General features: G+C 34.4%; 3 protein-coding genes and 1 pseudogene across 11 annotated transcripts; 1 reads left to right on the top strand and 3 right to left on the bottom strand.

Annotated features, from left to right (window-relative positions):
- Positions 1 to 24,979: 24,979 nt before the first annotated feature.
- LOC132631975 (heavy metal-associated isoprenylated plant protein 39-like) lies at positions 24,980 to 26,373 on the bottom strand. The gene is made up of 3 exons (XM_060347750.1): positions 26,172 to 26,373; positions 25,902 to 25,977; positions 24,980 to 25,569 (listed from the first exon to the last, which is right to left on the bottom strand). The coding sequence occupies exons 1-3, from the start codon at positions 26,175 to 26,177 to the stop codon at positions 25,208 to 25,210; spliced, it is 444 nt and encodes a 147-aa protein (XP_060203733.1). The 5' UTR covers positions 26,178 to 26,373; the 3' UTR covers positions 24,980 to 25,207.
- An 11,340-nt stretch (positions 26,374 to 37,713) lies between these two features.
- LOC132631972 (uncharacterized) lies at positions 37,714 to 43,965 on the bottom strand. Of its 9 annotated transcripts, none has more exons than XR_009579197.1 (10): positions 43,630 to 43,963; positions 43,291 to 43,548; positions 42,870 to 42,956; positions 42,657 to 42,755; positions 42,016 to 42,224; positions 41,535 to 41,623; positions 40,987 to 41,340; positions 39,381 to 40,658; positions 38,328 to 38,567; positions 37,714 to 37,997 (listed from the first exon to the last, which is right to left on the bottom strand). XR_009579197.1 is itself a non-coding variant. In XM_060347744.1 (9 exons), exons 2-8 carry the CDS (start codon positions 43,344 to 43,346, stop codon positions 39,387 to 39,389), a joined length of 2,166 nt encoding a protein of 721 aa, XP_060203727.1. In that variant the 5' UTR covers positions 43,347 to 43,548; positions 43,630 to 43,965; the 3' UTR covers positions 37,714 to 37,947; positions 39,381 to 39,386. The 9 variants fall into 9 exon arrangements, 7 of the variants coding, with proteins under 7 accessions (XP_060203727.1, XP_060203728.1, XP_060203725.1 ...); XR_009579198.1 differs by having other exon boundaries at positions 37,715 to 37,947; XM_060347744.1 differs by lacking the exon at positions 38,328 to 38,567 and having other exon boundaries at positions 37,714 to 37,947; positions 43,630 to 43,965.
- A 1,020-nt stretch (positions 43,966 to 44,985) lies between these two features.
- Positions 44,986 to 48,351, bottom strand: LOC132631974 (heat shock protein 82). Its single transcript, XM_060347749.1, has 3 exons — positions 47,949 to 48,351; positions 47,052 to 47,332; positions 44,986 to 46,730 (listed from the first exon to the last, which is right to left on the bottom strand). The coding sequence occupies exons 1-3, from the start codon at positions 48,226 to 48,228 to the stop codon at positions 45,180 to 45,182; spliced, it is 2,112 nt and encodes a 703-aa protein (XP_060203732.1). The 5' UTR covers positions 48,229 to 48,351; the 3' UTR covers positions 44,986 to 45,179.
- A 10,644-nt stretch (positions 48,352 to 58,995) lies between these two features.
- Positions 58,996 to 62,882, top strand: LOC132631971 (F-box/kelch-repeat protein At3g23880-like; annotated as a pseudogene).
- The last annotated feature ends 9,207 nt before the right edge of the window (positions 62,883 to 72,089 follow it).

Below are 72,089 nucleotides of genomic sequence, written 5' to 3'. Positions count from 1 at the left end.
TTTATTTAGAATTTTGAAGTTAGAGTTGAAGATGAAATTGTGTTTGATTATAGTTTTTGTAAAGAATATTTGGTTGTTTGAATATATTGAAAGTGAAAAAAGTGAAAACAAGATTTTAGGTGTTTTTCAAATTCCAAATACTTCATTGGCCAAACGTTTATTTCTAAACAAAGTAAAATAATTTTCTGAAAAAGAGTGAAACATTCTCGTGGCCAAAGTTTGTTTTTAACCCATGTCTTCCAGCTATCAAAATAATTTCAGCTTAGTAGGCGTTTGGACATTCGGTTAGAAACCATGAGATGAAATTAGCATTTGAACATGTCCAAACATGATTTTAAATCATGTCCAAACGGCTCCTTCGATTACTTTTTTACCTTTTTTGTTGCTATAATAGGCTGATGAGAGAAAACAATTCCATCAACGAACAACATTTGGCAATCAGAAAAACATGTGCCTGCAAATTAGGACTAAGGAGTACAGTTTTAAGTGAAAAGTAGTGGTCCCACATTTTTACAAAGTTGTTCTGTATTCCTTCCTTTTGAGTAATTTGAGATAAGGGCTTTCAAGAGAGAGCAACTTTAGGAAATTCCAAAAGTGAATCTGTGAGGACGATGAATAAAGTGGATCCTCCCTTATATTAAGTACTAATTTAGGAGTTCTTGATTTTCTAGAATTGTGTCTTGTTTCTCAGTAACTTCTTCTAGATTTTCTTCCTAGATATTATTATCATCTAACTCAATTCTATTAGTGATTTGTTCATTTGAAGAACATCCTCCCATATTTTTCGATTCCAGATTTTTATTACTTGTTATAAATCTTTCAAGAGCTCCTTTTTGGGAATTAATTAATTTTTCATATTTTCTCTTTTTTTTTCTTTTAAAAAAATGCATATTTTCTACTGGACATATTTAAATTGAATAAATTCTAATAATAACTAACAAGAGTATATAGAGGAATATTGACAATCACAAATTTTCAATGAGAAATATAATATAAAGCTAGAATAAGAAAATCTGGCTCAAGAATTTGATAAGTTGATATAATGATATCGCTTCAATGTAATGATTGCTTCTTGCAATGCTTGAAATTTTGAAGCACACACCAAAAAATAAATCTTGAACTTTTGTAAGTTTTGCAGTAGAATGTTAGGGGTTTAGGAGATATAAAAATAGAATAAAAATAATGAAAAGGAGAAGTAAAAAGGTATAGAGATAATATGAATAATATGTGATTTGTTAGAATATAAAGGAGAAACTATTCCAATGCAACTGTTCCAAATCCCAAAAAGTTACTGTTGTAAATCTTCTCCTAAATTAACTCTCCTAACTGTAGAAGATAAGAGTACAAATGTTTCTTTTTAAACAATTAATACTATATAGAGTAGTTTTAGGGAAAGTGCAGCCCCCTCCCAACATTAAATGGAGAAACATTACTTTAAACTTCCTCCCCAAAAACAGCATTGTTGCCAGAGAGGGAGATTTACCCCCTAAACAAATTGAGAAAGTAGCTGGTAAGAACAGGAGGGAAAATGCCAAAGATAGTAATGTACCTCATGTTACAGGGGTGCACACAAGGAGAACAACATCTAAATCCAATAACTAGTGATCATGAATGCACTAATTTGGAAAATTAGGTCTGTTGAAACTAAGAAGGCTTTTAGGAGACTTCTCACAATGCATAACAAGTATAGGTAACCATAGGAGTATTACTTTTTTTTTTTTTTTTTAAGTAGTAGTAATAAATAAAAATATAGGATCTTTTTACAATTGGGGCCCCCAGAAATATGAGGCCCCAAGCAATTGCTTGACTTGCCTTACACATGAGTCGGTCCTACTCTCTTTAATATTTCTTCAGCCTACCTCTAAGTACCTCTCCTCATACCATCATAGTCAATCTCTCACACTTCATCACTTAGGCATAAGAGCATCTCCTTTTCATATGCTCAAACCACCTCAGTCTCGATTTCTTCATTCTGTTCACCATGGAGGTCACTCTCACCTTGTCTCAAATATCGTCATTCCTAATTATATATCTCCTAGTACGACAGTTTTGACATTTTGAATGTTTTATCCACATAGTAACTTATTCATGCATAGTATTGTTATATGCTATATTTGTCTTGGTAGAAAGTAATACAACAAATAATATATTAAACCGAAAATGGCCTAAAATATCCTCAAATTATTAAAATTGGTGCAAAAATACCCTCCATCCACATTTGAGCCCCCAAATACCCCCGCCGTCCACCTTTTGGGTCTAATATACCCTTATTTCTAACAACCTCATCTCATTAAATAGGTGGCATCATTTAATTGGTTATCCCATATAATTAACTAAACTCATTAAATTTAATCTAAGTTGACCGGATCGCAACCCACCAACCCGACCCGCCATCCCGACCAGACAAAGACTGTGCAGATTAGTCCGAAAAGCCTTGCTACGCGACTAATTCTAAATTGCAATGGAAAAGATATCTTTGGGATTTCAGCTATGGTACCCATAGAAACTGAGATTTCATTCTGAAATACTAGAGATTTCAGGTATGGTGCCTTTTTTCAGGTATGGTGCGTACCTAGATACTACTAAATCTCAACAATGACTCCTATAATTTTGCAACTAAAATCAACAAAGTCTTAACTAATCAACACAACGAAACTAAAAACAACAAAGTCTCTTAACTAAACAATACAAAGCTGTGATAAAATCTCAGTCTCCTCTTCTGTCCTCTGTCTCTGTCACAAAAGGAGAACACAAACATATAATATTTCCAGAATCAATACAACATAACAAGAAGATTAGCCCTGCAATTTGATCCTAGCTGTATTGTTAGAAAATCTATAATTTGGGGCGAGTCGGGTTTGTCGGGTTGGTGGGTTAGGATTCGGTCAACTTGGATTAAATTTAATGAGTTTAGTTAATTACATAGGGTAACCAATTAAATGATGCTATCGGGACTGTTAGAATTAAGGGTATATTAGACTCAAAAGGTGGACGGCGGGGGTATTTGAGAGTTCAAAGGTGGATGGAGGATATTTTTGCACCCATTCTAATAGTTCAAAGGTATTTTAGGCCCTTTTCCATATATTAAATTATATCATAATTAGTTATACATTATTTAAAAAGACAAACTAAACATTAGATAAAACAATACCCAAATCTTATGCTATATGCTATAATTATTTCACTCAATCCATCAAACAGGACAGGCCTTCAACGTAACCAGCTGCATTTTGGGCAAGACAAGATTCTAACTCGAATATGAGAAAGATAAAGGAGCAGCTCCGGACTTGCATCACATGATCACTTTTACTTAGTTATTCCCTCAGTTCTGAGAATTACCATTATATACTTCCAAGTTGTCATCAGGGGTAGGCAAATGGGCCGTTTGGATTAAAATTGGGCAAGTCAAGATGGGCTGATTCAATAAATGAGTCCATGCCCAACCCTGTCAAAAGCTTGTTTGGGTTAAGATTGGCTGAGTCAAGATGACCTAAATGGTCATAACAACCTGCCCAACTTAACTTACTTTTAAAACATTTTGAGAAACTAAAAATATTGATATTCTCTGATTGCAAATATTCTCTTAGCTCGTGTTTTTCCAAATAAACAGCGGTTTAAAAATCAAATCTAGATACAATTTGGAAATACAGAAATAAAAATAAAATATTAAAAAAAATAAAAATGTCAAAAAAAACTTTTAAAAAACATTCTAAAAATTAAATAATGATTAAAAAAGTTAATCATGTTTTGTAGCTTTTATTTTTGAACGGAGTGTAGTTGATGGGTCAGTTTGGGCTGATGATTTGTGATGACTCAACTTGGGCTAGTCCAAATCAACACATCTTCAAAATCACTCTAGCCCATACACATTAAAGCTTAGGCTGATTGGGCGGAGTCAAACGGGTTTGGGCTAGTTTTGTCACCCTAGTTGTCACTTTAATTTCAGTGTTACTGCTTCTTTAAACAATAATGTCAAGTAGTAATAACTGGACAATTCGCAGGAATGCCCTTATTTTGGGATGATCTTCAATTTTTGCCCCTCAAATTAGTGGTCTATATTTTTTGTCCTTCGCTGAACACCATGAGGTTTAGGGTTCGAATCTCGGCTCAGCTGGAAAAAAAAATCGCAAGGTAAATTTTTGCATGAATGGAAAACTCTACCTGCAGTCAGAACTTTGAATGCAAATCTGCCTTGCGATTTTTTTTTTTTTTTGTTTTGTTTATTGAGTTGGGGTTCCAACTCAAAACCTTGAGGTATTAGGCGAAGGGTAAAAATTAAAGATCACCAATTTGAAGGACAAAAATTAAAGACCAGTGCTTTTAAAGGTCAATCCGCACAAAAAAAAAAATGGTAATAACTACTCCCTCCGTTCACTTTTACTTGTCTACTTTAACTTTTCACGTTGTTTAAGAAATAATAAATGAAGTGCATAATTACCAATGTACCCATATTAATTGGTGCATATTTTTATTAGATTTGAAAAATGATTTGAAGTGAGTAATTAATACTATGGATGAAACAGTAAAAAATAAATTATCTTATCTTGATATGCTAAAAGTGACAAGTGAAAATTCATTTTTGGAATATTAGACAAGTAAAAAGAATGGAGGGAGTAATAACAAGCATAGGCATTAAAAACAAAAAAAACGTAGGCATTAAAATCCGATTGACTTAAGTTCTAGTAATTTTTTCGAATGAAAGTTCCACAATTTTCGCTCGTGTGAATTTCAACTTCGTTCTTTCTTGCTGTTTCCCTCGCCCCTCAAAAAAAAAAAAATACTTAAGCTAAATTAGTAATCAATCGTGGATGGGTGATTTGGTCACTCATCCGATATTAATTAAGCAATCTTCACCTCATCCCCTAACGTTTAAGTTAAGCTACGCCCATAATTCATTCCAGTTCTCACTTAATTCATGTTCTTATTTTACCCGATAATATTGAATTATCATATTATCAGCACTCCAATCTACAAGTTTGGATGTGTGATAATGTAAAAAGTCAAACGTTGATATTATTAATTTTCAAATATGCATAAAGTTATACTACCAGGTAAGGGTGTCAACCGGTTTGAACCGGAACCGAACCGGCAACCGGTTATAAAACTGGCCGATTTCCGATCTAAAAACTGGAACCTAACACCGGTTTCGATTTACTGGTTTGAAACCCCAAATCGGAACCGGTCCGGTTCAAAACGTCTGAAACCTCTTTTTATTTTTTATTTTTTGTATAGTATATATATATATATATTATAGTATTTATTAGTATATTGTAGGTATATTTATATATGTTATATAAGTTTATAAGTAAAGTTTATATATTTACTGACTAACAGGCTAACAGCAAGTCAGCAATACAACATATACGTGTGTATGTATGTATATATATATATATATATATATATATATATATATATATATTAAGTTATATGCTTAAGTTATACTACATATATCTAAAATATAGTAAAAATATATTTATATATATCAATATACTTAGGTTATATAACTTACACACACACACACACACACACACACACACACACACACATATATATATATATATATATATATATATATATATATATATATATATATAAAAGTTATATGTATAATATGTTGGGTTTTTGATATTGGTGAATGGGAAATGATGGGATGAAAATTGAGGGAAATATAAAAGGTCCCTTTTGCTTTGAAAAATGTAAAAGGTTCCTTGTGCTTTGGTTAAAGCATCTGTCCCACATAGGAAAAAAAGAGAGAAAAAGAGAGGTGTACATATTACATTACACCTTCTCTAGTTGCTAAAAGAGTTGAGGGGGAAAGGACCCCTCGCGCCGTCGTCGTCGCTCGCTCGGCTCGACTTCGGCTTCGGCTTCGGCTTATAATCTTTTAAATTTTAATTTAATTAATTATTTCCAGATTCTGACCCGTTAGTGACCCGGATCCGCATATCTGACCCGCGACCCGTTTCTTCCCGGATTAATTTAAATTTCCCTCCTTTTAAAACGTACATTTTCTGAAAGGTTGCAAACCTTTCTGAAAAGGTGCAAACCTTTTCCCAACAAGTGCTTTAATGGCTATAAATTCCAGTTAATATTCAGATTATGACTTACGAATTTTCTGAAATCCTCTATTCTTCTACTCTTCTTAAAAGTTTTCTTTTCTGTGTGATATACTGCCATTGAGTGGTTCGCCGCTACCAGATTTTGGAGTACTACTATTTTGGTAAGATAATCGTTCTATCCTGGGAGGGGATATTCCATCAACCTCGAGTACTGTGAGGGGAATAATTTCCTTAAGGACACACTTTGAACTAAGTGGGCTCGATTATGTTCTGAATATATTTTTCTAACACTGTTTCTGTTTATTTGTCCAATTTCTGTAATTTACTGGTTTTAAGTTTTTACAGATTGTGTAATCTGCTTTTACTAAGTGTTTTATAGATTCAGAAACTTTATTTAGACTTATACAGATTATTTTAACGACAATCTTAAGGAAATTATTATATAATATTATAATTTGTATTCTGTTTAACGAGATTAAAACTTCTGTAGTTTTCTACTCCATATGAATATTAGTATTCTGACTTGAAGATATAAAAACTTCGTTGGAATACCAAAGTTCATAAGTATACTGCGATTTGAAGAAATAAAATCTTCATCGTTTAAGTTTGTGATTTAATTGCTATTTTAGTTTTATTAACTAAAACAGTTTGTCGATTTGACAATGACAAAGAAAGAATGGCAATTGAGACTGAAACTCCCTCTGCGACTGGAACTCCCTCTGCAACTGGAACTCCTTCTGTGAACATTGCACCAGCGGTCACGCCTACAACCCGTGCCGCTGTGCCACCGGCTGAGAAATCTGCGAAGTTCACCGGTGCCAACTTTAAAGGATGGCAGCAGAGAATGTTCTTTTGGCTTACCACCCTTGGTATGCAAAAGTTCACCAGTGAGGACCCTCCCGTGCCTGCCGCCGACATGCCTGACAACCAGAAGTTCATGGTTACTGAGGCTTGGAAACAGGCTGATTTTTTGTGCAAAGGCTACATTTTGAGTGCCTTAGAAGATGATTTGTACAACGTCTACAGTGCAGTAGAGACCTCCAAAGAATTATGGAGTGCACTGGAAAAGAAGTACAAAACCGAAAATGCTTGCTTGAAGAAGTTTGTGGTTGCCAAATTCCTAGACTACAAAATGGTGGATGGAAAAACTATTGGAACCCAAGTTCAAGAGCTTCAACTTATCTTTCATGACCTTATTGCTGAAGGTATGGTAGTGAATGAAGCATTCCAAGTGGCTGCAATGATTGAGAAGTTGCCACCCTCATGGAAAGATTTCAACAATTATCTTAAGCACAAGAGAAAGGAAATGAAATTGGAGGATCTTGTGATTCGTCTCAAGATCGAGGAAGATAACAAAACCGCTGATAAGAGGTACCGTAAGAGTTCACCGATTGAAGGGGCAAACGTCGTTGAAGATGCTGCTCCGAAAAAGAACAATAAAAGGAAGAAGCATTTTGGAAAGGAGAAGTATCCTAACAAGAAAAAGTTCAAGGGCAACTGTTATAATTGTGGTAAAGCAGGCCATAAAGCTCCCGACTGTCGTGCCCCCAAGAAGGACAAAGAGAAAAACAAGGGTCAGGCAAACATGGTGGAAGATGTTGATGACCTGTGTGCAATGCTGTCTGAGTGCAACCTGGTTGGTAACCCAAAGGAGTGGTGGCTTGATTCTGGCGCCACTCAACATGTGTGTGCCGTTAAGGAAGCATTTACAACCTACACTCCCGCTGGACCCGACGAGGAGCTATACATGGGAAATACTACAACAGCCAAAGTTGAAGGATATGGAAAGGTTCTGTTGAAGATGACATCCGGCAAAGTGCTGACTCTCAACAACGTCATGCATGTTCCATCAATTAGGAAGAACCTAGTTTCAGCCGCACTACTCGTGAAAAATGGGTTTAAGTGCGTGCTGGTTAGTGATAAATTTGTACTTAGTAAGAATGATATGTTAATCGGTGAACTCTTACCTCACCGAGGGCCTTTTCAAACTTAATGTAATGGTTGTTGCCAGTATTAATGGAAAATCTGCTTCTTCTTACTTATTGGAGTCAAATAATTTATGGCATGTTCGTTTAGGACATGTCAATTACAAAACCTTGCGGAAAATGATTAATCTTGAAATATTGCCTAAATTTGAGTGTAATATATCTAAATGTCAAATATGTGTTGAATCAAAGTTTGTTAAGCATTCGTATAAGTCCGTTCAAAAGAATTCAAATCCTTTAGACTTAATACACACTGACATTTGTGATATGAAGTCAATACCATCTCGCGGTGGGAAAAAGTATTTCATAACTTTTATTGACGATTGCACTCGTTATTGTTATGTTTACTTGCTAAACAGTAAGGATGAAGCAATAGAGGCATTTAAGCAATATAAGAATGAAGTCGAAAATCAACTGAATAAAAAGATAAAAATGATTAGAAGTGATAGGGGTGGAGAATACGAATTTCCTTTTGCAGAGATATGTTTAGAATATGGAATTATTCATCAAACCACTGCCCCCTACACACCACAATCCAATGGAGTTGCGGAAAGGAAACATCGGACATTGAAAGAAATGATGAATGCTTTACTAATAAGTTCCGGTTTACCGCTGAGCTTGTGGGGGGAAGCTATCCTTACAGCTAACCGAATACTCAACAGAGTGCCCCACAGCAAAACACAATCCATTCCATATGAACTATGGAAAAGAAGAAAACCCAACTTGAAATATTTCAAAGTGTGGGGGTGTTTAGCAAAAGTACAAGTTCCTTTACCTAAAAGGGTAAAAATCGGACCAAAAACTGTGGATTGTGTTTTTATTGGATATGCTACAAACAGCAAATCTTGTCGGTTTTTGGTTCACAAATCCGACAATCCCGAAATTCATGTTAATACGGTAATTGAATCAGATAATGCTGCATTCTTTGAAAATATTTATCCGTATAAAATTGAATGTGAATCGTCAAGTGAAAGATCTAAACGACCGCGGGAAGAACCAAAGGAAAGTACACCAAGTGAAAAGGATCCAAGGCGTAGCAAACGTCAAAGGACATCTACTTCCTTTGGACCAGATTTTGTGACATTCTTGCTTGAAAATGAGCCTCAAACATTTAAAGCAGCGATGTCTTCTTCTGATTCAGCATTTTGGAAAGAGGCAGTCAATAATGAGATTCAATCAATCTTAGATAACCACACATGGGAAGTGGTTGAGCTTCCTCCTGGAAACAAGCCTTTAGGTTCTAAATGGATTTTTAAAAGGAAAACGAAAGCTAATGGCACTATTGAAAAATATAAGGCAAGACTTGTAGTCAAAGGTTATAGACAAAAAGAAGGCCTTGATTATTTTGACACATACTCGCCTGTAACAAGAATAACGTCCATTCGGGTGTTAGTGGCTCTGGCAGCCGTGTATGGTCTTGAAATTCACCAAATGGATGTTAAAACAACTTTCTTAAATGGTGATTTGGAGGAAGAAATTTACATGGAACAACCCGAGGGTTTTGTGGTTCCTGGTAAAGAAAAGAAAGTGTGCAAACTTGTAAAGTCGCTTTATGGACTTAAACAAGCACCCAAACAATGGCATGCTAAATTTGACCAAACCATGTTGGCAAATGGCTTTAAAATCAATGAGTGTGATAAATGTGTTTACATTAAAAACACTCCAGGTCACGAAGTCATTGTTTGTTTGTATGTTGATGACATGTTGATAATGAGCAAAGAAATGGCAGATATAAATGCTACAAAGCGCATGCTGGCTTGCAAATTTGATATGAAAGACTTAGGAGTTGCTGATGTAATCTTAGGAGTCAGAATTCATAGAACTCCACAAGGTATAGCATTATCACAGTCTCACTACATAGAGAAAGTACTTGACAAGTTCAAGTACTTGGATTTCAAGATTACCAGAACTCCAATTGATGTGAGTTACGCACTTCAAAAGAATGAAGGTGAAAGTAAATCACAAGGGGACTATGCGAGAGTGTTGGGAAGTCTGATGTATATCATGAATTGTACACGACCAGATATAGCATGTGCCATTAGCAAACTGAGTCGGTTTACAAGTAATCCCAATTACACACATTGGATGGCAATGAAACGAGTTTTGGGGTATCTGAAACATACTCAAGACTATGCTTTGCATTATAATAAATATCCTGAAGTGATTGAGGGATATAGTGATGCAAATTGGATCACTGGATCGTCTGAAGTTAAATCCACGAGTGGGTATGTTTTCACAATTGGGAGTGGAGCAGTGTCTTGGAAATCATCCAAACAGACTTGCATCGCCCGTTCCACTATGGAATCTGAATTCATAGCTTTAGACAAGGCCGGTGAAGAAGCTGAATGGCTCCGGAATTTCTTAGAAGATATTCCATTCTGGCCCAAACCTTTGGCTCCTATATGTATACATTGTGACAGTCAAGCAGCAATAGGAAGGGCAGGGAGCGTAATGTATAACGGAAAATCTCGTCACATACGACGAAGACACAATACCGTTAGACAACTCCTCTCTAGTGGCGTTATCACGATTGACTACGTAAAGTCAAGAGATAACGTAGCGGATCCGCTTACAAAAGGCTTATCTAGAGAGGGAGTTAGTAGATCATCAATGGGAATGGGGCTAAGGCCGAGGACAAGTCATCATGGCGGTAACTCTACCTAGCAGACTGGAGATCCCAAGAGCTAGGTTCAAAGAGATCAAACAAAGTTATGACTGACGGTTCAACATTGTCAAACAACTCAGCCCATTCTCGGATGAAGACAATGTTCAGAAATAAGGATAAAACTTTATGGCTTGTTAATGAGTTAATAAAGCATTAGGATTTTTAATGATTATCTAAATCTGGCAGTGTATGACCAGATAATGTGGCTATAAAACCACATGTTTAGAAATCACCTATGTGAGTGTTAAGTGTAAGCCGCTTTAAAAGGGAATGACAGTGAAGGCCCATTCTCTATGCACTCATGAAACGAACACAACCGTGAGAACCATAAATGGTTGAAGGTTGATTGTGTGATTTATGATTGTCTAGGTATACAACAAAGTTCGACGGTTCAAACATATCAAATCTACCGATTGATCGAGTATATCCGATATAAGTTCATTACGGAAAGTTCAAAGGGAAACCTACTTATCCAGATGCAGTCAATCTTCGCTTGTATATCACACTTGTCCGCGCATTCTTTTATATTATGGCCATTCCCCATTCATGTGGGGGATTGTTGGGTTTTTGATATTGGTGAATGGGAAATGATGGGATGAAAATTGAAGGAAATATAAAAGGTCCCTTTTGCTTTGGGAAATGTAAAAGGTTCCTTGTGCTTTGGTTAAAGCATCTGTCCCACATAGGAAAAAAAGAGAGAAAAAGAGAGGTGTACATATTACATTACACCTTCTCTAGTTGCTAAAAGGGTTGAGGGGGAAAGGACCCCTCGCGCCGTCGTCGTCGCTCGCTCGGCTCGGCTTCGGCTTTGGATTTGGATTTGGATTTGGATTTGGATTTGGTCAAATGATCTGATTGATTGATAATCTTTTTGGACCAAAATTCTTTTAAATTTTAATTTAATTATTTATTAATTAATTAATTATTTCCAGATTCTGACCCGTTAGTGACCCGGATCCGCATGTTTGACCCGCGACCCGTTTCTTCCCGGATTAATTTAAATTTCCCTCCTTTTAAAACGTACATTTTCTGAAAGGTTGCAAACCTTTCTGAAAAAGTGCAAACCTTTTCCCAACAAGTGCTTTAATGGCTATAAATTCCAGTTAATATTCAGATTATGACTTACGAATTTTCTGAAATCCTCTATTCTTCTACTCTTCTTAAAAGTTTTCTTTTCTGTGTGATATACTGCCATTGAGTGGTTCGCCGCTACCAGATTTTGGAGTACTACTATTTTGGTAAGATAATCGTTCTATCCTGGGAGGGGATATTCCATCAACCTCGAGTACTGTGAGGGGAATAATTTCCTTAAGGACACACTTTGAACTAAGTGGGCTCGATTATGTTCTGAATATATTTTTCTAACAATGTTTCTGTTTATTTGTCCAGTTTCTGTAATTTACTGGTTTTAAGTTTTTACAGATTGTGTAATCTGCTTTTACTAGGTGTTTTATAGATTCAGAAACTTTATTTAGACTTATACAGATTATTTTAACGACATAATATATGTTATAAGTATATTCTTAGTATATTTTAGTTATTTTTAAAATATATCTCGAGCTATTCTTGAGAGTATCGGATGACTTGTCTTGTATTTCTTCGACCATGCTAAGACATTCAGGTCATCTAGTTCCTTGATATCCACATTTGGCTGCATCAAATAAGTGATATTCATCAAAGTTTGCATTACAAGAAGGAGTTGGATGTGAATGTAAAACTTTTAAACCCGACAAGTCCTTTTTGCTACTTTGAGAAGTAGTAGGGCGTGGAGCAACGGGTGTAGTATGTTCTTTCAAACTAGAATAATGAGTAAAAACTTTTCTAAACTCATCATCAATAGCGGTTTCGGCTTCAGCTAAAGATGGTTGAACTCCCTCTTCAATTTTTAAAAATGTATAAATTTGACCAACCAATGCTTTAGTATAAGACACTTTTAAACAAGGATTTAAAAGAGAACTCAATATAAATGAAGTTGGGATGGGAAAAAAATACTTCTTAAATTTTGTTGTCATATCAAAAATAGCCGCTTGATAACCGGGTTTAAATAGCCGCTTGATACGAGTTCTAGGCGGTTTGTCTTGTGTATGTGATTGTGCAGGACATGTATCTCCTATGGGATTTTCGGGGGGTTGTGTTTCATCATCATCATCAATTTCATTAAAAGTATCGATATAATGTTGTTGCATTGCCTCATGACCTAAAAGTGGATTATTTCTACCAATATCAATACGTAAATTAGGTGTTTCTTCCACAAATGTTTCCTCATTAAGTCCACGCCTAACAATATCACTACTACCGGCACCACGTCTAAATCTCTTCGCCATTATTAAATAGAATTAATTTAAATCACACTCAAATAAATCACAAGAAAATGAATTGCAACAAATTAAATTGCGTAAATTAAATTGCGAAAAATAAAGATAGAGTTCGAACGAAGGTACCAAATTGCCGGACTAATTTCCAACAAAGTGAAGGCGGCTATAATTGCAAATCCACCAAAGCTACTTCGGATTGTTGCAAAATCACCAACTCCACCAACAATATTATAATTGCAAAATTAATAATTGAAACTATAATAAGACTTTATAATATTTATTTGAGAGAAATTTAAAGTGGCTAATTGTTGCAAAGTAACTATAATTGAGAGATTGAGATTTGAGAGAAAGAGAAAAGTGAATTGGTGTGGATTAAAATGGAAATGGGGAGGGATTTATATAGGGGTGGGGGATGGGTTAAAGTGTTAAAAAAAAGTTTGGGGGGTTTGGGGGGGGGAAAAAAAGAGTTGGGGACCGTTTGGCAACGGCCATTTTTGCAAATGGATTGTTGCCCAACGGTCCAATTTGGGCCCAATCCGCAACGGCTACAATCTAATTTTTTTTTTTTAAATTCCACCGGTTTACCGGTTAACCGGTTCCGGTTTCAAAAAAATTAGAACCGAACCGGTACAAAATATACGGTTAACCGGTTCAACCGGTTCCGGTTACCGGTTTGAACCGGTAAAACTGAACCGGTTGACGGGTTTACTACCGGGGAATAGGAATTTAAAACGGATCAGATTGAGTGTAGAAATGGACCACATACTTAGGGTCTGATTTTTAGCTTTTTTCAATTTTTAAATCCTAAGTTACTTACTGGAATTAAAGGTAAATACTCCCTCCGTTCACTTTTACTTGTTATATTTCGTTTCTCGAAAGTCAAATTATATAGATTTTGATTAATATTTTAAGATGTATTTTTTCATCATATTAATATAAAGAGAATTGTAACTTATAATATTTTCTTGTATATTTTGAACATCTAAATTTTAACCTAAAAATAGTGAATTACTCTAATTTAGTTTTACTTCGAAAATGAATTAAATTAACTCTCGAGAATCGAAATTTAACATATAAATAAACGTGAGGAGAGTATCAAACAGAGTCACCAGGGAAAAGTCAGAAAAGCACATAGTACTGTATGAGAGATATTTGTCATTTGTTAATAATTAAGTCGGTTTCAGCCTTTCAGGTGTGGAGGAAGGTGTTGGCCAGTGGACATGCATTGTCAAACAACAGTGTACACTACCTTTTGTTTGATAGGTAAAATTTTCACCATCAAATAGCAGTAGCGTGAAAGTCTTCTAGAGCCTGATTGGATGAGCTTATGCCTATAAGTTGCAAACAACTTATAAGTTAAAAAAATAAGTTGGGGTAGTTTAACTTATTTTTTTTGGCTTATAAGTTGTTTTCAACTTATAAGCTGCTTTAGATAAGCTAAGTCAAATGGGCCCAATTATTTTTTTGAGCTTATTTTAAGCACAAAATGACTTTAAGCTGGCCAGTCAAACACTCAAAAAAGCTGAAAACAGCTTATAAGCTAAAAAAATAAGTTGGGGTAGTCTAACTTATTTTTTTTGGCTTATAAGTTGTTTTCAGCTTATAAGCTGCTTTAGATAAGCTAAGTCAAATGGGCCCAATTATTTTTTTGAGCTTATTTTAAGCACAAAATGACTTTAAGCTGACCAGTCAAACACTCAAAAAAGCTGAAAACAGCTTATAAGCAACTTATAAGTCAATCCAAACAGGCTCCTACACTCAATGTGTGACTCATATAATTGGATTGAATCCGATTAAATTAAAATTCAGGCTGGAAAGTCCCTCAAGACTCAAGAAAAATAAATTCTCCCTAACAAAGACGACTTTGATCCATATACAGGGTTTAAACCCGAAATCTATAGTTAAGGATGAAGAAGTTCACTACAACTATAATTGGTTTCTTCTTTCTTCTTTAATCCCCAACATTCAATGAAGCAGCCAGTACGGTAGACAAGCTACTTTCTTATTCTACGACTCGAAGATCCTCTATCTATTAGCATACCCGTACCGGCAGTTAGACTAGCACTCTCTCCCCAATAAATCGCAGTAACTGGCTGTAAGAGAGCTGACTGTCTACTATCTATGTCATGCCTTGGCAGGTGAATATGAGAGAGAGGCTGTAAGTGCATTCTCTCCTTCTCCATAATCTGGAAAGCACTCTTTGAGCATGCTGACAGAACGATTGACACTCACATCTCTCTCATTTCCAGTGATTTCGCTACAGTTTACTAGCGCATTCCTAGACTAAGACTACGGCATTGAAGAAGCAAGCTCACTCTCATTCCAGGAATCAGAGGAAGGCATTCTGTCCGGTAATGAAGTTAGAAGTTTCCGACTTGCTTTCTCTCTTCTCTTGCAGTTGGCAGTCTCAGTCAACCTTGTTCCGAGCCTTCACTTCTACTCTATCTGCCTATTAAATTGGTAGGTACAGTCTTTCTTCTAGGCTTCTGATTGAACTTTAAGGTAATCGGAGAGAAGGCAATCGACAGATAACTGGTAAGTAAAGCTGTGGACTGGGTTCTCACTCTAAGCCAGTACCAGTAATTTGAAAAAAACGATAAACGTCTAGCGCATTCACTCGTTTTTTCTTTCTGATAGGCCAACTCAAAAAGGGAAATGCAAGGGGCGTTAGCGGTCTTTTTTGCCTCGCCTGCTACTGGGAAAAGAGAGCCGCTGTCATTCTTCGCTTCGTTCGAGAATCAACTGCACATGAATAGGCTCTTCCTTAGGCCTTCAAGGAGGAAGGGGGATTTTCTCAAAATTCCCATGAAATGAAATTCTTTTCATAAGGCAAGAAAGTCGCCTAAGGAAAGTAGAAGTCTATGCACACTAACCGAATCTTTGGGGAAGGATGGTGGTGCAAATTGGCTTTTTCCCTTCTCCTTTCTAAAGCGAAAAAGCATGTCATCATTCTGATCGTGACTTGAAAAAAGAAAGAAGAGAAGGAACTTGGAGTTGGCGCCCACATAACAAATTGCTTACTTACCAAGCCATCCTGGCTTTTCACTCCTCTCTTTAGAGTCAAGTGGCTTTCACTCCTCCGATTCTATTATTATTGACTTGACTTATTATTATAAAAACTACTCACTATCCAAATGAAAGACGATCGATTATCTACCCAAGAAGATAGAGAGTCCCACATACGAGAAAATGTCACAAATAGAGTTGAACCAAGTAACATTGCAAAGGCATAATGATAGTAGGATCGGGATATCCCCGCCTTCCGAACCGGACATGAGGGTCTCCCCTCATCCGACTCTCTGTAAGGGAATCTCCACTCACTGCTTCCCCTAATATCCTCCCTTTACCACATCATGGGGGTTTTCAAGAACAGCGAATGTTGAAAGCCAGAGTAAGGTTGTTCTTTCTATCAAGTTGATAACTAGGGGAAATCTCAATAGACAAGGATAACAAGGGCTGTGGCCGGATTGAAGAGAAGAAGACCCATAAATCATCAATGATTGCTTCAGTCCTTCACTCTACATCTCCTTATTATTCTGCAAATGAAAAAGAAGTATTGACCTCCCACCGTTCACGACATCCCTTGCTTCTCGCAAGAACGGCTCCTCGATGGAGGAGTAGAAGCACTGGTCCCCTTATATATATATATAACAAAACATGACATCAGGTTAATTAAGCTGGAAATAAATCGTATACATTTAACAGTACATTTTGTATTAAGTTTCGGATTAGCTGCATTCTCCTAGTGATAATTTGGTTAGGAGAAAAGCATCTATTCAGTTTTAAATTAGTAATAAGTAGGGAGAATTACACATCCATCTTCTAAATTTCGTCTTGTAACATATACTCTCCTGTGACTCTAAATATTGTATAAACTCCACTTTTCCTGATATACAAGTATATGAATTTTCCCTTTATGCTTAATTCTATTATTTTGTACAGAAAAATCATATTTTGAAATATAATTGGATCGTAAATCTTATCTTACCATCGATTCAAAATAGTCAAATAACTTTTACACACTTTTAAAAATAAATAAAAGGCAGAATAAAATAAAGACTAAAAAAGATAATATAACAAAACAAAGAGAAGTATTCAAAAGAGATTATTTTCCAGGTTTTTATATTTTATTTTTTCTAGTCATTGTTTATGTCAACTGTAGTATTAGTTTTTAAAAAAGTTAAGTGCTTTGAAAGAACTAATTGCACACATTCAATTATCCAAAGTTAAGATGAAATTAAATGTAGCCTTATTAAGCAAATATATATATAAAAAATTGAAGTTAACACGTGAGAGACAAATATGTTCATTGCATATTATAATATATTTATGTTATATATAATACTTAAAACTAAAAAAGTGGTAGTTTACAGATTGAAACTTCGGGGAAGGATAAAAATACTTATTCGCGCCACATATTTACATTAAACAATGAATATTTTTGGTATATTTGAGTTATTTGTACGGATATTTACATCAGATTTTGATTGTTTTGTATATTTGGAATATTTATTAACTAGGTGTTCTAAACCGACTATTTGTGCACTTTGCCCATCTTAATATGATACGAAGGCCCAATTTTATTATTCAATGTATTATTATAATCTCTCTAATCTTAATAGTTCTAAAGTTTATTGTTGCTTACTCTGTGTATCACAAAGCTGCCAAGCAAGAACAGTTGGTTTTGTCGCTAAGCTTAAACGATAATATCAAAGAGAGCATTAGCATAAGCCATCATAATTTGGCACACCAAACCAAAAGACAGGTGAACAAATTTTGACAGGACGACTTCGAATTTTAGCCTTTTTTTTCTTAAAAATAATAATACCACTTTGTCATTATCGATTTAATTTGCAATGGTTTTCGGATAGCTCTTCTGCTGACATTGAATTAATGCAGTGGCCCTCTAATTATTTAACTTTGTTCTTCAATTGCTCAAGCAACTTGTTTCAAGAAGATTTTCTCACATTGATCGAGACTTTCTTTTTTGGTTCTTTTTGTTTACGTATTATTGGCTTTTTGTGGCCAGCAAAAGTTAAATATATTATTGATGCACAGCAGACATAGCATTTCTTTTCTTCCAATGCCGCCTATCGTAAATGGCCCAGCGATCTATTTAATAGATAATCTTTAGATGCTTCATAAAATAGCCGTCTATCTGCTTCATTAAATAGCCGTCTATGTCACTCCTATTGTTTTTATCACCAATCCATTGTTTTATAAGGATAACAATCGCATAGTTTTCATCTAAAATTGACCTTTTTGTTCTCAAATAATGGCATGGTTTTCTTCTAAAATGACGTTTCTCTCATCAATTCTTTTGTTATAAGGACAATAATTACATAGTTTTCATCCAAAACTGATTCTCAAACAACAATAAAATTATCTCAAAGCAAGAAATACAGGTGGTAATTCTATTAAAAAAAGGTTAAAACTAAAACTTGATGAGAAAATGATGTTTTATGCATACTTACCATTTGAATAGCAAAAATGACTTAACTCAACAAATATCTTTTGCATTTTATTAACAGATTTATTATACTACTCGTATTATTTTATTGAAAAGCATCATATTATAACTAAAATAATATTTGTCATTGTCATTAATTTGTATTTATGGAAGTAATAACCCTAGCCCCTTGGACATAAAAACTCCCCCGTGTGGAGCACAGCAAAAATAGTTATGGGGATACTTTTTGTAGGTCTTATCTTATTAGTCCATTCCATTACACTTCACAATTGTCAGAGTTGGCGGCTAAAAGTCTCATTGTTTTTGGAAAACATTTGGCATTACGATCAAAAAGTCACGTAGGAAAGTATTCTGAAGATTCAAATCTAGAAAATTCTAATCGACTCTTCTGTTTAATTCTTTATTTGAAGGAGCGTTGACCAACATTACGGCAAGGCTTTTAGACTTGCTCCATGGGAAGCAGGGGCGGAGCCAGGATTCCGACGCAGGGTGTTCATATTTTAGGACAGGGGATGTGTGAGCGATAGTTTGCACACCCTTAGCCGCTAGACTATTCTTCGTTTCTATGTCAAAGTTATTCATTACTAGTATATATCCACAAAGTTCTATATTTAACATAGGCATTCGACAATTTTTTCCGACGAAGGGTGTTCATATGAACACCCTTTAATGGGTGTGGCTCCGCCACTGATGGGAAGATATATGATGTGGTACATTTTACCTATCTTAAATTTAATATCATAAATTTCATATCAAGTCAAAATCATCAAATGAAGAAAATAGTATTTTGAATCTCCTGAGTTAAAATTTTGCTTCCTACTAATCTTAACTCTAAGGAACCTTAACCAAATTCACTAAAATTTCATTCTTAGGGAACAGTGAGTGCAAAAACCCTTCATAGTGGACCTTTTACTATCTGAGGTCAGATTAATGAACAAGTTTCGAATCTACTTGGTTAAATAAAAGGCTCAACTTTAATAACAGTACTAGACGGCCTACGGGCCAACATTTTAGATTATAGTGCATTTATGTGTATGTAGTTATTTTTTAATAGTGATAATATATATATATATATATATATATATATATATATATATATATATATATATATATATATATATAACATTGTAGTTTGTGCTCCGTATCTAAAATTTTATTATATTAATGTTTGCTATGAACACAAAATCGGCAAATTTATTAATATTTTTTAAAAGAGAAGACTTGTTTAAAAGGAAACTATTTCCTTCTCTTTGAGATAAAACAATAGCAATATTTAAGCATCGGTTGATACTTTCAATTTTAATTCGATTAATTTAAAGGTGTAAAATACTTATTATTTTTTATCAAATTTTGATTTGGACAATTCTAATTCAAATTATTAAATTAATTTTACATGTTTAAAACGAAACAAAGTAGAAATTGATTTTTTATTTAAACGAAGAAATACTATTTTTTAATTTTTAGTAAATATTCTCGATTTAGCTCATTTTACTCGTCATGTTGTCTTTTGCATGGTTTTTTAAGAAAACGTTGATTAGAATTATAATTTGACTAATTTACCTTATTCATTATTTGATCAGCATTTGATATATATTTTTTTACGACATTAATTTCTTTTCACATTTATTAGAGTAAGAATAAAAATAAAAAAGTAATTAAATTCTATCTTATTTTAAAATATAAATATTTTAAGTATATTTATTTTAGTAAACATAACAAATAAATGACATGGCGGAATAGCAAATACAAGAGTTTAATATCTAGATTAGATCTCAGGCTAATTGTATGGTTTGACTACTTAACCTTTTGAAGAAAAGCAATTTCATGGATTGACACGCACGTGGTAATTAATTCATCATTATTGACTTAATGAGATACATTGGAGATTACATGAATATTGTTTGATTTTTTAATAGGGGGTGCACTTTTTTTTTTTTTGGAAATTATTAATTTGCACTATTTTTATGCATATATATATATATATATATATATATATATATATATATATATATATATATATATATATATGTATGTATTATGTTCAAAACACGATTAATATAATATTGTAGTTTGTACTCCGTATCTAAAACTTTATTATATTAGTATTTACTACGAATACAAAGTCTGCACTTTTTTTTAATATGAGGTTCACTTTTTTTTTTTATATTACTTGATTTTGTTAATATGGGGTCCACTTTTTTTTACCGTGAGTTTGGAGATGATGGGATCCACTTTTTTTTTTTATATTGCTTGATATCGTTTAGTATGGGGTGCACTTTTTTTTTTTTTTTGACATTATTAGTTTGTACTATTTTTATGCATATAATATATATACATATACTATGTTCAAAACACGATTAATATAACATTGTAGTTTGTGCTCCGTATCTACAACTTTATTATATTAGTGTTTGCTACGAATATAAAGTCTGCACTTTTTTTTAACATTATATTTTTTTTAATATGGGGTTCACTTTTTTTTTTTTTTTTTTTTTATATTACTTGATTTTGATAATATGGGGTCCACTTTTTTTTTCCCCATGAGTTTGGAGATGGTGAGTTCCATTTTTTTTTATTACTCGGTGTTATTTAGTATGGGGCCCACCCCCCACCCCCTTTTTTTTAAGGGACAACGGACGACGAAGCATGGGTCTAAACCCATGCTTTATATAGTTTCTTTTTATTTTTTTATATTGCTTGGTGTTGTGTAGTATGGGGCCCACCCTTTTGGACATTATTAGTTTGCACTATTTTTATGCATATAATATATATATATATATATATATATATATACACACACACACTATGTTCAAAACACGATTAATATAACATTATAGTTCGTGCTCCGTATCTAAAACTTTATTATATTAGTGTTTGCTATGAATACAAAGTCTGCACTTTTTTTTGACATTGTTTGTTTTTTTTAATATGGGATTCACTTTTTTTTTTATATTGCTTGATTTTGTCAATATGGGATACTATGTTTAAAACACGATTAATATAACATTGTAGTTTGTGCTCCGTATCTAAAACTTTATTATATTAGTGTTTGCTACGAATACAAAGTTTGCACTCTTTTTTTTGACATTGTTTGTTTTTTTAATATGGGATTCACTTTTTTTTATATTGCTTGATTTTGTTAATATGGAGTCCACCTTTTTTTTTCCCGTGAGTTTGGATGTGGTGGGTTCCACCTTTTTTTCTTCTTATTACTGGTTGGTGTTTAATATGAGGCCCACAATTTTTTTTAAATATTAGTAGTTGTTTAAAATATGTGGGCCCATAATTATTTTTTTGGGCCCACAAACGGACGACGAAAAAGTGCCCCAAACCCACCTTTCTATATAGTAGTAATTTATGCTGAAAATTACACATATATTAAACCAACATTCCAGTATATGCATCAACTAGATATACTCCAATGAATCGAAATGCTCATTTAATTAAAATAACAAGCAAAATTATTGAATTACAACAAAACGGTGAGAGTTGTAAAGAAGTAAAGTTGATTTTTTGGAGGTACAAAAAATCCTAGATATTTAGTAAGGGATCTAGAATAGTCTAGTGTAGGATCTTGAATAATTATCTTAAAGAAAAATCTAGATATTCTAGAGTAGTGTTAGAAGATAAGGCTAACTAGATAAATTTGTAGATATATCTAGATAATTCTATCTAGAACCATCCCTAGACAAGTATAAATAGGGGTGGCCTTAGTCATTTGTATCCAACCCCAATTGTAAGCTAATACTACCAATACAGGTCAATTCAAGTAAACTTTTCCTTTCCATAGCTTCCTCTTCTTTAGTTGAGTCTTCTGATCTTAGTTAACGATCTTGGGCTAGCATAAGGTCTTCCCGATTTACCTTTCTTCTTCTATATTTCTCTACATGGTATCAGAGCCATAGCCGTAGTTGGCTTCTGGATTTTATTTCAAGATCGGGTTAGTGGTAGATTCAACTGATTTCTCTAAATGGATTTAAGCGGCCGTGTTAATGGACTGGGGATGGAGTTGTTGAATCAGTCCAACTACAAGGTATGGAAGACATGTATGGAGTCATACCTTGTGGGAGAGGATTTGTGGGATGTTGTTAATGGTAGTTACACAAGTCCTCCTATTGACGGACCTGAAAATAGCAACGCATACAAGAAGTGGAAGCAAATTAATGCGAAGGCGGAGTTCATCCTGAAGAGGTCCATCTCACACAACTTGTTTGATCATATTATAAGGTGCAAATCAGCTTATGAAATTTGGAGTACCCTTGATCGTTTGTTCAACAAGAAAGATGAAGTCCAGCTTCAAATATTGGAGAATGAATTGGCGAACACCACTCAAGGTAATCTTTCTATTGCTGAATATTTCTTGAAGATTAAGAACTTATGTTCAGAGATCTCATTATTAAATCCGGATGAGGCTATCTCTGAAGCACGAATGAGAAGAATTATCATTCGTGGTTTGAAGTCAGAATATATTCCTTTTGTTACATCAATTCAAGGATGGGCTCAACAACCATCCTTGGAGAAGTTTGAGAATTTGTTGTCATCACAGGAGCTACTAGCCAAACAAATGACTAGTGTATGTTTTAAAGAAGGAGAAGGAAATGCTCTTGTAGCTTACAAGAGGAATTTTAAAGGAAGACAAAAGCGAAGTATCTCAAGAGAGATGACACATTCTCAATTCCATGAGGGGTCAATCTCGCCAAGACAGAAGGAAGAGTCTTCTAATAAGGGTAAGAAGACTATTAAATGTTATCGATGTGGTGAAGTAGGACACATAAAAAGATTTTGCCGAGCCAAGGAAAGCAACATGGCTCAAACTGAGAGAGCTCCTGAAGAAGAAGACTGGGGAAGGTGCTTTATAGCTGAGACTCGAGTAGTAGATGCCTTGGCTTCTCTCAATTTCGAAAGAGGCTGGATCGTGGATTCAGGATGTGGGCACCATCTCACTGAAGATGAATCTAAAATTTTCAACTTCCAAGAAAACAATGGTTGTGATGTCATTGTGACAACAGATAATATGGTCCATCACGTGGAGAAGGAAGGTACTGGTGTCATCAACAAGAAGCAACAAAATTCTGAAGACGTTCAGACTGGTGATGTGGTAGCCGCTACTGAGGAAATCAACGAAGCAGATCCTGAAACTAGTAAAAAAAGTCTGGAAGTGAAGGATGTTGAAGTAGAACATGAGTCGACAGTGTCTGAAACTATACATGTCAATGGCGACAAATTCAGACAAAGAATTGGGGGAGATATAGCGAAAGTTGAAGTCTCTAGTCAATCATCTGACATATCAAGGTCAATTACTAGCTCAGAGGAAATACTAGAAGCAAATGGAGAAGCAAAAGATCAACTAAATGAAAAGACTGACCTTGAATGGTCAATTTTAGATGGAGATAAAAATGGTATGATTTTTGGAGGCTCTGAAGCTGCCAAACAATTTATTGAGGAGCTGCAAAGGGAATCTAGTGGCGGATCCTATGCTGGTATTGAGGCTTCTAAGGAAATTCATGGTCAGATCGTCACCGACTCAGGTGCTTCTCCAGATAACACAATTGTCAAGGAGCTAAGAGAAAGAGGGAGTCTGGAAACTCAAGAACGTAAAACTCAGCATGGAGATGATTCAAGTGATTCGCGAAGGCCAAAAAGAAATACTATTAAGCCAGCTCGCTATAGCGATGAAAAATTTGCTTGTACGTATTCATGCTTCTTTGCAGGCCCAATTAATTGTGGAAAACTTTCGTCATTTGAAGAAGCAAGAGGAGACATGAAAATATGTCTGAGATCTTTACCAAGGCACATCGAAAAGCTTCGTCTGAGTTCTTCTGCAACAAGCTCGGGGTAGTTTCCAAAAAATCACTTTAAGGGGGAGTGTGAAGAAGTAAAGTTGATTTTTTGAAGGTACAAAAAATCCTAGATATTTAGTAAGGGATTTAGAATAGTCTAGTGTAGGATCTTGGATAATTATCTTAAAGAGAAATCTAGATTTTCTAGAGTAGTGTTAGAAGATAAGGCTAACTAGATATTTTGTAGATATATCTAGATAATTCTATCTAGAACCATCCCTAGACAAGTATAAATAGGGGTGACCTTATTCATTTGTATGTAACCCCAATTGTAAGCTGATACTACCAATACAAGTCAATTCAAGTAAACTTTTCATTTCCATAGCTTCCTCTTCTTTAGTTGAATCTTCTGATCTTAGTTAACGAGTTGAATCTTCTGATCTTAGTTAACGATCTTGGGCTAGCAGAAGGTCTTCCCGATTTACCTTTCTTCTGCTATATTTCTCCACAAGAGAGGCTTAAAGATGTTCAACTTTATGGTGTCATAATTACACATACAGTTACAAGGAGGTTCGAACCTTGAAAATAAAGTTCATTTAACCTTGAGTTAGTAGGAAGCACAACCAGACTAGTTGGCTCAACAATATAATTTCAAACAACGAATAGTTAAAAAAGAAACTAACAATCTCCATGCTCAGTTACCCATATCAAACCAACATTTCAATATATATGCATCAACTAGAGATTTTCTAATGAACTGAGATGTCCTTTAATGAAATAAAATTATTGAACTAGAACAAAAATGTAAGGGGGTAAAGAAAAACAAAAATTTGTACAAGATATTTTTTTCCTTAATTACTCTACAATCTCTCAAAACTCACATATATATAAATACATAATAAGAGGGTATGAATTAAATCCATTATGAAGGACTTAGCAAATAACACAAGAATTAGGATCCTCTTCGACACTTCGGTGGTGATAATAAGCAGGAACAGGGGGTTGATAAGGTTGTTGATAGGGATAAAACATAGGAGCTGGGAAAGCTTTCATAACAGGGGCCTCATCTTTCCCATCTTTCTTCTTTTCATCTCCTCCTTTTTTGTCATCGCCCTTTTTAGCATCGTCTTTTTTGGCCCCTTCATCTTTCTTCTTTTCGGGCTCTTTTGCTGGTCCAACAGAGAGGATATCAGTGTGACAGAGCTTCCTCAATTTGGAAACTAATGACACTGGATCTATGTTCCCTGTTATTGTTAATTTCTTCTCCTTTGAGTCTATCGAAATTGATTCGACCCCTGTTAGCAATTCAGAGAATAACAAATCAAAATTGAGAAACTTCACTATTCTTTCTGTCCCAGTAACTAACATTTTAGCTCTTTTATGTTTATTACAAAAATGTAAATACAAGGTATATTTTACTAAACAATATTAAATTTAACCACTTTAATATTAAGGATATAATTGAAAATAATTATCAATTTTAGTCTTTTTGAATTCTTAAAGTGACAGATACTTTGACAATATTTAACCTAAAGTGACTGTTAGTAATTTGGATGGAGGGAGTAATTCAGGATCTGGGTTTCTAGATAATTCTTGTAGAAATTAGATGAGAGTAATTATACAATACCTTCAAGACCAGACACTTTTTTCATGGCCTTTTGCTTGATTTTGTCATCGAAATACTCCAATTTCAGCACCACTTTCTGTAAATAGAATAATCAAGTTAGATATTCAGTTTCCACCAATAATAGTTCAGTTTTAGTACAAAGTGCGCAAAAGAGTTTCGAGTCAAAATTTAAGGATATCTTGAGAATCAGAATCCATAAAAAAGATAACTTTAGCTGATTGAGTGAAAAAAGAAACAGAGAATATAAAGAAACCAGAAAGAAGAGCTTACCTTCATCTTTGATAGCTGATTGGATATCTGCTTTTGGGGTATAATAGAAAGTAGCAGATCAAGACCTGCTTTCTACTACTAAGATTATTATTCTCTCTAAATATAGAGGAGAAAGCAAGAGAATGATCAAAATGTCCAAAGAAAAGAAGAGAGATAGAGAAATGAGAAACGTGTTGAAGCTGCACAAGTGTCGAATGAGTTTAGTGCCTTGTATTTATACGGGTGATTTTTTTGATACTGAGTGGTTAGTAACAGTAGAGTAGGGTATAGAGGGGATGTGAGGAGGAAGCATGCAACGTAACCCCAAGTCGAGAGAGACTCAAGAAAACGTCAAGGCTGGCCAGAGTCTGTGGTCAATACGTTTTAAGTCATCAATTGTGGCTGCGATTAACTGCGTCCAATCATAGTAATAAAAATCTTTTACTTTCTTAAACGTGTAAAAGCCCATCGTTCATTTTCCCTTTTTTTAATCTAATGCAGAGGAATACTTTTCTTTTTTTATTTCGAAATAAACTTCTTTTCTTCTTTAAGGGATATAAATATATACGTTCATGTTTTTTTAATTGTTATCTTTATAATACTTTGCTTTTCATTTCAAAATATTCTTTTTTAAGGCCTGGGCAGAAGAATATTATCCACTTTCTTAATACTTTTTATGTCCAATTTATTAACCGAACATAGAGTAAGAAAAATAATTTGAAATATATAGTCTACCTAAGTCATATATAATTGTGTGACTCTAAATTATTTCATTAAAGTAAAATAAAAAGTTAAACTATTTCTAGAAAATGAAATAAATACTTTTTAGTGGAAGAGAAGAGTAACAAATATTTTTAAATATATAATATACTCATAAAAAGCCAATTCAGAGGGATAGCAAGGAGCCAAAGAGTATCAGTTTTCCCGTCAACGCACTAATTTCTGCAAAAACCTAATCTGTTCAAGGCGCTGAAGTCTGTTTCATCCTGTTGAGCTTAGTAGAGTAAAACTAATGTTGCTTGATAAAAAAGTATACTCTAAAATATACATGTGTACTCACAATCATTTCATTTCTCCCAAAAATTGAATGTCGTACTGACCTTGCACGTAGATTAAAGTTTAGACTCTAGAGACGGATGAAAAATCTTAATGTTTTATACCTTGTAACATGAGTGGTTGTAACATTTTAGTTTATACACTAATAAACTGGACAAAAAGGTTATGCAGAGAGAGCAGAAGTGGTTCGTATTTATTCTTAATTATTTTTCTAATATATACGCTTGAAAATTCTTACTCATAGAACACTACAAAATAATTGACACTATTTGGATGAACCGAAACGTAAAGGTTGATATTCAATCTGCAATGGAGAAGTAACATTTTGTCATTTTGTTACACTTACACACACCAATTTCTTATATACTAGAAAGGGAAAGCCCGTACTCGGCCAATCACACTGTCTAAAATTAATAGTTTCAGGTGCAGCATGTTTGATTTTATTAACAAGGTGATGCTTTTTTTCTTATTTAATAACCATATTAATGGTAACATAAAAAATCATGTCATTTATAGATAAAAAATCAAGAAATGATAATTAAACATAACACTTAGTTAGTAACTAATAAAGTATGGTAGAGATTTTAACAATAAACCAAAACTTAAGAAATTTAAATAGTTGTTTTGTACTCAGTAATGTAATTATCATTAATGTTAGTATTTGAAACAATGACGAAATATTGAAAAATTTATTTAATTGGCATTACATACTAAAGAAATAAGGCTACTACTCACAATTTTCAACCTTTCTTTTTCAAGTTAAGTTCATGTCCAAACATAGGTATAATAACATCTGTACACACTTTTTTCAATTTCTACTTTAAATATTTTAAACATCAACTAAATATTGTTTGAACTCTTTTATTTTAAAATATACAAATAATTACGATATTATTTTTCTTATGATTGTATAAACGAATATGCACTATAAATATAGAAACTTTTTAATTCACAACTCAAAATTGAATACATATAAATAAATAAGAAGATATATTCAAAATTCGAAATATAGAAGACTAATTAATGTCGCTAATAAATGAAACTATGCACTTTTCACTTTAAAATGACAAAATTTATCAATGAAAAAAAATCAAATTTCCACATTACTCTAACAGGTAACATAAGCAACAAAAGAATTCTCAAAACATAACAATAATAATAATAATAATAATAATAATAATAATAATAATAATAATAATAATAATAATAATCCAATTACCTCCAAAGATATATCATTATTTCAGATATATAATATGTTGGTTAAGCAAAGTAAACCTTTGTTTAATAATATGGGAAAATATTCAAGTACAACTAAGGTTGTTCGATTTGTCAAAAAACTAATAGTTACGATAATCGTCAATGATTGAGTAGTCAATTTTAAAAAAGACCACTTCAAGCAAGGTGTCTGTTGAATGGAACGATCCACGGTTTGACTATCTATGAAATATTATAGTGTACCAATCGAGTCATTATCTTCGTCCACCAAAACCAATCCTCCTCTCTAGTCATTAAATATATCAGAACTGGACGTTTATCCAACTTCATCAATGAAACTGACATGCATGATTGTTATACATAGTGCATGCATTAGAGTTATGAACGCTAAAGCAAACGCATAAACTGTAGTCGAAATGAACGCTAAAGCAATTTTTTTTTTTTTTTTTTTTTTTTTTTGTTAAAGCAAAATCAAGTACTACAAGAATGGATATTGCATCACCACACAATGTCACGTATGCTTTAAGAAACTTTTTGGCCGCACCTTTAGCGGTGTCCACTTGGGACCTGGCTTCCCAAGACTTTTAGCTTTCTTCAGCCAACTTGTGTAAATTGACACCCTTAGGCAGCTCCAGCCTGTATCATTTTTTGCACTAAAATGATGCAAATATCAAAATGGTGCAAATTAACTCCAACTCAGTGCACTATTTTTTACACCAAAAAAAAATATTCCTATGATATTCTTCTCTCCCTTCTATATTATATTATTTTCTTTTACTTAAATTTTATTTTTTAATTTCATAAAACAAATCCTTTTTTTTTTCTTTTTTTTTTTTCATATCCATCCCATGTAATTCATAATCCTTTGTTATATAATCATTTAATATAAAATTATTTTGTACCATAAATTTTTAAATAATATAAATTATAAGCACATATTATACGTTATACATATTAATGGATAATTCAAATAAAAGTGAAATCATTGATAAAATATAATTAAATAAATATTACATTAAGGTAGAATGTATTTTAATTTCTACATAAATATTCAACTTCCATGATGAGTACGTTGCCGGAAATTGTTCAAATCGGTAATTTTCATCTACTACCATTTCTACTGTTGGAGTTGGACCTTCCCAAGCATCTTGAATTAGTACATTAAGATCACGCTCATCCTCGATTATCATGTTGTGCAGTATAATACATGTAGTTAATATATCACGTAGTACTTCTTTTCTCCAAAAACGCGATGACATATTATTAACAACATATTATATTTTATATTTGCACTTTTCATTTTTGTGATGGTTATATTTTTTTATACAATTATAACTTATAATAAAATTAACTCACAATTTTATATAAAAATAATATATACGAAAATTAATTTATAAAACTTACGCTCCAAAATTAAGATGTAAAATTAATATTATAAGGTATTACATAAAAAAATAATTAGGTATATTAGGAATCTAAATGGAAAAATTAAAATTTATAATATGCTAAATTAAAAGTGTTATATAATAAAAAAATAAAAAAAATATTAATGAATAGTAATGGTGTAGATGAATAGGTATATTAGGAATCTAAATGTAAAAATTAAAATTTATAATATGTTAAATTAAAAGTGTAATATAATAAAAAAAATATTAATGAAAAGTAATGGTGTAGATGAATAGTGTTGCATCAAATTTGGTGCAACACTATTCATACACCAAAATGGTGCAAAAAGTATTGAAAGATTAGAGCTTTAAAACACCATTTTTGCACCAAAAATACAAAATAGAAATTTTCTAGAACATAAGCTCACATCTTTATGAAAATTGACACCTCCTGGTTTTGCCACGTCCCCCTTCAACTTGATAAGGGGTCCCATCTCATTTGCGGAAGCATTTCCATAAAACTAAGGTTAGGATCATGCACTCGATTTTTATTCCACTACAATAAATTTTATTAAATTACTATATTTTTTATTATTCAATTTTAATTGAATACTATAAAATTGTCTTTTGTAAATAAAAAATACTCAACTTATTTATGTATAACATAAAGTTACTAGAAAAAAAGCTCAAACAAATGAGATACGGGTATAAGAAAAGAGAATATGAGTGATAAGAAGATAAATTTTTTCACGTCGAGCACGAGTATGTGACTTGGTAAATTACCAAGGATACTCCTGTATTGGCAACATTATGAGTAACTTCTTCAACGTGGAGTTCCACCTAAAGCAGGAAAGTAATTGTGATAGCTGTTGAATTTTCTACTGATATATATATATATATATATATATATATATATATATATATATATATATATATGAGCAATTTGATGGACTTGGATAAGATATACTGGCGGTGAATATAATATTATTTTATGTTGTTCAGAACAAAGTTAAGTAATTTTTATTATAAAATTTGTTCGATAACTTTCTATGATAATTAGATAAAGTTACTTTTTGTTACATTAATATTATTGACTGAGCTAATAAAGTAAAACTAAATTGAATGACTATTATAATGGCCGCAACCCAAGAAATGTGATGTAGACAGTTTATCCTAATGTAACTATTAATGATTGCTTTCACTGCTCGAAATTGACTTTGATTTATAGGTCACACGAATATAATTTTACTATTACTCTAAGGCTTGATTCAAAGAGTTATCACAGGTTGCTTGCTATGGGTCCGAACCCGTGCGAACTTATGTGCAGAAGAAAGAGCGTTCAATTTCATATTTTATTCCAAAGCTAACAAGTTATCATCAAAACTAATAATATGCCAAAAACTCATACGCGTTGTGAAAAAAGTGAATGCCACGTGGATGTCATGGTGGCTATCACTGTAGCAACTCCTCTAGCCCAAGTTTCATTATTAGGCTATGAATAGCCATGTTCTGTAGATGAAAAAGATATCCAAAACATTGAAAAGTACTACTCCTTGCTCTCTCTTGCTTTGTCTCGCTGTGCCTTTTGTTGCTCTTTCACAAGCTTTGATTTTTACTCGCACTTCTATCATTTGGTAAATTTCTCTTTAATATTATCCTAACAGTGTATTCTCTTTTCTTATTCCCGTAAGATTAATTAATTAAGAGATCTTAAAATGATAATAAGAATTTTGTATTGTGGGGCTTGCATATATTATCACAGTGATGCTAAAATAAGTGATCGGTGTAGATGTGTGTCAATTTTCATTATCCATTTACACATGTCGTTGAAGGCACCTTTTTAATTGGATATATTTTAATTTAAATTATAGTCTGGTGTAACTTTTTTTAATTACATAGGGGGACGGGGGCCGGGAAAGGGGAAATGGGGGAGGGAATTACAATGTGGGGATTCAAACCCTCACCAAGGGTAAGCCAGTAACCTTAAAGAAGTCATCAGAGAATCCAACAACGAAGAACATATCAAATTAACTCATTACCGTTTACCGTCAAATATTTCACTTACGAACTCAATATCACCACAAGCCACTCACAGGCAACAAAATATCAACCGCTCAATACTTCGGCTAAAAAGCCACGGAGGCTAATCGTCCTCTAGACTAGCACAACAGTAGATGTACCGGGCTGCATGCCTTGGAGGTTAATCGTCCTCTGGACTAACAGAACAATAGATGCACCAGGATAGGAAGTGTTACACCTCGTATCTTAGAACTAAGGTTAGACTCGTATCGTTAGAGTTTTAGTGAAAAAACTGAAGGTTTGAACGTTTTGCGAAAATAGTTGATAGGCCTAATTCGGGCAGCTGTAACCCCTTGATTAGTTGGGAATTTGGGAAAGTAACCTAATGAAAGTTGTAGTACGTAGAAATACATTTCCAACCATATAAGGACTGGTCCAATCAAAGATCGAAGTAGGGAGATATGATCATCGTAAAATGGCTAATAGTAAGGCGATTAAGATTCGATAGAATCAGCTAAGTTTTCGATACGTCTGCATTCCATCCCAATTTAGTGAAAATACGTTGAGAATTTGAGAAAACTTAAAACATGAAAGTTGTAGATCTTGAAATACCTTTCCAACTATATGTTGTAGAGGCTGAACGGAGCTCCGTACAAGAAGTTATGTCCATTTTACAGAAAAACACGAAAGTTGTAGATCTTTGAAATACCTTTCCAACTATATGTTGTAGAGGCTGAATGGAGCTCCGTAAAAGAAGTTATGCCCATTTTACAGAACACTGCACAGAGCCGACACAGGCCGCACTTGAGGGAGAGTGCGATGACCCCGCGTCGGGGGCCGAATGCACAAAAACACCCTCTCTGACCAGAGACCTACATAGGGCCCTGTGTTGGACGTATGACGCGGTCCTAACGCGGATGGGTCGGGTTTTCGGGTCAAAACCTCATATTTTTGAGTTTTTCTTATATTTAAACTTGGGGTTTATTTCCCTAACGCCCCTAATCACGAAAAGTCTTCGTAAGGCAATAGAGAACAGTCCCAAGCCTCAAGAACCCTCCAAGGAAGCTTTCCCAATAACTCTAGCATGAATTCAACTTCTAAATACCATTTAAACATGATTGAACCCTTCTAATCCATAGAATGTTGATTGGGACGTTATTGTTGGACGAGAAGTTCTCGTGAACATCAAAAAGGTATGGTCTTTATCCCTAATCGATTATAGCGTTCGAGTTATGATTATAAACCACGGATTCTTGGAATAAGCTAATGGGTTTGATGAAGAAAACTTATGAATTATTGTATGGGTTGGATTGTTGACTTAGGGTTGTTGAAATCATTTAGGCGATGAAGAATGATGTTAACTATACCTAATTGAGATTGTACAATCACCTAGAAGTAATAGAACGAGAATTGCGTAAAGGAAACACCATTAAAGAAGATTGTGGGGATTTATGCCCACCAAGTGTTTGATAAAATCCTAAGGTGACCAAAGCATAGATATTATTTCTAATATGGAATCCCTTTGACTTGTGTTGCTATAGATTAAAATTGAAAGGATTGACGAACGTTGTATTACGCTCAAAGGCCGGAATTAAGGTATGTGAGGCTAACTCTCTACATTTAGGAACGTTGATGATTCTCTCTACGACACGGTTCATTGACTATAATGATTTGCCTCAGAATTACAATTATATCTTAGTTCCATGAATAGTTGCAGGAGCTTTATTATCTAGTTTCGTAATTCCTTCCCGACTTTCATTTTGAATGTTTTGAACTCAGAACGTAATCTATATAGACTCATATTTGATACCTATGATTCTCAGTCTATAAACTTAGCATGCTTAGAAAGAGTTAAGGCTTCAGACCCATAATCAGGCCTTGAATACATGTCTCAGTTTAGCAATGTTCATTATTCCAGTGATCTCAGTTTCTTAATAATAATTAATGAATATTGAACATATGTATTTTTCCCGAGGGCATAGTCTCATGTATACATATACTTGGCCGAGGCCATTGATTGATGTACTTACTTGGCCAAGGCCACTGATTTGTGCACTTATATTGGGTCGAGCCCCACATATGATTAACTCAATTAAAATAGGTGAATTCATATTCAGAACAGGGAGTACTTATTGCTTTACTCCTTTTGTTATTTTCAATTATCAATTTCAAATTATATATACATGTTTATTGATTTGGGCTGCCCTTTCCCGAGCACCCCACTTACAGTTCTTTCCTTCAGTTGCTTTACATACTAGTGAAATTTAAATGTGCTGGTGTTCCTTTTTTCCAGGGCCTGCATCTTGTGATGCAGGTATCGATTTACAGGTTGACGATTCTGCTTGCTAGGACATTCTAGTAGCAGCTGCTTGGTGAGCCCCAGTTCCCTCAAGGTGTTATCATACTTTCAATCTTTATAGTAGTTCAATCAATGAGGTATGTAAGGGCCTTGTCCCGATAAACAGTTAGCAGTCCAGTACTCTTTAGAGGCTTCGTAGACTAAAGTCCAGTCAGTCAGATATTAGCAGGCTTTTATGTGTTAGCCTTGTCGGCTACTCGTTTATATGTGCAGAATTTTCAGTACTTTTCGCATTTATGATATTTCAGTCAGACTCTTTTGTAGATCAGCATGTCGTGTGATTATATTCAGTTTACAGTTACACCACATGTTGATCCAGTCAGCTAGTTAGTTCGCTCGATCATATGCAGTCAGTTACTGAGTGTCGTGTTACGACCAGGCCATGGTTCGGCGCGTGACAGGAAGCCTCAGAGGTCAATCTTTCTCTGGACTGACACAACAATACTCGTATCGATACGTTAAGATTCATAACGGCTAATCGTCCTCTGGACTAGCACATCTTGCCCATACATGCTCAAACACAAACAAAGATACACATCATAGCATATCGGTCGGATCATCAATCATGGCTTAGAGCCGAATATCACTTCTCAAGTCATCATCTCAGAATTGAGGTATTTCAAGTCATAACCAATTAGAAATATTATTCAACTTTCTTATTCAATTTCAAGTTCAAGAAACCCATTCAACAGCAAAACAAGTTTAAGGTCCAACCTTTAGAAAAATGAGTTCAATCATCCAATAATAGGAAAAACAAGTTTCACAAAGTAGTATCGTTCGTATAAGGTTTGATGTGGGCTTGACCCTACACATGCATGATCTTGTCTAAAAGAAATCATCTTTAATTCCGAAAGAACTTCCACCAAACAAGTGTTTCAATCATGTTCATATTGTAAAGAAAGATTTCAAGTCACGAACAATCATCTACACGTTTCAAACAAAATAACATACTTCAAAAAGAAGGTTTTTGAAAAGTAGACATACCTCGATTTCCACTAAAAGCTAGCAAACGGATTCTTTCAAGTTCAACAATCGTTCTACAATGGTTATTAATAACAAAGTTTAGAACTTTAACCAATTCTAGGGATTTCTATCCTAATTCGAAAAACTAGGGCTTTTCTAGCCATACAACTTTTTCTTGAATCCTTATGTGAATCGTTAGTGAACTCTAATATTGTAGTATGCTCTACACTAGTCCAAACCTCATTGATAATCCCAGAAAAATAAGAAATCTTACCTTTTAGACGAAATTCCACACGCCCCTTCTTCTTTTTTCTTGAGTTTTCAAGAATCTAGGGTTTGGGAAGATGAACTAATTTATGTCAAAGAGGATTGAATTTGGTGTAGAATTGGTAGAGATGGATTAGGAACTCACCTTAGGGTTTGAGAGAGATATCTAGGGTTTTTTTCCTCCAAAAAGTCGGTAAAAAAGAAGTGGGGAAAAGTTTTACGAAGTTAGGCTTTCATAAAATTCGAGAAAAATCGCTTAAGGCATAAAATGGCCTGGCGCGGCGCATGGGGTGTCGCGGCCCGTGCCGCACACGGTCTACTTTTCGATGTTGTCAAAATTTTGAGTTTTCTGGAAACTTGGACTGGAGCTCCGCGCCTCGAGACGCGCACGCCTTATTTTTCACTACACTGACGATGTTCAGTAAAATGTGCATAACTTTTAGCACAGAGCTCTTTTGAGCACCATCATATTTCGTTGGAAAGGTATTTTGGAGAGGGATAATGGTGCAAATAAATCCATCAATGGCAACCAACTTGAAAGTGCAGTCTGATTTGGCAAGGCATATAATGGTCTTTGCAGACAGTTTCCATCTTTTTTTGTCTGACTGGAGTTATATAACTGTATGAAATTTGATTGAACAACAGGACATAAGGTAGGCAATCAAGGATGTAATATCACTAGCAGCCATGGGTTTAGCTTAATAGCGAGCGCTATTGTATATGCTTAGATCTTTTACCTGTGCAGTTTGTACATACATATATGTACATATTGTAAAAAAACAAACAGAGATAAGAATTGTGATGCGGGAAATGAAGATCTAAAGCTGAGTAATATAAATTCAGGTACACTCTGGGGCGGACCTACCTTGGTGCAAGTGGGATCAGTTGAACCCACTTGGTCAAAAAAATTTGTACTATTTATTTATAGAAATTAGTTTTCGAGGAACCAACTGCAGTATATTAACGAGGATTGAACCCACGTGGCAAAAGCCGAGGCGCGGCGTAACCGTTAATATGGGTTCACTTTGACCGAAAGGTCAAAAGCTTGAAACTCGACTTCAACACTTTTGCGCATGCATTTTTCATATTTTTGAGCTCCTAAATTTCTAGTTGTGGCTTTTTCACTTTTTTCAATCTTGGGCCGTGCCTGCTATCAAAAGCCCATCTGAATATGTCCACACTCCGTGACTCTACCAATATTCTTTTATGTCAAAATTTCACAGTTTTTGTTTTGAAATATTTTGATATTTTAAAAAATTCTATTGCCTCTTTCCATGGTCGACAAATACGATTTCTTTCTTTTTTAAAATTTTTTGTTCTAATTTAACTTATTTCATAGTCCAAAATTCTTATATTAAGATTATTAATAGTATATTTTAGTTTATAATTCTCTTTTGTTGTTATTGTTTGCAATTTGTTGTTTGTCAAAATAAAATTTTTAGAGCTTTTAATTCTTTTAGTTTAAAAAAATAGTAGGTTTAGCATTTTGGTATAGATCACTTGATGTTTGTTAAGTAAAATATTCTTTTTCTTATAAATTTTGATAGAATATTAAATTTTACAAAGTAAGTATATTTGTAAAATCTTGATTTATGATTTTCATATTTTAAAGCGTGGCCTAGAAAAAGAGTTGTAGGCAAAACCATTTTGAGGGAGGTTTTGTTATGAACCAAAATAAAGAGCGGAGGTTGAAACCCATTACGTTATGCCAACGGTGAGTTACTATCGTGGACTTTAATTTTTTTATTTTTTTTTTAACCCCCTTACACGAAATTCTGGGTGTGCCACTAAGTACACTTAGCTCCAGCTTCTGCAATACCTGCAAATTTTTTATGCCAATGTTAATGTCTCAATGAGGTAAGATTGTTCTTCATGTCTCCCACATATCTCTGTTTCCGCTGGTGTAGTGCTCAAGAAACGCTAGAAGTTGAAATGCTCAACTCTAGGGTTTGCAGAGCTGCTAGTGGATGTATCAGTGTGCACATACACGAAAGTTCTACCGACTCATCTGATATAACTTTTTAGACAGTTAAGCCGTCATGCAAAAAAGGGGTTTTCTTCTTCTTATGAACGAGCTGTTATGTCGTAATAGTAAAAGGGCATCTTTGAACCATGTCTTGTAACTGTAAGTTTCGACTTTCTTTGTATTTTTGCTGTCAAGAGCGTCATTCTTACGCTCAAAGGCTATGAAAGTGATTTGACCCTTTCAAGTTTGTCAATTCCGCCTGGTTTGAACCTTCGTTGAGCAGTTATCCCTTTCAGCTGAATTATTTTACGATGTGTTTGGATTTACAAAAAAATAATTTTACTGGTATATTTAGAACATGAATAAGTAAGTAGCTAATATATCAGTTGATATGCACAAGGAGGAAGATACCAACAATTTCACATCGTTGAAGCTTTCTTTTAGAAAAATACAAAAAAAGATAGTGGTCACAGGGACACAGGTCCGATCACTTGGTGGGACCTTAGGCTTGGCATCCCTCCAAAGTCAATGGAGGTCACTAATTTAGGATATGGGCCTTCTTGATCCCTGGAAAACTAACAGGATGTTAAAGTTAATCAGCATATTTTTCTTTAAGCCTGCAAATTAGAAAAGATAAGAAGTCACTTTTTTGTCATTTCTACTGACTTGTTTAGATACCTGGTATGTCTTAATTTGCCAAAATCTGTTAATGCCTTACAGAAGAAAGAAAGGAATTATCGACATTCTTTTCCCTTCTTGAGGTTATTTTATTACTCGGATTACAATCTAAAATATATCGGATAACCTAACCATAAATTAGTTAAGATTAAGAAGACAAAGAACATGATAGTTGCAGAAACTGTTAATTATAGTATGTTTACGTATACTGGTATCGATCATAATACTGATACCCAGGGATTAAAGCTGAAGTTTGATTTATTTAATACCTTGATGAATATTGTGTTATCCTACAGTCAGTTACTTTCCCAACTAAAACAAGTGCCAACAACCTGCTTTCCGGTCTAAACTAAATGGGTCTGTATTTACAAACTTCAGCAGGGAATGAGATTTGTGCAATTGTTGTATAAAATCCTACGGTGCATTCTTTGCTGGAGACAGTGGAAGTTGGATTGCAATTAAGTTTTCTTTTTTTGCTTCTAGTTGCACATCAGCAGCATCTGGATAATCTGCAATATGATAAGGACCTTGAAATCTTTGTCTCCAGATGAATCTAGCAGATGGAAATAGACAAACAAAAGAGTAGGCATGCTAGTGAAATATTGGCAATTGCTTATAGCAGTCTGATTTGAGGCTGAAGCTATTTTGAACATCTGTATCCTCATGTAACTAAAATAAAGGCACTAAAGTCGAAAACTATTGAGAAGGTCTTATGCTTTACATGGTGCTAACATTAATGTTTCATCCTCCTCATAACATTTGCTAAAGCAATGACTATGAGAAGAAATCATAGACTGTTAAATTTGTCCTGCACTAGAAGCAACACTATCATGTAATTAGACACCAGATATGTAGCTACATACATACAACATATAGAAGATACTAATTAACCGGTTAAACAGAGGAGATATATTAGTTGAAACACATGTGGAAGGCAAAACCTCAAGGCTGAAGTTACTGTCAAGATCGTTAAGTTATCGTAGCCTTGAAATTTTGAAAGAACTGGACTCTCAAGCAACTGAGAGTAAGAAATAATTGGAGCAGGAAACTTATCTTCTAACCTAAAATTGATGGAAACTGTGCAATGATGAAGATAAAGTTAGTAATTATTCAAACTATTGTTCCTGCTCATTGGGTGGTGGGATCAGTTACCATTTGCTGGAGAATGACAAGTTTTAAATAATCCAGATAAAGAAAAAGGCATTTGCATGTAGTACCGAACGACTAAGTAGAGTGAACCAAATGAAAACAAGTTCCTGCCTTTCTCCAACAACAGGGCTTTATGTAGAATAGAGGTAAGAGAACAGAGCCGAAAAAGGTACCTCACTTCATATTGGGAATCTAAATCCTGGGTGGTGTAATTGTTGATAACTCTCAGGCAATAGTTGCATAGCATCCCATTGTTGTACAACATCGTAAACGACTTGCTCAATAGGATCTGTCGGTGACACACTTAGCAGTTCCATTTGCTGAAGGTGAAAATTATCTGGCTGATGTGACATTGTATACCGTTCAAGATCTTCATATTTCCTTTCTTTGGAAGGTGCGGTTTTCATGGAAGACTCATGATGAATGTTAGAACAAGGGTACCAATAAACCGCAGGGTAATGGTGGACAAGCTCTTCTCTGAAGTTCTGGAAATCACTGCAAGTTAAATAAAGATCCAAAGGATGGAAAGTTGGAATTTCTGGATTCACATGGAAACACGGGGTCTGAGAAAAGATCTGTTGAGGACATGATTTCTGGTGAGTTGCAGAGCTTGAAAAATTGGGAGATGGTAGAATTTTCTGACCAGGTGGAAAAGATTTCTCATAAAAATGAGCAACTTTTCGGTGTCCAGTGTTGTCAGCAGTGAAGTTAGGTATCAATCTATCAGTTCTACCAGCAAAAGTTACCTCTGAGCAATGCTTTGTGAGGGATAATAGATTGTCAATAGAAATCAAACTGTCCTCATCAGGCAAATTGATTTCATCTTCCAGAAAATCTAAATCAGTGGAAGTGTCTGCAGGAGGGTTGTTGGGCTCTTTTGGGCCTTCCTGATAATTGAGTAAAATCAATTCATCTTCATCCGGTAAATGTAGTGGGACTTCAGATTCAGTTATGTTAACTGTATCAGCTGAGTAACTGTACTTAAGTTCTTTCTCCAAATGAATAATTGCCAATATTTCAGTCCAAAAATCATCAAAAGCAGATGTACTCTCCTCGATCTCATCCAACTCAAGCTCACAATCAAAGATAGAATCCCTGATGCCTTCACCATCTGTCCCAAAAGCTCCACAATTGCCGAGAACTGATGCTAGGAAGAATTCATTGGACTGTAACTTGTCGGCTTTAGAAATCTTCTCATACAAATTTCCCTGCAAAGGGAAGACTACTTCATCTGAGAGCAACTCATTGCTGATTTCAGTTTCAGAATCTTCCTTGGTCTCCAGATTAAGTTTAAGATTTTCATGACTTTCCTCTGCTAAAATGTTGACTGTATGACTACCACTCTCAATTCTATCAGGACACGGCCCCCTCAAACATCTTGTTTCAATGCCAAGAAAGTCAGTATGTTGCGGTGATACTTCCTTCTGCAAAGTAGATGAAAAGGGACAAAACTACACCATTATCATTGCAGTTATGAGCTAGATATACTGTGATATCTGACTGGATAAAAATGTATTTCGTTTGTTTTCTCAACCTTCCTATCCCTCCCTTGTTGACTTAACCAAGTGTCATCTAACCATCAAAGAAAACTATGGAATGTGATACTTGCAAGGAAAATAAACTTTTAAATCTAGGAAAAATCCCAGACACCATTTACAAGACAAAAACTGATAATTTACACAACCTTACTAAGAAAAAGTGGGCAAAGTGGATAACAAAACGAATATTGGGACTTAAGTATCTCTTAGTAATCAACATCTAAGCTTGTCCAGAACTTACCTCTAGTATATTTCCAAGTTGTCTTTTTTCAGCATCTTCCAGATTAATATTCGCAGTTTGTGTTTTAGCTTCAGAATCAAGTTGTTCTTGCTGAGTAGTAATGGCAGCATTAATAGAACCAGGTGCTTTGCACTTTGACTTCTCCTCATCCACAGACTTGTTGACAGATTTTTGGGCTTCAGATAAGTACGGAATCTGCTTGCTCCAGTGAGTAGTCACAACATCAGAACCTTTATCCCCAATTACATCATCTTGAAGAGTATCATTGTTTAATTGTGCATCCTCTTGAGTAGCACAAGTCAGAGACTTCGTTCCTTTAGATGAATGGCTAGGATATGAATCCGAATTGCCAACCTGCATAATAACAAGTCTTAATTTTCAAAAGCTAAATGCTCTTCACGGACCACGTGCAAAAAAGATCAAGTTCATGTAGGCCACATTATAAGCATTATATGTGAGTTATCATTTTGCTCAAGAGACGTACTAGAACATTATAGTGTTTACAGGAGCGATAATCATGACCAATTTTGAGTGCATGATAACCAGACCTTGTAATACTGTGGTGGACGATAAGGATTCTTGCTCTTACTAAGAAATGATCCCAAAATCCCAGAGCAATCATTCTGCGCCTTGGAATCTGCATGACACATATTATTAGAGCAGGGCTATGAGCACTACTTTCTTATCTGGGCATTTGAAATGTATGCAACATCCAAAACAAGTAGAAAAATAATGTGTGCCATGGAAGCATTGATTTAGCCAAGTGCAACCAATCCAGCAGAACCTTAATGCCATTCCAAGTGTTTCCTGTACAGCAAAACCTGACTGTTTTATGAAACTAGCTTGACGATACAGTTCAAGCCCACTGTGGACAAAGATTTTACATTTTGGCCTGTTCCTTATATGGTTCACCAAGTAAAAATATGACATCAGGGATTGGATGTAATTGATCATAAAGTAAAAGAGCTAATTCGATGCACTGTAACAACTATTGAAATTCGATGCATTGTAACAACTAGTGTCAAATACCAGAATCACAGCTTCCCTGTGAAGTGCTCTCTGTGTTCAAAAGTGAAAATTGTTTTTCCCATCTTCCACAAGATCCTCGAGAATCGGAAACCAAATCACATCTAAGAGCAGGTGACGAGCCAATATAACAATTGTTTGAAGCATATGAGGGTAGGATCGCAGATGTCTGTTGCATTCCCAGCTTACAATCAGATACACCGTCAAGTTCACTGAGTCAAAAAGAAATTATAAGATGCAAAGGACTCGACACAAGAAACAAATATACTAACAAATTAATAAACCTATCAGTGTCATGCATCAACCAGTCAACCTAGGTTTTGAATACTATATTTCTGTTTTCGTTTCATTTTCTTCCGTTGGGTATGGTAAGTAGTGAAGTTGTTATCAGCTAATGAATGTAAGAAAGCTCAAAATAGTTTACGATATCAAAATCCTAATATCTATACATGGAAAGTATACATCTTAAATTTAAGTCGCGAGAAAAAATTAAATTCAGGCAAAATTTCTTCTTTTAACATAAATAATTGGCAGTTCGACACTTCTTCTCCTCGCAGCTAAAGCGTGATGAAACGTAAAGCAATAAACAATGCAAGTTTAACAGAGACTGAATCAAGCAACTAAAGTTGCAACTTTTCACTCACAGTAAAACTGATGAATCAAAATCCTCAGGCAGATCTTTACAAATTTGCAGTTTAGACAATGATAACATGAATGTTTTACTGTACATGATCCTCAAATCTCTGCAGCACAAGAATCAAAACAGAAATTTATGTTAATCGTTGGTAATTGATTAAGTGCTCGTACATTAGCTAACTTCCAATATACTATAAATTAATTTGCGACTTGGCACTTACCGTAAAATTGATGAATCAAAATCCTTACAAGTTTGCAGGTTAGACAATGATAACATGAATGCTTTTCTGTACGTAAGCCTCGACTCTCTGCAGCACAAAAATAAAAACAGAAATTTGTGTTAATCACCGCTAGTTGACTAAAGTGCTCGTACATTTAGCTAACTTCTGATATACTCCCTCTGTTCCAATTTATGTGATAATTTTCGCTTCTCGTGAAATTTGACAAGATGTATTTTAGTGAGAAAAGTTGCAACTTATACTACATTTTATGTAGCTTTCAAATATATAAATTTTTATCTTATAATATATTTTGAGTTAATCTAATCCAATTTAGCTTCAAAATTTAATTAACTGACTCGCGAAAAGCGAAAAATATCACATAAATTGATACTTATAAACACAATAATTCAAAAAATGTCACTTTAAGATCTCTATAGCGTAGTGGCCTCCGATTCCATCAGCTCTTCTGAGCTCCATTCTTCAATTTCCACACTCATTCTGAAGTTACAGCACAAATTTTCACAGTCCGTACAGTTTCTGCAAATAACTTTCCACTACGTACGTACAGATTATGAAAACAATGAGAGACACTTGGAAGAGATAATAAGCTTTTTCCTCGTCAATGTGATGTGTAAAACCCTAGCTACGGAGTGAATTACACATTTCTACCAGAATGTACCTGTACAGAACAAGGAGATTTTAGAAGACTTGATTTGAAAAAAACGAGTGAAACTTCACGGAAATTTGTAGAGATGATTACATATTCACATAGTTTTGCCCGTGATGAAGAAGATTCGAGAGCTTTACAAATAGCTAGAAAACGTGAACTTTTGTTATACTAAAAGTGGAAAGAAGATTGCAGAGCAAGGAAAAAAAAGCAGTGACCAACTGAGAGTAGTAGAGGTGAGAGGTATTTGTCTTTATAGTAACAGCCTAACTAGAGGTACTGCGTTTTTCCACTTGCCCACTGAGCTTAGGTGGGGTTAAAACGGTCTTTAGACACATTTTGAATAATATTATTTTATCTTGGAAAATAAGCAAATGCGTTTAGAAATTTTTGCCATTTGCTGGAAACTTTCAGAGAACCCTCTCACAACTCTTTTTAATGATCGAACAGACTTTTAATGAAAAACTTTCTTTCAAAGTCTGGAAAACAGACGCAAAGTACTGGGGAAAAGTTTTTTCCAAAATAGAAGCAAGGTTACAGGTTATGGCAATTATTGTTGCCAACATTAACACTTCAAAATAAAAAGAGAAAAGAAACAAATAAGATAAGACAAAAAGAGGAGACTCCAGAAAATGATCTCTTGTCAGATATATACCTATATCATAATGTCAATATACTTCTCTCTTTTTCTCTTTGAAGGAAATCGAACTTGTCTTTCTTTTTGGTATGAGTTATAAGAGAATTAGTGGTCAATTTTTTGTATCAACGATTTTTGTGTAAAATGACAAAGCGAATTCCCTTTGAGCTATGTAACACCATGAATATATGCCCAAATCTAAATAATTTTAGTGTACATAGTTCTTTTATTTTCTTTCTTTATTAAGTAAGACCTATCCATACATTCATCTCTTTCAAAAGTTTATCGTTAGCATTTACTCCACTAAAATTCTAAAGTTGTTATGCATATTTCTTGGACATTGATGCGGACTAGAAGCAATATATCAAATCCTTGGCCCGTCAAATAGCCAGCTCTGTATGCATTATATACTTATATTGTATAGTGCATTTCCCTTACAGCCGTACTTGTATTCCTCCTAGTTGGGATTTTATATGTTTAGATGCCTTTAATTTGTATTCTGGGGTCCTTCGGGGAATCAATTATCCATTAATTAATCCTACAAGGATGTTACTTCTGCGACTCCAGCTCTGTCAACCAGTTTAGAAAGACACAATCAGCTTAGAAATATACCATACTCAGTCGGATGTACCAACGGGAGTACCACCGGAGTTATATTCCCGTTGGTACTCTACTTATCCACTAGAATTAATTGGCCCTACTCAGAACTTTCTTGTTTATTTGAAGATTAACCGGTTTGATTGTAAATCCTGGAAAAGAGAACTAACCGAATAAAAGGGTAATGTCGATGTGATATAAATGCACATATAACATTCAGAAAACGGATGAACAAACTCTATTGATACTAGGACCAGACACAAAACACAGTTAGTGACACAACAGACTCAAACTGACCCATCCGAACCACTAGCCAAAAAGGTAATACTACATACACTACGAGAAAATAGAGAAAAGTTCACAATGTATCTTCACACATCTATTGCAAGTCTTTAACTGATTTCATCGCTTAGTCCACTTCTTCCATCTTGCTTTCCTCACCAGTTTCCTCCAGTGCAGGCATGTCTGCATCTTCACCAGCTTCTTCTTCTTCTTCTATGCTAAGGCCCAACTTCAACATCCTGTGAATTCTTGCGGCGAAGGTATTGGGGTCATCAAGACTAAAACCAGATGTCAGTAGAGCTGTCTCAAAGAGCAACAATACAAGATCCTTCACTGATTTGTCATTTTTGTCTGCCTCAGCTCTCTTCCTCAGTTCCTCCATGATTCCATTGTCAGGATTAATTTCCATTGTCTTCTTGCTGGACATGTAAGAACTCATGCTGCTATCCCTCAGAGCCTGAGCCTTCATGATCCTTTCCATGTTGGCTGTCCAACCATACTCGCCAGTCACCAAGCAACATGGAGAATCAACAATCCTATCAGAGACAACCACCTTTTCAACCCTGTCACCAAGGATGTCTTTGATTATCTTGCAGAGATTCTCAAAGGACTTCTTCTTCTCCTCCTTTTTCTTCTTCTCTTCTTCAGTTTCATCATCAAGCTTCAGTCCCTCCTTGGTAGCAGAGACTAGTTTTTTACCATCATATTCCTTCAGCTGCCCGACAGCATATTCATCAATGGCATCAACCATGTAGAGCACTTCATATCCTTTCTTCTTGAGACGCTCCAAGAACGGGGAGTTTTCTACTGCCTTCTTGCTTTCTCCAGTGATATAATAGATGTCTTTCTGGCCCTCCTTCATCCTAGTGACATAATCCTTCAAGCTGGTCATCTCATCACCGCTCTTGGTGGAGTGATAACGAAGAAGATCAGCTAACTTGGCTCTGTTCTGGCTGTCTTCATGAATACCCAACTTCAAGTTCTTTGAGAAAGCCTCATAAAACTTGTTATAGTCCTCTTTATTCTCAGCAATCTCATTGAACATCTCAATACATTTCTTCACCAGGTTCTTCCTAATCACCTTGAGAATTTTGTTCTGTTGCAGCGTCTCACGAGAGATGTTCAGAGGCAAATCATCAGAGTCCACAACGCCCTTCACAAATCCAAGATACTCAGGGATAAGTTCCTCACAGTTATCCATAATGAACACCCTCCTGACATAAAGCTTGATGTTGTTCATCTTTTTCCGGGTGTCAAAAAGATCAAATGGAGCCCTCTTGGGCACAAAGAGGATTGCCTTGAATTCAAGCTGGCCCTCAACAGAGAAGTGTTTGACAGCCAGGTGATCCTCCCAGTCATTGGTCAAACTCTTGTAGAAAGAAGCATACTCCTCCTTTGTAATCTCCTCCGGTTTGCGCAACCAAATAGGTTTCTGCTTGTTAATGAGCTGCCACTCATGAGAAACCTCCTTAATCTTCTTTTTCTTGCCTTTCTCCTTCTCTTTATCTTCATCGATCTCCTCAACAGCACCCTCCTCGTCTTTCTTGGGCTCATCGTCTTCATCATCACTGATTTCTTTCTCAGTAGTCTTCTCAGTCCAGAGGTAAATAGGGTAGCTAATGAATTCGGAGTGCTTCTTTACAAGGTCCTTAATTCTCCTTTCCTCCAGGTACTCTAGCTGCACAACATAATCCCAAAATTAGTTCATCATCTCTCAATTAGGCCTAATGGAGTTACTCTCTGTCCCCATGATAGAGTTCGAATATTGAAAGTCAATAATTTAACAATTTAAGAACTTGTTATACTTATTATAAAATAAATAAATATATATATATAGAGAGAGAGAGAGTAGAAGCCACAATAATTAATAATTTCAAATATTTAAAATAAATTGCGGCCAAAGATTTTCTTGTTTAACTCTCAAAATTCATAAATTGAGACGTATATTGAGGCAGAGGAAGTATGTACAACCATTGAGGCAGGAAATACTGCTGCATACCTGGTCTTCCTTGAGGAAGAGAGTAATTTTAGTGCCTCTGCCCAATTGCTCTCCATTGACATCCCTTGTAACAGTGAATGAACCACCAGCTTGTGATTCCCAGACATACTGCTCATCATCATTGTGCTTGGTGGTTACAATAACCTTCTCAGCTACAAGGTAAGCAGAATAGAAACCAACACCAAATTGACCAATCATGCTCACATCAGCACCAGCCTGTAAAGCTTCCATAAATTCCTTGGTACCGGACCTTGCAATCGTACCCAAATTGTTGACCAAATCTACTCGGAGCCACAAAACATAGGGCATCAGTACCCATTCTACCAACAAAATCTGAAGAACCTAAAGATTAAAAAAAGAAAACCCTCCTAAAATGTATTTCATCTACCCGTTCATAGTTGTATTGTATACATTTTAGTGTGAAAATAAATTTCCTCTCAGGATCGTCAGGAAACTAACTAACGGAGTATTAATCGAGAACATTTTATTCACAGTTGGAAGCTGATCACAGAGAAAACAAATATCGAAGGGACCAAATGTATATATTATCAATAATTAAATCCAGCAGAGAAGTTCAAAACAATCCTCCTAAAATATTCACCATCCGTTATCTATTAAATTTTCAGGAAAATAACTAACGGAGTATTAATTGAAGACATTTTATTCACAGTTGGAAGCTAATCGCAGGGACCAAATGGAGCGCTTAGATATATAATTATGAATAACTAAATCCAACACATAAAATTCGTCCGTGTATTATTGATTTCATATAAAACACAACGAGCAACGCATGCAGACATAAGTGCCATTGCAAAAGCAGTAATCGTAAAATAAAAAGAGTTATAGCATAACGCAGATAAGCAAATAACAGAAAAGAAGTAGAACAAATGTGCTTACCTGCTTTGGTCATGCCGATACCGCTATCAATAATAGATAACGTCTTATTGGCCCTATCAGGAACAATACGAATGAAGAGCTCAGGTTGAGCATCAAGCCTGCTCTTATCCGTCAAGCTCTCAAATCGAATCTTATCCAAAGCATCAGAAGAATTGCTAATAAGTTCCCTCAGAAAAATCTCCTTGTTGCTATAAAAAGTATTAATGATCAAACTCAACAACTGGTTAATCTCAGCTTGGAAAGCAAAGGTCTCTGCTTCAGCCATTTGAACATCCGCCATTGAGAATAGCTAATGTGTGAACTGAAACTCAAAGGACGCAATTGCAATGAAGAATGACTTTGTTGTTCTAAGAATGCTTTTGATCTGATTTAAGGAGGAGGAGGGGGGATTGGTTTTATACATATCTGAATGTAGAAGGATTCTAGGTTGTTCTATTAGCTAAAAGAAGTTGCCTTGAGAAAAGAGGTCAAGTCTGCTTCTGGAGTCTTCTACGTCCCTCTAGACAGTTATTTTTTACTCCTACTCGTCCCTTCTGGTCCTCTAACAAATTTTAATTCTGATAATACTATTTAATCATACCTAAATTTTAATTAATTAAATTATGCAGTTTTGATTTTTTTTGTATTGAATATTTACAAAAATATTATAAGTATTAATCAGTTTACTACTTAATTACACATATGAATCATAAATTTGTGTTATTACTTCATAATTGATGATAATATATTCTAAAATATTTTAAATATAATATACTTTTTGCATAAAGAACTAAAAATACATATTTTAAATAATTAAAAATTAAATATTGCAATTATTATTAAAAATAATTATCGATGACAGAGGATTAAAAATGCTATCATCCCTCTTATTTTTCTCTTTTTTGTTCTCTTAAATTTTCTGTTTTATTTCTTTCTCTCAGTGACGTGGAAATGGCCAATGCGTATATGCATAATAAGATTTTGTCCACCTAAGCATCTGGAATGTTCTCAACTCTGAGTTTATTCCTCGGTCACTCAAATTTAAAAAATTTCCTATAAAAGTCATTATTATTTTATTTAGGATAATAAAATCATTCAAGTATCATTATTTTTCTCAAAAGGTACCTAAACACCTCAAAGACCTCCTTCTATCCTAATTAGCATGTCATGTCATAAAAGCCCAATTTTTAAATTTTATTACTAGACATATTTAACTCATCAAACTTATTTAATCAAATTCATGTTTTATATCCAATCAAATATGACTCAATTAAAAAGCGACAAAGCAACAAATTATCACGCAATCTAAATGAATTAGAATTAAAAGATGAACTTTTAAAATCTGTAGATAAGTTTTAAAAATAAAAATAAAATTGAATTTGAGTTACTTTAGAGCTTTATTTTTTAGAGCTTTATTTTAATGTATTGGTAGATATTAACATTGTCACGACTCAATTAGTAGGCCCTGACGGGTACCCGGAGCTGGCTACCGAACACTACTTATCATGCTGTTTATCGTACTCAACCGGGATATATATCATTATCAACATAGAACTTGTCATAAACCAATTTCCGAATCTCCCAAAACATGTATATATGCATATGCCCACGATGTTACAAAATGATGTACAACATATATATTGAAAAAGTCTCATAACATCTACAACCCACATATAAGTATCTACGAGCCTCTAACTGAAGTACTGAAATCATGAGGTCGGGACAGGACCCCGTCATACCCCAATATATATACAAAAGAATATACCAAGTAATGGCAACTCCGAAGTAGTGGAGTGCTCCTGCAAATCCGTTGAGTAGACTCCTAAGCGTCTGCACCGTCTCTCGGTCTACCTGTGGGAATGAACACATCGTCCATAAAAGAAAGGACGTCAGTACGAACAGTGTATTAAATATGTAAGGCATATATGATAACATAATAAGGAAAAATAGAAAGCATAAGAAGAAAATATAACTGTAACTGCTTCCCTCTTAAGGCGGAATCATGCATGCTCACTTTTACCTTTAAAACATATCACACATACATACATAAACTGTCTGAATCAATAATATCATTAACCCGCGTACGGGGTAATCATTTCGCGCCGCCCACTAGTGGTGTCTGCCCATGCCATGTAGACACGGTGTAATAAGTCGCCTGCTTTAGCGGTGCTGTCCGGCCATCTAGGCACGGTGTAATCATCATTATACACTCAACATGAAGCATGCATAAGAGCTCAAGTAAAAGCTGCAAATCTATCGGAGTGACGTAAGGTCGGTAATCTCTGATTATCTTATGGAACCATCATAGTCATCATGTCTCGCCTTGAAGGAAATAGCATTATGAGGTGAGACTATCAATAATGAATAACAATCAAGGAAATCATGCATCAAGGTCATTAATCTCATAATAGCGTGCTTTCATAAGCTTAGAATCTCTATGACTATAATCACCATTATCATAACTCATTTCTTATCTTTATCTCATGAGAGCTCTTAATAATCAGGGACTCGTAATTTCCGGAATGTAAGAAAGTCATGGAAAGATAGAAACTATTATGTGATGGAAGTCATGCCTTAGAAAGAAGGGCTAGCCTTACATACCTTTACGTCTCTTCAACTTTATCGACTAAACGCTTTCCTTCTAAGCCCACGATTCTACATTCAAGAGAATTTGTACTAAGATTAGACAACCGGAAACATACTTAAGCTTAAGCTAAAGCAACTAAGAACTAATGAAAATTGGGCGACATTTCCTTTGTTTCGACAACTTCCTGCATAAAATAAGACAACTCTCAAACATCAATAAGAACACCCATAATATCATAATCAATGGATTCTTCAAGTTAAACATCGTTTACTTCTCAAATCCACCTTCAAAATCATCCATAACCATAACTATAGTACAGCATCATATTTATTCTTCACATAACACTTCCTCAACGTCATTAGCATCATTTATAACAAGGTTATACTCTTCTCATACTTAAGAATCATGATTCACATTAACTTACTACTCAAAATATCATTTTTCTCCATATTTGAACTCATATTCTACTTTCTTCTCTAACACAAGTCCTTCAACCCCTCAATACTCTTAATAACATGAAATGAACATGAAACTCACCTTTGATGATGTAGGAATGGACTTTGGATGAAAACACTTCACTTGGAGAAAAACTCCACTTCAACACCAAAGAGATTCTTGGTTCCCACAAACCCTAGAGAGCATCCTTGCACTTGATTCTACTAATTTTTGGTATTTAATATTTGATTTACCTTGGATTTATGCTAGAGAAGTGTATGGAATATTATAGAGCTTTCAAGACTTGTGGGGTGTTACACTCCATAATAATCCGTGCTACTTGAATTAAAACAAGAAAGAATGAGTTAAGAAGGTTCAAGGAAAGTTAATCGAGTTAGTAAGAATATCGTTATATATATGGTTGCCTTAAGTATCTCGAGGTGACATGGTAACCTAAAGGATTTGAAATCGCGTTATGAGTATGTATATGAGGTAATGTGAGTGACCTTTTAAAGTATTTGAGATTATTAGTAATGATATAGAAGATGGACAAAAGATAGGAATATACTTTTGCGATTGGAGTTTCGTCGAAGCTTTGTGAGTTCTAGTTATGTTTAAGGTTATTGTGATTCTCCGGACCCTTCGAGACGCGTATATGGATTGTTATGCATGTATATGAGTGTGTATATGTATGTATAAGAGGTTACATGAGGTTGGAAGAGGATTAGAAGTTAAACGAAATGAATCGGAACAACTTCAGTAAAATCTCGGACCCGGTTTTAGCCTATATTGTAGGAGGCATATCTCCTAGTATATGAGGAGTTTTAAGGTGTTTCAAAAGCCTAAAATGAATTTCATGGAGTCTAGTTTGCAACGCAACAAACCGCTCATCAAAATGATATCAGGATAAGGAGATATGGACGATGCAAGTTGGGCTGAGTGGGGATTAAGACTTAAATATTCACTAATTATGCACTAGTGGTCGTGTGGGCCCCACTACCACATGACAAAATCAGATTTTTGCCATAATTTAGTGGGGGAAACGTTCAAGACAATCTTGGGCAGCAAAATGGTCTATTTTGTTGACCAAAGTTGCATGCCACAACTCATTTCCCAATCCCACCAAGTGAACTTAGAGAGAGAGGCTCTCATCTTCACCAAGTGAAGGGAGAGAGAGAGAGCCACGGCCAGCCATGGCATTTCCACCACCATGCACGGCCAGCCCTTCTATTTTTTCTTACCATTAAACCCCTAAAGTGTTCTACACATTCACCATTATGTTTCAAGTGGAGGAGAGACCATAAGCATGCCATGCAAGCTCTTATAAGCTCACGGCCAGATTTGAACTCTCCATTTTGATTCACAAAAAAAATATTTTCCAAGGTGTTTCAACCCTTAGGGAGGTGCATAGCAACGTGGAGTAGCTATTGGAGCAACAAGAACAAGTATTAGTTCAAGTCATCAAATTCTAGCCAAGTTGAGAAGTTAGATTGTTAAGGTAAGAATTGATCATCTTTTTACACGTTTTTAGTAAGGATTTGGACGTGTTGTAAATGTGAAAATGTAAATTGAATCCATGCAATTAGGTGTGTTGATGTTTGAGCGTGATAGTAGCCATGGAATTATATGTGTTGATGATGAAGTATGGTTGTAACTTGGTGAACATGAATTGCATGCATGAGATTTTGAATGTTGGTGTTGGAATGTTGTTGAGCCGTAGGGACTGTTTTAGGACGAATTTGGATGTGTTGTGAATATGTAAATGTACATTGCATGTATGAAATTATGAATGTTGGTGTTGAAATATTGTTATAGCCGTAGGGGCTGTTTTGGGGGTGATTTGGGTATGTTGTGCATGTGTAAATGTGAATTACATGTGTGAAATTGTGTGTTGACGTTGAGACATTATGGAACCCTTAGGGGGACTGTTTGGTGTGGAATAATGGACTGATTTTATTTAATAATTATGGTTGTTGCTATCATAGATTGCATGGTAAAAAAAATGAAAAGAATTGGAAGGTTAAAGGTGAAGTTGTGTTGATATGAACTTGTTGTTATTTTGTGGAATTGTGGCCGTGTAGTGGACTGTTTTGTGTGGAAGGTAGTGAACTGATTTTACTTGGTATTTTGATGGTTGTTTTCATGAATTTTATGATGGAAATGAAGGTATTTAATGGTTAGAGTTGGAACTAAAATTGTTTGTGGGTTGTTGTAAAGATTATAGTGATGACAATGTAGCTTATTTGCGTACGAATTAAAGATGTAAATGTCGTGTGACTGCTGGTCGTATTTCACTAAAATTATATGAAAAGAAGATAAGAAATAATGTGTAAGAATCGTATGTGGTTTGATTGGTATGTTCGTAAACGTTTGCAAGAATTTCGGGCACTTCCATGTTGATCGGTTAGGGACTGTTTTGGGTGTGTCATTGTTGTTCTTATTGAGCTTGGGAGATTGATGATAATTGAGATTATGCATTGTATTGTATGTTGGTTGGGCTGTTATAGAATCGTTTTGACGAAATATTATGACTATAGACTAACAAGAATGAATTGGATATGTCATAATTGCATGTAAACTATTATCGAGTGTTGTAAGGTACGGGCTGTTTTGATACGTTGTTGTTGATCTTGTTGCGCTTGGAAAATTAATGATAGTTAAGAATATATACTGTATTTATGTTGTTTGGGCTGTTGTAAAGTTGTTACATGAAAACGTTAAGGCTACGGACTATTAGGAGTAACTTGAGAATGTAGTAGCCGTATGTGAATCGTTATTGAATGTTGTGAATGTGGGTTGTTTGGAATGTTATGTGGGCTGTCCGGGTTGGTATTGAACGTATTATTATTGATGTTGGATTGGTTTTATGTAGTTGGTTTGGACATAAGGAAAACGTCGTCTAAACATCTAGAAAGGAGTTACTAACGTTAGAATACGTTTTGAATATCCCCGTAGTTTAACCGTAGCTCTTGACGTCTTAATATAGGTTGAGACATTATTGGGCAGCGTATATATATTGTGTGGCGAATAAGCGCTAAAGGTATGTAAAGCTGTCCCTTCTTTCTTTTGGCATGTCCTAGACGTAAGTGATGAATGACATGAGCTTTGGGGTAATTCCATTCATAAGTTCCGAATATGATTCATGATTCTTATTCACTTCTTGATGTTAAAGTTTTTAAAGTAGTTAAGCCACTTCCCTCTAGCTTTCTATATGTTGTATACTATAATCGTATGTATAAGTCTCTATTCCTAAAGGCTCTATAATGACTAATGTCCTTAACTTTCATAAGTTGTCTCGTATTGATTTGATACCTGTCTATGATCCCTGAGATGTTATTTAATATAGTTCATAATGATATTCAAAGAGCCACTAGGATGGCTAATGTTCTTGATTTCCATAAACTATTTTATTATGTCTTGATACGTGTATATAATCCTTGAGGTTCTATTTTTATATAATCCACAGCGACATTCGAAAGGTATTCGATATGATATTATCTTGGTTTTCAAATGATGATTCGTTTTGATTATTCTATTGAGTCTCAGATATGATTTAATTTGCATATGGTTTCTCACTACTCTGCTCGTGCATGCCTCAATACATCTTTCACTGAGTCCCGGGCCAGGACAAGTTTTCGTGCACAGACCCACTGCATTATTCACCGAGTCCCTCACTAGAGGGCCGGGACACGTTATATATATGTATATGATGATATGATGACATGATGATATGGGGATGGCGGCCAGGATGGCACATGATAATCTTATTCACCAAGTCCCTCACTAGAGGGCCGGGACACGTTATATATATATATATATACATGATGATGATATGATTTTATTTACCGAGTCCCTCACTAGAGGGCCGGGACACGTTATACATATGCATATGAACAGAATGATTCTCTAATGGTGACATTAAGTTTCATAATGAGTTAAGTCTGATATTGACACCATGATTTATGATTCAAAGGTAAGCCTTGTGGTTTTCTGGTTATTGTACTGGTTTTCTGTACTCCTCACTTCAGTATGATCCTGTTTATTGTATTTATGCTTTACATGCTCAGTACATATTCCGTACTGACCCCCTTTCTTCGGGGGGCTGCGTTCATGCCCGCAGGTACAGATGCTTACGTTGGTAACCCGCCAGCTTAGGAGTCCTATCCAGCTATCTTGGAGTGCTCCCTTGTCCTGGAGCCTAGCTTTTTGGTACAGATTCTCCTGTTGTATATATGTGTCTATTCAGGGGTACGGCGGAGCCCTGTCCCGTCATATGATACTGTTGTTATTCTTAGAGATCTGTAGACATATGTGTGGGTTGTGTATCGATGTGTTCAGTTGTGTCTATATGGCTTATGTTTTGGGACGTTCCCATTCGTAGTGGCAGCCTTGTCGGCATATATATATATATATATATATATATATATATATGTTTTGAGAAGTAATTTGTTATGATAGCCTTGTCGGCTCGTTTATGGAGGGGATGTTCCCTTATATATTATGAAAGCCTTGTCGGCTTATGTACTATAATGTCTGTTGAAAGTTGTACCTCCCCAGGAGACAGGTTGTTGTGATACGTCTAAATAATGCGACAGTTTTGAGACGACGTCTTGCCTTGGTATTGATAAGTCTGTATTATGCTAGTTGCGGATAATTATAGTTAACAGGTACATACGAGTGTCCAGCTCGGGCACTAGTCACGGCCTACGGGGTTGGGTCGTGACATGGAGAGAGTGAAATCTGAAAAATAAGGACAGGGGTCGTTTATTTATAACTGGAACTAGAAAGTTCCAGTGAAGCGGTTCGACAAGCAAGTCGACGACTCGTCGACGTGTTGACGGTCCGTCGACTTGCTCCATCGACTTACGCCTGCAAATCTCTGATTGCAGAAACACAAGGACGGTGCACATCGACGGTTCGTCGACATGTCGACGGACCGTCGACAGTGACTGGTGTCTGCAGAATTTTTCTGATTCAGTTCAGATTTGGTCGATTCGATCCGTTCAACTTATAATCCTGTAAATTACCAGGAATACATGCTGGTACATTTGTACACGGGGTAAGACACTCTCTACTTTAACTTTCTCCAATAAGCTTTCTTCTCTCTCCTCAAATGTCTTTGGAATCTTAATTAGAATCATTAAGTATCCCTTCTTACTTGTAGGGACACCATATACACCTTAACTTGCGTTAGTCTGTTTACCGCGCAACAACCCGAAATTCCGAGATGTAACAAACATGGCAAGTTGAAATATCTGTATCATAACATGAAATAAATTAAGAATAAATTATATTTCATATAAGACTAACAGTATAATATTTCAAAATAAAAAATAAGAGTAATAATATAATTTCATAAAATAAAGTATTATAGGAGTGAAAATTCTATACCTTTTTGCATGAGAAATAAAAAGACCTCAATGGTATGGAGATGGAAATGCCAAAAACTACAAACTACATATATAAGAACAAATAATTAAAAATAAAGAGGAAAAATTTACACTAACTTTATTTTTTAAAATTTATCCCGATACGAATATAATCTTTGTATTATATGTGTAGTTCTATTTTAAGGTGGAAAGAATAGCTTGTTTAATCTAGAAAAAAATATTGAAAAAACTTGAATTAGAATAGAAAGATTAAATCACTTGAATTTAAATTTAAATTGAAAGATAATTTATTTGAATCGAGATTAAAAAAAAAAATTTAAAAAAAGTAGCTTAATAGAAAGTATGATTTGATTCTTTTGCCGCTAACCATGTCATATTTAATTGGTTATAAATTATGAATTTAGTTAAATGAGTTTGATGAACGTCGTCGTTTATGAGGTATCAATCACATGCCTGGCGCAAAATTGAGAAAGTAATCTAATAATAGGCTATTACCTCAACAACCTTCAATGCCTAATTCCTCATCTTTTCTTCTCCATTACAACAAGATCTCTCTCCATGTATTTTTTATCCTAATTGTTTGTTTGATAGTTTTGTTGAACACTTCTTGCCAAAAGAAGGCATGTCTCGATCAGGCGTCTCATTGAAGTTATAATGGCAAATACTTACTTGCACTATGTACGGTTGTGATTACATCAACTCAAACAATTCTACCTTAATAGTTAAAAAATTAGAGTAAGAATACATGTACTGCATAACTTAAATCAACTAATGAAGAGACATGCCTCGCACGAATTGATTTGGAGCCCATTTGGATTACTTATAAGTTGCTTATAAGCTGTTTTCAGCTTTTTTGAGTGTTTAGCTGACAAGCTTAAAGTCATTTTGTGTTTAAAATAAACTCAAAAAAATAATTGAACCCATTTGACTTAGCTTATCTAAAGCAGCTTATAAGCTGAAAACAGCTTATAAGTCCAAAAAAATAAGTTAGACTACCCCAACTTATTTTTTTTAGCTTATAAGCTGTTTGCAGCTTATCGGCATAAGCCCATCCAAACAGGCTCTTGATGTAAATATGATGGTGTGAGTTTTTAGAGTCACCGGTCCCCCATACAGTTTGTTGGTTCAAATTTAGGGATTATTATCCCACCTATTATATGGGATATATAATAATAGATAATAATTCCAAAATTTTGATATAGATTTTTCCTGATCTTAATTAGAATAGAATTAAGTTTATAACTGGGATAGCCCTTAATTCCTATAACCAAACGGCACAACCGTTTTTTTTTTTTTTAATATTTTAAAAAATATACAGCTTTTGAAAATATTTATGCCACCAGCCCAATATACAACATTATACATAATATATCAACCTTGTATAAAGTGTATAAAAGATGTTTATACATAAATATAAACTAATCGGGTGTTTATACACAAAGTATAAACTACGTGGCGTAAATATTTTTAAAAACAGACATAGAGCGTGTAATTTTCAATTTTGTTTTTCTTAAATAAATAAATAAATATGCGAAGTGGGTCACTTGCAAAATTTATGTGGCACTGTGTACATTTTGGTACATGAAATTGACATATATTAACCAAGTTTTAAGAATGTGGCACAAGTTGACCCATTTTCACGTTTTGGGTTTAAAAAATTGACATACATGACCCATAAAGTGCTGAGTAAAAATAAAAAAATTGTACATTCTCTCTTCTAGAAGGTTAATTTTGTATGCGTATACTTGTTCTCTTTCCTATATTTCTCTAACTTCTTCCCCAAAATTCTCTCCATTAGAACTCTAGAATGATTATTATTCTTTAAATTCTTCATTAGAGGGTTATTTGTAGTTGAGTTTGTTGTTTTTAAGAAAATAATTGAATTTTTAATTGGGTATATGTATTTTGGTTTTTGAATAATAAATTATAATATTATTCGCAAATCTCTCTCCCTTAACTATATATATGTAGATATTTGAAAATATCATTTGGGTTTTAATTGCAACTTTATTTTGGATACATCTATTGTATTCACTTGTTGGTTTGTTGATTGAGATGTATACAACTTAATGTATACACATGTTTTTTTTTTAATTTTCAATTTGGTTTTTGTATACATCTATTGTTATTTGTATACATATATTGTATACACTTGCTGGTTTGTTGAACGAATTGTACCTAAAGTATACATATATTGATTGAGATGTATACACATGCTTTTATATTTTTCAACTTGGTTTTTGTATACATATATTGTTTATATACATTTGTTTGCATTAGTATCTGTATAATTTTGCACTGGTATACATACTAAATATGTGGTTTGAATTTATTATTTTTTAATTTTTTTGTATTTCACTGGGATTATTATAGTTATACATATGAAAAATATGTTTAGTAAGAGATATGAGAGTTTGAAGGAGATCATGTTTTTGTCTTTATAGATCTACTTAACAAATACAGTTTTAATTATACGAAAATGATAGAATGGTGATAATTGTATCCATAATTTTAGAGATTTCTAGTAATTCAATGCGGATTAAGAAAAATAATTAATGAGATTCCTAATTTTACTCCACATCCCTATTATTAAGCCACGTCTTTAGTTGATTGGCTATATAATGTCAATTATTTTAGGCCAAAAACCTGCTGATATGTTTTGGGTTAAAAATGTGCCAATACTATGTATTAAAATGTCAATATCTCAAGTACGGTACACTTTCAGATGAAAGAGGGGAAAGAGTGCAAGTAGTCTTCTTCCGGTAGTTGTGCGGAAAAACGTCAAAACCTGGTGTCTTTTACGAGAGCTCAATTTGTGCAGGCGAAATGGAATCCCAGGACCCAAAGCGGAACAAACCTACTAACCATGCTTACACTTCAATACAAGAATCAAGCTTAAAAATCCCTGTTCTGCCAGAAGAACTCATCATTGAAATACTTTTAAACCTACCAGTAAAATCCCTTTTGAAATTCAGGTGTGTTTCAAAATCTTGGCTTTCTCTAATCTCTAGTCCTAAATTTATCAAGACCCATCTCAGTATATGTGCTAATAATAAGGCCTGTACCCACCATAGACTTATCTTGTCATTGGTTCAACCAGTCTATAAACGTTCCCTTATTTATGATCTTATGGACTGTTCCCTTAGTACGACTCTGTTACTAAGGCAGTTGACTTGGATTATCCTATGAAAGACCCCCAAAAATCTTTTCAGGTTGTGGGTTCTGTCAATGGGTTGATTTGTTTTACTATTGAGCAAAAAGACCTGTTTCTCTGGAATCCATCAATTAGGAAGATCAAGAAATTGCCTGATTTTATTCCTAAATTGAATTTTGGTTACTCTATCATGCATGGTTTTGGATATGATGAGGTTCATGATGATTACAAGGTAGTGGCTGTTTCCGGAGCTTTGAGTTATGATATTTCACATCAAGTTGAAGTTGAAGTCAAAATATATAGTGTAAATAGTGATTCTTGGAGAAGTATCCATGATTTCAATACTGGGTGGAAATTCATTAGGTGGGGTATGTTTGTGAATGGGAAGCTTCATTGGGCTGGCACTACTTCTGACAATTTTGATTCTTATAATGGTTGGGATATCCAATCTATTGATTTGGCTGATGGGAAATTGGGAAAGGTGGATAAACCCTGCTATGGAGAAGGAGATTTTGATCTTGAAATGTGCCTGGGAGTGTTGGGAAGTGATCTTTCTGTGTTTTGTAGTTATCAGAGAACTCAAACTGATGTGTGGGTTATGAAGGAGTATGGGATTAAAGAATCTTGGACAAAGATGTGTATCATCAAGTATCCTAATGATATTGTGGGGAGTCTGCTCTATGCACCCTTTTGCATGTCAAGTGAAGGTGAAATTTTATTTGAGGTTGGATCAACTTTCATAATTTACAATCCAAAGGATGACTCGATCAGATACCCAAAAGTTACGAATTGTGATTCCTTTTATTGGAAGAACACGTACATTGAAAGCCTAGTTTGGCCCATTTTTACAGAATGAACTAAAGATGCATCAACAACGATGGCTTTTTCAGACGAAGACAATTAGTAAGAGTTCTCTATACATTTCTATCAAGTGCTATTAAATTTTGTATCTATTGTCAAATATAGCACAAGTCACTGCATATTTGAACCCTATCTGCCTGGAGATTTTGTTAGTCTTTTTTCCTTTTTGCTTCATGAGACAACATTTTTTTTGCAAGAACAGTTATTCGGTTGAGGTGCTTGGTGTCTTCATCGACAAACTAAATTGCCGTCAACTTTGTTTCTCTTCTTGACCAGTATTTTTAAGGGGGATGTTATGCCTCTAAACAGAGTAAGAACAAAGAGCACCTGGGACATGGAAATCATGGCAGGTGAATGCACCAATAATGCCTGATTGTAGTACTTGCCAGGGTTTCTGTTTGATCCAGGAGGCTTCTCCAATAATCTTCATTAGGTGAAAAGCTGATAGGGGTAAAGAAGGAAACACTGGAATTACGGAACAACGGTTAAGATCTGATGTAGTATCTAGTTTTGGTACTTCTCTCCTGCACTAATACTGGTGTTTTCCTGGCTAGCTATGTATTTCTCTTTAGGTCTATTTTCTCATTGTTCTGCTTATGTGGCCAATCAAAGGTTGAATATCTTCCACTTAGGCAGTAACGTTGAGCTAAGCGATGGTACGTTGCAAGGATAGAGCAATTTAAGAAGCGAGTTTAGCTGTTGTGATCATGAGAGTGCGGTGGGCGTACCATGGACAGGGGGGTGTAGGAAAAAAAAAATGGAGATGAACAGAAGGCCTTGTCCGGTTTAAAAGTAAATAAGACACAAACTTTGGTCATCTTTGTTATTTAATTACAGTTCTTCCGAAAATAGGAAATTCTTATATCGTGTTTAGAATATCTTAATGACTCTTCGTTTATGAAACTTTTTTACATGTTCTGTATTCCACAATATTAAAGTTAAAATAATTAGGCTCCAAGTGAGAGATAAAAACCCCTGTTTAAAGCATTTCAAGTGTAACTCCTACTCGTATGCATCAACTATCTGTCATGATACTTTGAAAATTTGACTTTAGTCTATGTAGTCAAGCGATAACAAGGAAATATAGCTAATCCTTGTAAAAAACAACGTCAAAAGTCTGATAGACATGCAAAGACTTTTATTGCGTTTCAATTTGTTAATTTGCGTCCTTTGTGAGACATTAAACTGAGGAAGCCAGGGAGAATTGCATTACTAGAATAGTATGAAGGAGAAAAGGGAAGAAGAAGCTACTTACCATCTCCAAAAAGAAGAAAAAAAAAAAAGACAAGGTAAAGAAGCCAAAAGATTTGTGTTTGAAAATCCTTGTGAGTTAGACTTAAGGAGCTAGAGAGGGTCGTGGTTCTATGTAATCTCTAGCTCTAAATCAACTACTTACCCATCTTTTGGCAGCATTTTATGTTGAACGTAGCTTAGCATGAGTATTGCTTGTGACTTAACTTTTATTCCTTTGGTATTTATAGTAGATTAAATATACCACTTGAAGTTGTACCATGTTCTATCTTGACATCAGATAGTTAACCACGTATATAGGTTTGTGTTTATTGCGTAGTAGTTCAATGGAAGCATCATTGACATGTCAAAAATATGGGTGGTAGGGAAATGGAGCTCATCTTTTACCTTAACAAGGCGTGCAGCTTCTAATTGAAAATGCTGTTTGCTACATGTTAAAACATAGACCATTCACGGGATAGCCCTACATGTGGTGCTTTCTAAGTCTAAATTGCATTTTATTTGTGAGTTGCTTTGTTAAATTTTAAGTTTTATGTACTATCGAACTTTCAAGAAGTGAATACAGATGTTCGAAACAACTAAATTACCCCTTTCTGACTACACGGATCAAAATGATGAAGCATGGGATTTTCCTATTTTAAAGTGTTCAATGTGATGTACTAATGTTATTTCCATGTGCATTGAGCAAGACATACCTACATGGGCTAATTGCGTATCACATTTTATTTGTAGCTTGAAGTCAAGTTTGTCCAGTCGAAACGTGAACAAGCTTTTCATTCACTTGAATATAATATGTTTTATGTAGTTTCATATTGAGATTGATCTACTAGAGATAACTGACTTAAATCGAAAACAAAAGGTAAAAGAAGTGTGTCAGAGTAACAACAACTTACTATTCTCCAATTTGCTCGATTACATGTAAGTGCTATTCCTGCAGGTTGCCGAAATTGAAACAGAGAAAAGACACAAATTGTTGAAACTGAATTGGAGCAGCGGAAGTAGAGTGGTGGATATGAAGGTCAATTAAAGGGCAATCCCACTAGTTAGAAAAAAATAGCCTCTTCAGTACTGCTTTAAAGTGGGAAGACACAAGTTATATCATCGTCTGTGCTTCTTGTGGTGTAAACATTGTTTAGAAGAGACCTCATTTTCCTAGCTGGTTTTTGGTTCCAGTGTGAACCTATGCCATTTAGGCCCAATGTATCATTTATGTTTAGCTGGATGAAACTTTATTTCAGTTTTATGACAATACTTTATGTTAGCATCTTTAATTTAAATATTGATGCTTCTTGTTGAAGATCTTCTATAGGAATAATTACTCTTCATTTATTAAATTATATCAAAGTATGTATTAACTCTAATCTAATTATATAAGAAATCTTTCAAAAATATAGTACAATTTATAACCCCGAGGGAGGAAAAACAATCTAAAAACAGCTATGCATCCACTGTTAAATTGTCTAATAATTATTACTAGCTAACCCACGGGCATTTTCTCTGCTCACAGAGGCTTAAGGTAACGAGATTTGCTATCTCCTTTCCTTTTTATTTTGGTTATGGAAGCTTTCGGTAAGACGATAAGCTGTGGAATATAGCAGGTTGAGCGGGTTTACAGTAGAAAGTGGAAGTGGAGCTGCACTTGAAATATCCCATATGTTCTATGCGGATGATGATGTGTGATGATGTAGATTAGGTATTTGAAGTTGATTTTGTCGATTTTTGAGGTTGCATTGGCTTAAGAATTAATCCGGAAAAGAGTACTCCTTCTATTCCAATTTATGTGATACACAATTATATTTAGAAATAATTTAACTTAAAACTTTCTCTTTTATCATCTATGAAATGATTTACAACCACATAAATTTCTATGGCTTGTTGTAGATCACAAGTTTCAAAAGTTTTTCTTTCTTTCTCAAATTTCATATCTAATCAAACTATATCACATAAATTGATCAAATTTGTCCTTTATTATACTTTGGATCTATTCAAATCTTCGTTGTTGGTCAAATGCGCATACTTAGACAGACGTTTCTCATACATGAAAGTTTGAATAGACTCCAAGTTTGGACGAAAAAAAAAAGTCTTTTCAGGCAAAATTGATCAATTTCATCCATTTTCTCATAGATAGAAGGGTTAACTACACTAAAAAAAAACCCCATTACTGTGGTTTAATTACGGATAGATTCTCTATATTTTAAAATCAACTCTTACACCCCCGTACTATGAAAACCCTACACTTACACCTTCTACGATGTATATCCGCAACTAAATATATTAAAATATAATTATTAAAAGACAAAGTAAAACTATAAATAAGACGTTTTTTTTCGGAGTTACTTTTATAAGATTTTAAAATGAAGATAAAAAAAAATTAACAAATTATTTTATTCATGCCTTTGATTAAAAAACATTTATCGTTCGAAACTCATAAATAGAAAAATGAACATAAGTTATTTAATAAGATATACCAACTATTATATCTTGAACTTTAAATATGTAATTATAAGTTAGTTGTTATATAGAGATCTCTCTTTTTTTTTTTGCTTTTTATTTACTCTTTTGCTACAAAATTATCTTTAAAATACTTAGTTAGATGAAGTTTCATTTGTGTCGGATTTTCATTATATAAAAGGTTTAAATTTTTCAGAAAAGGGATAACATCATGAGTGTGTAAGTGCAGAATTTTCATAATATAGGAAGTGTAAGTGTTTGATTCTAGAATACAAGGGATCAATCTATAACTAAATCATAGTACATGGGTATTTAGAAACCCTAGCCCTTGCCCTCCTATATAATGAACTTTACCGATCCATTTCATTCCCAACCAATTCAACCTATTGCGGTTTAAATGAAGAGAGCTAACAACAGTGAAGAGGACGACGAGGATGGTGGTAGTGATGATGACGACAACGATGATGATGATGATGAGGATGAGGATGCATGAATTCTCTTCATGGACCTATAGAATTGAATCACCTGCAAGATTGTAAGTTTTTTTCTCTTTTTTTTTTTTTTTCCCTTTATATGATTTTGTACAGTTCATTTATGGCTTGCTACTTGAATGAACTATCTCTTGCAAATACTTCAGTTCATTTAGGAAACTCACACTTGAAAGAACACTCTAGTATCTATATAAAGTAGGACATAGATTAGGTGATGTGAACCTCTCTATGATTAGCTATATTTTTTTCCTCAAAATTTTATTTTTTCTCCTATTTTTTCATCTATGTGCTATTAAAAAAAAAGACCAAAAGTCACTTTTAAAATTATTTTAATTATACCTGTCTCTCCTCTGCGTCTTTGTCTCTTCACAAAATTGCAACTCCTTAAAGTTTTTACCATCCGTTTTGAGATTTCCTACAAATGACATAGTAATTCCCTCAAAAGTGGAAACAAATGTCGTCACTTGAGAACCATCGCAAGTATCCACCTTAAACAATGTTTATGATTTTTCCTTAGTGTTAGAGGCCTTTCTAAAGTTTGAAATATCAAAATTTTCATTGGACAAATTTTAATGTTAAAAGAGGTTTTTCCTTAAGTTCAGTTCTCTCTCTCTCTTCTTTCTTCTTCTTCTTTTTTTTTTTTTTTTAGATGTTTAAAGATTTTTATAAGCAATGTTGAAACTAGGTTGGCTCTTTAGAAACTGGATTTTGAAATTCTATGGGAACTTGAAGATGGAATTTTGGAGCTTTTCCCTTTGAGTATTTGAATATGTCGTACTCATATTAGAATTTTACCACTCTTCCAGGTTGTTCTCTTGAATATGCATCTTGATGCTCCAGTAATTTTGACTCTAAAAAATCTCTTAATTCAAATGCCTTCAAAGGTATCTCACCTTTGTTTTGGCACAAAATGGGACCCCTTAAACTTTCTATGTTGATGTGGGGAACATGAGTTATAGCGTAATGATGGAAAAACAAGGAGAAAAATGGTATGAAAATTTTATTATTATTTGCATTTTCTCTCACAAATTCTAGTATATGGTACATGATTTGTTGGCCTTTCAAAATCAAGTTGAATATGTTAGTACAAGATTGAGCAGGAAAGTCATTTTTGCAAGTATGAAGTGCATCAAGTATTAGTCGATCGAAAGTAGGGGTGTTCATGGTTCGGTTTGGGTCGGTTATTGGTTAAAACCATAACCAAACCAATTTAGTCGGTTTTTAAATGTCTAAAACCATAACCAAACCAAGTAAAATAATAACCACCGGTTTGGTTATTGTCGGTTCGGTTCGGTTTGGTTCGGTTTTTCGGTTTATGACTAGCCGTGACAATTCAAATATTCTCTCTCTACATTCTTCAAATTTCTTATGAAGCTTTTTTTTCCTCATGGCCCACAAGGGTGAACTTTGCTGCATATTGAGGGAAAGACACGCTGTTGACAAATCAGGTGGACCAAACTTGCAACGCAGTTTAGATTCAAAAGAACAAGTCAAACAGAGGTTTCAAAATACAAACAACTCTTATGCTTACGACTTATTAGAGTTGGGCTTGGATTGTTGGACATATTCTTTTAAGACATGGGCCTTAAAAATAAGTAGACCAAAATTAAATTAATAATTAAAAGATATAAAATATCTTTAATTATTTATGAAAAGCTAATATTATACATATAAATAATTATAAATTTTATGTATATAATTATCGGTTTGGTTCGGTTATTTATTCGGTTATTTTTTACTATAACCATAACCAAACCAAATATTATCGGTTTTTCAAATTTAAAACCAAACCAAACCAAACTAAACCAAATGTCGGTTATTTTATTCGGTTTGGTTAAATTTTCGGTTTGGTTTTGGTTTTAACCAAAACTGTGAACAACCCTAATCGAAAGTATTGTAGATGACATTGATATTTGTTATATTTATTAGTAAAGCTATTTCATTTGGTTGTTTCTTGCTCAAAGTCTAACCATATAAGTTAAATTATCTTACTAAAAAATATCTATCCAGTTCTGCAAGAGGACTTTTGTGATGGACAGATCATTGAAAGTGCTGACTCTTGGCAGAACGTCCACTTTGACTGCATCAGCTAGTGGCGATGCAAAATAATTCTTACCCCCTCTGCAAAAGGACTGCATTAACAATTTGTGGACTGAAACTCTAGTATTGCCAAACATGATACTATTAAAACAAGTTCTAGTACAATAATTCTAGTTATGGAGTCCTCAAATTGTCAATACAGTCCTTTTGCAGAGAGGGCATGAATTCTTCTGCGGTGAGCTACTGGCTGATGCAACCAAAGTGGAAATTGTGACAAGAGTCAACACTTCCAATGATCTGTCCATCACAAAAATCCTCCTGTAGAACCGAAAAACTATTTTTTAGTAAGGCGATTTAGCTTACATGGTTGGAATTTAAGTAGAAAACAACCGAATGAAATACGTTTTTACTAAACAAATACAACACATATAATTGTCACGTACAATACTTTCGATCGATGATACATGATGCACTTCATACATGCAAAAATGACTTGCTTGCTCAATCTTGTACTGACATGTCCAACTTGATCTTCAAAGGCCAACAAATCGTATATCCCAGACCAGAATTTGTGAGAAAAAATATTCCACAGAGAATAATAAAATTTCATACCATTTTTCACCTTAGTGTCCATTATCCCTTAACTTATGTTCTCCACATCAACATAGAAAGTTTGAGGGGTCCCATTTTGTGCCAAAATAAATATGAGATATTGAACAATGACAATTGGTCAAGAAGTGCTGAAACACAACGTCAGCAGCGGATGAATCATCGAATCACCATTAGCAGTTGAGGAGGACAACAACAAAATAATGATGTGAGAATTTGTGCAGCGAATACCTGATGGCTTGTTAGGATATCCTGATAGTTGAGGAAAGCAATAATCTATTGCTTTTTACACATTATTGATATTTGCTAAAGGTGACTCTGTAAGCACCATTAGCATCACCTACTGTCATATGATTCAACTTGAGGTTTTTCCGACAAAGATGAAATTTTATATAAGGACGACTGAGATTTCTGATTGAAGTGTCTTGAAACAGTGTATTGTACATTTGCGATTTAAATTAAAATCTTAAGTTTAGCGATAAAATCTCTTCACTTTTTTTTTTCATTTCGTACTAATCTTTGATTAAGGCGGAATAAATTGACAACCCTTTAAACTTGCTAGTTATTTTTATTTAGACACTTGAACTATGGAATGTTCCAATTGTGCACCTGAACACATGATAATTTTTTTCTATTAAACACTTCCGAATTAAATTTTGAAAAAGCTTTTGCGCGCGTTCATAGACCTCCTCCTCAATTTCAAATAAATTAATTGCTTATATGAAGTATGAACCTTCACCGATGCCTCTATAAACTTGGGGAAGAGATGTGTTTATTATAAAAATAGAACGAAAAATCGATAGTTCGAGATAACAAGGACTGAGAAGGTTGACTCAAAAATCAATTTTATTATGAGCTTCATCGTAGAATTCGGACCTAAGCCTAACCATTAAGTATGAAGTGATGGGAATGATGAAACTTATGAATGCAAAAGATTCTATTGAAAATGAATTTTCGCGGTTCACTTATTAGGATGGCACAACAATCAGAGATTAATTCATGTATTTTGAGATATGAGAAGTCATGAGTTAACCAAATAAACCCGCAACATTTTTATATTGCAAAAGTTTAAACAATATAATAGACAATAAAAAGAATAGACACAATATTTCCTTATGGGAAAATTGATCAATTTCATCCATTTTCTCATAGTTAAAAGGGTTAACTACACCAAACACCTCCCGTACTGTGAGTTAGTTACAAATAGACCCCTGTATTTTAAAATCAACTACTTACACTCATGTACTATGAAAATTCTACACCTACACCTCCTATGATGTATATCCGTAACTAAATCTATTAAATATAATTATTAAAAGCTAGCTAAAACTATCAATAAGACGTTTTTCGGAGTTACTTTTATGAAATTATAAAACGAAGCTAAAAAATTAACAAATTATTTTATTCATGCCTTTGATTTAAAAAAAAAAATTGAAACATTTATCGTTTGAACTCATAAATAGGAAAATGAACATAAATTATTTAATAAGATACCCAACTATTAGCAATAACTTTCTTGGACTTTAAATATGTAAGTTATTTGTAACTTTATTTAATTATACTATTTATTATATATAAATTTTTCTTTTCTATTTAGTTAGATGAATTTTCATTTGTGTAGTATTTTCATTATATAAAAGGTTGAAATTTTTCAAAAAAAAAAAAAAGAAGAATAACATTAAGTGCAGAATTTTCATAAAAGGAGGTGTAAGTATTTAATTTTAAAATATAGAGAGCCGTAACTAAATCATAATACATTAGTATTTAGCACAGTTAACCTAGATAAAACTACCATGTACTCCCTCCGTTAACTTTTACTTGTCCACTTTGAACTTTTCATGCTGTTTAAGAGATAATAAATTAAGTGTATAATTTTACCAATGTACCCATATTAATTGGTGCATATTTTTATTGGATTTGAAAAATGATTTGAAGTGAGTAATCAATACTATGGGTAAAACATGAAAAAATAAATTGTCTTATCTTAATATGCTAAAAGTGACAAGTAAAAATGAAAATTTATTTTTGAAATACTGCACAAGTAAAAATGAACGGAGGGAGTGCAATACTTATGTGCAGTTAATCCGTTTAAATTGATTGAAAGTCAAATTTCGCAATTGGCATTGGACTACGCTTTTCGTCAAGACTACCCACGTTAACCTGCCACCCCTTCTGAGAGCACGGAGGAATCCATAAACGTCGTCGTTTATGAGGTGTCAACAACCACATGCCTGGCGCAAAAATGTGAAAGAAATCTAATACTAGGCGATTAAATCCCTTACCTCAACAATCTTCAATGGCTAATTCCTCTCCTTTTCTTCTCCATTACAAAAATATCTCACTCCTTGTTTTTTTTTTATCCTATTTGTTTGTTTCATAGTTTTTTTGAACACTTCATAGCCAAAAGAAGGCGTGTCTCTATCAGATGTACCGTCGAATCAACTTTAGACAGTTGAAGTGGTTAATGAGTTCCTTCACGATCCTGATGCATTCACTCAGGTTCATTTTAATTCACTTGTATTGATTTCAGTTGATCCTCTAGATTTATATTTGGATTCTAGTGCCTCTTGCATTTAATTTGTGTAATCAGAAAGAGGGATTAGAAATTTGTTGGCCTATGTAAAAAGGAGAAGTCTAATTACTTTCTTAGCATCTATTTTGGACGTTGGATAGTGTAAGATTGAGCTGGAATAAGATGAGACCTATCTCATATGTTTCAAATATTTTTCATTTGCTAATAACAACGGCGGAGCCAGGATTTTTACTTAATGAACCACGGGAAACAACCATCCAAACAGAGTGTAAGGGGGTTCAAAAATATAGAGAAACATATGAAGAAGCCAAAGTGTTCGACATCTACAATATATATATATATAAATAATTTTAACCATATACTGTGTAATTTTTCACCGAGGCGGATTTGGATGAACCCCTCGGCCCAAGCTAGCTCCACACCTAGCTACTAGCAAGTATACCTGAATCCAACAACAACAAACCCAGTGTAATCCCACAAGTGGGGTCTGGGGGTTGGAGTGTACGCAGACCTTAATCCATACCTTATGAGGTAGAGAGACTGTTTCCAATAGATCCTCTCGGCTCAAGAAAAAATAATTCAAAGCAGTTCGGGAAAAGAAGAAACGGATGTGAAGAAGCACTTAACCAGTACTTTAACAAATATTAAAGCCTAAACAACATACTTTGCTAAGGTTATGCCGACCAGTACGGAACCATTTGCTAATGTACCTGAACGCATATTGTTCTTTGATCTTTCTGTAATTACTGAATATCATTTCAAGTAAATTAAGATGAGGTTTATACAGTCGACAGCACGTACCGTGGCTTAGAATAACGAAGACATAAAGAGAAACCTAACTTCTCCAATCAAATGCGTGTTGCAGGACAGGCTGAGTTCAGAATTCTTATTTCTCTAGCCTTTACCTTAGCAACAGTACAAGTATCTGGTGTCTTCATATCAGATTATAGTTTCAATGGGAACAACTATCAGTTCCTTTGCTGCACTACAATAAACATCACCAATCGATAGAAAGTTTCTTTCTTCTCCTTCAACCTCGCTCTCTCTCTGCCACCAACCCTACCATCATATCGACCATTTTAAGGCGATACACACAGTGATGGAGGTGTTGGTGCTTGCAAAGGGATGGAACTTTGGGGAATTATGGTGATCTTTCTAAATAAAGAAAAATAGAGAGAGAACTAGGTTTTAATGGGAAAATAAGGGTGATTTGTTGCTTGGTGAAAGTGGAAATTCAGTGGTATTGGGGTGAAAATGGGCGAGCAGGCTTGAATGGTGTGGTGATCACGTCATTCAAATGTTTGAGAAAATTAATCGAACTTGAGGTGTGTGCCTTCTTAGATTCCTCAATTATAGTGAGAAGTTTTCTCTGAGGGAGAAAACATCCTCAACTATTTTAATAACATCTAAAACTTGTCCTCCAATTTTCTTTACATCACTGAAAACCCTCTTGATAAACTATAACCTTAGATCATCGAATGCATGACCATGAATCTAAAGTTGTGGTCTATACCGAGGGAATCTCTAGAATGAAATTTGTTTGCGCTTCCGGCTGCGTCATCATCGATTCCCATTGTTGTAACTGTTGGAAATATGCATATACACGTAGCGGAAGCAAACATCCAAGATCATATTCTTACATGAAACTAGACAAACATAATCAAATTTGAGATTGTAACACTAACCTTTTGAAGCTGTTGCACAAGTCTTCAATGGCGTCCGTGCTCTCCAGGTCTACGATCTTCTACTGTGTATCCTGAACTTTTATGAACGTAATACTTGAGTGGCAAGTATTCGGCTAGAGAACAATCATATCCTTAGGGTTGAATGACTTTCTTCATATACACACGTTTTTAGGGTAAACCCTAGCCAAAAACGTGTAGCCCTTTCCTAACCCACCAAGGATATTATTTTTTCTTTTTATTTTCCTTGTTCTAGAATATTCAGGCACAGCAGGGACCACAGATTTAATAACGAGGCTTCCTATTGTGGTATTAATTTGGAATATGAATGAATTAATCCTACCACAATAAATTACAATTTATTCCACTAGAAAACTGTAATTGCACTCCTCTGTTTAATTTCAAAATCATTCATTAAAAAAAACATTTAACTCCCCGTGTTAAGATTACAGACACCAATAAAATAAAATAAATTGCTGACAATTTAACTCATCGACTAATTTAATCCTTTATACTTTTGCTTAACTTATTTCACGTGACGGATACAAAATCCACCTGCGGGGTTTTCACATGAAAACTTATAAGCATCCATAAAGGGGTATCATCAATCTCAAGGTCGAGACACGGATTCCATCAACTAATTGTAATTTCACAAATGCACTTCGCCATTATCCAATT

The sequence above is a fragment of the Lycium barbarum genome, chromosome 3, assembly GCF_019175385.1.
Source record: "Lycium barbarum isolate Lr01 chromosome 3, ASM1917538v2, whole genome shotgun sequence".
Taxonomy (NCBI): Eukaryota; Viridiplantae; Streptophyta; class Magnoliopsida; order Solanales; family Solanaceae; genus Lycium; species Lycium barbarum.
The sequence above is the reverse complement of the archived record's forward strand: the minus strand, read 5'-3'. Positions and strand labels throughout refer to the sequence as shown.

What these genes read in the sequence shown, in the direction of transcription:
- LOC132631972 (XM_060347744.1), bottom strand. Translation starts at nt 43,346, where the DNA reads ATGGAGCTCAGAAGAGCTGATGGAATCGGAGGCCACTACGCTATAGAG. An exon ending in GTCCACCACAGTATTACAAG is followed by an intron (nt 41,341 to 41,534) that starts GTCTGGTTATCA and finishes GTTATTATGCAG; the next exon opens with GTTGGCAATTCGGATTCATA. An exon ending in AACTTGGAAATATACTAGAG is followed by an intron (nt 40,659 to 40,986) that starts GTAAGTTCTGGA and finishes ATAATGGTGTAG; the next exon opens with TTTTGTCCCTTTTCATCTAC.
- LOC132631975 (XM_060347750.1), bottom strand. An exon ending in AAAAGTGTCTGGTCTTGAAG is followed by an intron (nt 25,570 to 25,901) that starts GTATTGTATAAT and finishes AATTGCTAACAG; the next exon opens with GGGTCGAATCAATTTCGATA.
- LOC132631974 (XM_060347749.1), bottom strand. Translation starts at nt 48,228, where the DNA reads ATGGCGGATGTTCAAATGGCTGAAGCAGAGACCTTTGCTTTCCAAGCT. An exon ending in TATCGGCATGACCAAAGCAG is followed by an intron (nt 47,333 to 47,948) that starts GTAAGCACATTT and finishes GGCTCCGAGTAG; the next exon opens with ATTTGGTCAACAATTTGGGT. An exon ending in TCTTCCTCAAGGAAGACCAG is followed by an intron (nt 46,731 to 47,051) that starts GTATGCAGCAGT and finishes TATGTTGTGCAG; the next exon opens with CTAGAGTACCTGGAGGAAAG.